We start from the raw sequence: 71937 nt of genomic DNA on the forward strand, positions 1-71937 counted from the left end.
GTTATTTTAAATGAACTGGCCAAACAGGTTAAGTTAATGTTCAGGAATTTTAAATTTCTTTGTTTTATTTTTTAAACTTTCTATTGTAGTAGCATATATACAATACGCAAGTTTCCATTTTAACCACTTTCAAGGTGACTTGAATTACATTCACAATATTTTACTGCCATCTCAGATGTCTAAGACCAATATTTTTCATCACTTCACACAGAAATTAATCTATTAAACGATAAAATTCTTTCACCTTAACCTTCTGGCCCCTGGTAACCTGTGATCTACTATGTGTCTGTGTGAATTGCTGATATTAAGTATTTAATGTAAGTTAGGTCATATAATGTGTCTTTTTGCACCTGGTTTATTTCACTCAAAAATGTTGGCTTCATGTTATTGAAAATATCAAGACTTCATTTCTTTTATGTGTGAATAATATTTCTTTGTGTGTATAGCACATTTTTAAAATCCATTCTTCTGATGATGGATACTTGCTTTGCTTCCATCTTTTGACAATTTTAATCGTGTCATTATGAACGTTGGTGTACAGATATCCATTTGAGCCCTGCTTTTAATTATTTGTGGCATATAATAAGAAATGATGCTCCATAACAAAAATCCTAGCAGCCTTTTTTTTACAGAAATGGAAAAGATGAACATCAAATTCATGCCTAATTCCAAGGGATCCCAAATAACAAAATCAATTTTGCCAAAGAAGAAAAGTATGGAGGTCTCATACTTATTACAAGGCTGTAATAATGAAAATGGTGTTACAAGCATAAAGATAGCCAGAGAGAATGATGGAATAGAATTGAGTTCAGAAAAAATTCCTACATCTATGGCCAATTGATTTTTGCAGGGTGCCATGGACATTAATAAGACAAAGAATTATATATTGACCTATTAAACTCCAGCACCAACAAATGGTGATGTAAAAACTGGATATTCACATGTAAAGAATGAACTTAGACCCTCAAATTCACATCATATTAAAGAAATAACTAATTTTATAAAGGATCTAAACATAAATACTATAATTATAAAAATATTACAAGAAAACGTAAGGGAAACTTTCATAACCGTGGAATTGATAGAGATACCTTAGATATTACAACAAAAGCATGAACCAGTCTTCAAAGTAGGTTGTTGGAATTTTGATTGGTACTGCATTGCATCTCTAGATCAATTTGGGTAGAATTGACATCTTAACTACATTTAACCTTTTTATCTATGAGAATGGAATGTCTTTCCATCCATTTAGATCTTGATTTCTTTTAGCAATGTTATATAGCTCTCTGTATACAAGTCATTTACATTGCTAGTTAGGTTCATTCCTAGATACTTGATTTTTTAGTTGCTATTTTGAAAGGAATTTTTCCTAATTGACTCCTCAGTTAGGTCATTGCTGGTGTATAGAAACATTACTGATTTTTGCACATTAATCTTATAACTTGCCACTTTGAATAATCCTCTCCAAGTGAGCAAAGCTTCAAGTAAAATCTCCAATAGACTCTGTTGCATCCTGCACATTATAACAAATATATTATCCTGATATATATGACCAGCAACTTGAGCAATAAAAATGGCATAAAAAGCACATATGTTTGGTACTGTTCCTTTAATCTTGATGAAGAAATCACTCGTGCTCAATGCGATATTGCTATGCTTCAACAAAGTTTCATGATTGGAAACAATGGATACCATTGGGGCCCATAGTATCATGGTTTTCAAATGGTACAGGTACCAGCAACAAGTGTATCTCTAGTGGAAAAATATCTCCTTCAGATCTTATCCTGTGACCAGAGCTACTCAACTAAACTTTGTGTTTTTGAGAACATTTTTTTCTTTTTCACATACCTTCTTACATTATTTACATTTAGTTTTCCCTTTTTCATAAGTCCAGTTGATAGCTGGCAAAACTTATTCCTTAATCAATGCATGTTTCCCAACCATCAGTCCCTTTGCTTTCTTGAATTGTGCGGCCTGTACATCCAGGCTTTGCTCTGAGAGCCCTGGAAGAAATGAAAGCCTCTCTCATTTTATCAGAAAAATCTGAATTTGAATTTTTTACCTGGTTCAGTAATTGATGCACTTATTTCTCATAGAATCTTGAGCATGTTTATGAACCAGTCTCATGGTATAAAGTTTTTAATAAGAGAGAAATTCTTTTCCAGTAATAAATAGTAAAAACCATAACCAAAGCAAATAAAATCTAATGTATTTATTACACAAGTACTTATATAATTACATTTCATTTATGGTTGTTGTGGTGAAATTCTGAATTCAATCTATGCTAAGATTATTTCTGAAATACTGCCAACAACTGATAATGTCTTTGTGTAATTTTTAATTTGACATATTAGTAATTTTATGACCTAACTGAGATTGGCATTGCAAATACAGTTCCATAAAAAAGGTAATAGCATGTGAAATGGTCCTTGGGGTAGTTGGAAGCTATACAATCCTCACAAAAACATGTTCTTTAATTTAATCTATTCCTGTGGGTCTGGACACACTGTAAGTAGGAACTATCTGTATACTACTTCGGTTAAGGTTTGACCCACCTCAATTAAAATGAGTCTTAATCCTCTTATTGTATTCCTTCAGGGGAAAAAAAACACAAAGCAAGAAGCTGAAATCAATGAAACTCAGAAGAGAAAGGAGAGTCCAACAGATGCCACTATGTGCCTTGGCATGTGGCATAGAAACCAAGGATTTCTCAAAGTAGGGCGCTAGGAAAAAATCATCTCCTTGATGATGCTTTCTGATCATGAACAAATTTCCATTGCTTAAACCAACCCATTTCATGGTATTTGTTGTAAACAGCCTAAGAAACTAAAAAAGTCCAACAATAAATTGATTTTGGGGGAATTGACCTTTTATAGTTATCCAATTGTCCTAGTGTGAACCTGGAGGAAAATTAGGATTTAGTTATTGCAGGCATTGGAGGGAAATTTGTAAATATTGTGCTTTACATTGTAAGGTAATTTATTGTCACATTAAGTAGTCTAATGCTTCTGGAGTAAGATTAACATATTAAAATACATTCTCTGAAACATTGGAATAATAACAGTAGGATAAAAGAGAATATAAGTGAATAAGTCAGCTCATATATAAGATGATTGCAGATGGGGAATGACCTTAAATAGATATTTTGTATCTAGGTTAAAATTGAATGGATTTTTAGGGCCTTTAAAAAGTAGATTGTTCTGTGCTAGGTCTTGATGACAATTGCCTATGTGGCCAAGAAACAGATCTTAGGAAGTAATCCTGAATTTCCAATCCGAGGAGGAAATGTTATGGAAGAGCTTTCAATCAAGCTTTGAGCAATAGAGGAATAGAAATTTTACAGTGTAAAACATGAATCTATTTTGTTTAATGATAAGCGTTACTACTTTTGAAATCTCCAAGGGAACCAAAGGGACACATTTGAACGATAAAAAAAGAGTTATTAACTCAAACATAGGAAATAATTTAATAAAAATCTCTGTAAGTAAACTGTATATAATTCCAATATTTTTAAAATTTGGAATAATTTTATTTTTGAAAAATAGCCAAAATAATACAAGGGTTCCTGTTTTTAACCAGTTTCCGTAAATGTTCACATATGGTATGATGGTTAGTCATTTGTGTCAATTTAGCTAGTCTATTATGATGTCTAATGATTTAATCGAAGACTAATCTAAATGTTTTTTGAAATTATTATGCAGTTTTGTTTAGTATCTACAGTCAGTTGCATTTGAAAAAAGTACAATATTCTCCATAATGTAAGAACACCTCATCCAATCAGCTGAAGATTTTAAAAGTGAAAGCAGGTTTTTCCTGGAAGAAAAAATTCTGCCACAAGAGAGCAACATCAACTCGTGCCTGAGTCTCCAGCCTGCCAGACTGCCTTACTGATTGAGATTTGTTAACCCCACAGTCATGGGAGCCAGTTTCGTAAATTTTTCTCATTCTCCTCTTTCTTTTCCTGTTGATTTGGTTGTGTGTGTCTGTGTATCCTATCTGGTAAAATTGTCAAAACTAAGAAACTAGCATTGTTATATTACTAAAAACTAAACCTCAGACTATTCACATTTCACCAATTTTAACAATAATATATTTTTTATCTTACAGCGTCCAACCCAAGTTACCGCAATGTATTTATGCATTATGTCTGCCCAGTCTCCTCTAGTCTGACATTTTATTGTCTTGTAAGTTTTCCATAACTTTGATACATTTGAAGAGCACTGTTGTCAGGTATATATGAGAATAACTTTCAATTTAGCTTGGTCTCATATTGTTCTCAAAGTTAGACTGATTTGTATAGGTTTTCAGAAGAGTATCACATACCATCTTTTCATATCATCACAGGGAATCCATGGAATTTAAATGAATTATCACTTGTGTTTCCCCACTATAAAGTTATTACATTTCCATTTCCATAGTCAGTTGTTATTTTATCAGAAATGTGTATAACTGATACAATTGATTACTTTTTTGTTTTTCCCAAGAATTTCAAGAAAAATAGCTCATATGTATATAAATTTAACATTATGCATTATTTTTTGCAAATTTATATATTTAGTCACATGTAAATATGTTTTCAGGTTTGTTCCGTTCCTCTCCTTTTCTCTAAAATAATTTTAGAAAACTTCCCTTAATGAAACATATACCTCTATTTCATTCAGTGTTAACATTGGTTATTACTTTATTTGTGTAGATGCACTGAACTTTTCCTTATTAATCCCTGCTCATCTTGATCTGTGTCTATTGTATTTCCAGTACTTTCCTTCCACTGTTGATGGTGCAATGAATATACTTGGGCAAACTCCTTTAGGTTTGAGCAGAAAATGAGGAATCATGTTGCTGAGAATATATTTTCATGGATCTTCAAGTTCAGTCCATGTGGCCATATTGTCTTCTGAAGTGCTTTAACCACTTATACCTGCAGTAACTCTGGAGGAGAGTCTCCAATTCTCCACACCATCAGCATGCTTAATAGTGTCTGGATTTTTATTACTTACATGTGAAATAAGGTTATATGTTTTAAAATTTATTTTGTTAAAAATAAAATCATATGTTATGTAATATATTACTTGCCACTAGAGGTTAGTAATTTAAGAATTGCCTGTCCACTTTTCATTTTCTGTTTTCTGTGGATTTTCTTCCTTTCATTTTGGGATGAATAGAAATAAAATTTTATCTGTTCTGGAAATGATGTTTTTCTGGGTGATATGCACTGCAAATATAGTCTTCCATTTGTAGCTGTTCTTAAATTTCATTTTTGGACAGCATTAATTTTATCAGAGCTTTGATCTTTTTTAATAGTTTATATTTTATATTTTCTTAAAATAATAGCTTGTATGCTTCTGCCCTAAAATTTTCAATGGATGTTTTTATGATTTGGCATTTATAGTTGGTCTTTGATTAATGCAAAATTTATTGATGACAATCGTGTAAGTTTGAGATAGAATGCTTTATTTGACCCATGATTATTGAGTAATTGATTATTTCCTAAATGCAAATATATCTCTGATATTTCCATAGGTGGTATTTATGTATTTTTGTCTAACAACTTTATCTTCTCTTTCATTGGCCTTTGTTTGTTATTATGTCATTACCACTGTTTCATCTTTACTATTTTATTACAGTAGACTGATTATTTGTTAGGTGATTTCCCTTACACTGTTGTATATCTTCAAATTTGCCCTCACTATTTTTACCTTGTGATCATATTTGTGAATTTTCCAGTTGCCTTGTTATGTTATCAGTAAAATCTGTTCATGGGAGTTGATTGATGCATATATTCAATTGGGGAGAATTAATGTTTTCATTATTATTTCCAAATATAGATAGGTATCACCATCTAATTATTTAAATTTTCTAACATTTGCAGCAGGTTTTTAATAAATATGTATCTTTATAAGGATTTGCTTAGCTTTTTATAGAGTTGGTGTGTGGTACCCTTTCATTAAGTTGCTGTAGTTAATAACTTTACTATAAATTATATTTTAATTGACAAGAAATATATGTATATGTTATTGATTATGATATATTGCTCTTTGACCTACTGTGCTTAAATCTGCTCTTAATTGTAATAACTTTTGTATCATTTTTGCTATGTAGAAAATCATATCATCTACCAAAAATGAAGACATTTGTATTTGTTTCCAATATTACATGCGCCTCTATTTTTTTTCTTTTTCAGAACACTAGGCAGATCTTCCAGTACGATGCTAATGAGAAAAAAATATTATGAATGGTAGATTTTCTTATCTATTCACCAGTTTTAAAGGCAAATATATTATGCCATAAAACATTATATTTGCTATTAAATTATATCACAATGCGTCTTTAGCTTTCCACTAGTTTGTATTTCTATTTTTTTAAAAGAATTATTGTCATTCAACGTAATTTTAATTTACGATCCTAGATATTATGTCTGTGGGTTTATATATTATAATTACACTGTGTTAGTGTAATCAGGAATATCTATCCTTTTGCGCCTGATGTTTCACTTAAGACAATGTCCTCAAGTTTCATCTATGCTTTCATGTGTTGCAGGAATCCATTTATTCTTACTTGTTCCATCACATGTCTATACCACATTTTGTTTATCCATTCTTCATTTGGTGGACATTGGGGTTGTTTTCACCTTTTGGCAACTGTGAGTAATGTGGTGATGAACATCATTGTACAAACATCATTTTCTGTCCCTGTTTTTATATCTTCTGAGTATGTACTGAGTAGCTGAATTGTCATGTCATAAGGCAATTCTATACTTCAGTTTCTTCAAAACTACTAAACTGTCCTCCATAGAGGCTGTACCATTTTACATTCCCAGCAACAAAGTACAAGGGTTCCTATATTTTCACATCTTCTCCAACACTTGTAGTACCCTGTTTGTTTCAGAGTGGCCATTCTAGGTGGGAAATGACATCTCACTGTGGTTTTGACTTATTTTTCTGTAACACTGAAGCTGGGCATCTTTTCATGTGCTGTTTAGTCATTTGTATTTCTTCTTTGGAAAAATGTCTCTTCATGTCTTTTCCCATTTTCTGATTGGGTTGTTTGTCTTTATATTTTTGGGTTGTATGATTTTTTTTTTTATATATTCTGGACATGGAGTGCTCTTCAGATTGTGTTAACCATGTAAATTCTCATTTTTTTCAGGTGCCATTTCACCCTCTTGACAATGTCTTCTGAAACACAGAAGTATTCAGTCTTGAGGAGGTCCCACATATCTTATTTTCCTTCATTATTGTGCTTTGGATATAAAGTAGAAGAAACTACTTCTTATCACGACAGCTTTAAGGTTTCCCTGTTTTCTTCTAGAAGTTTTCTGGTACTTGTTCATATACTTTGTTGATCCATTTAAGTTCATTTTTGTCTAGGGTTTGGGATAGTAATTTCATTCATTCTTTTGGATATGGATATTCAGTCCTCCAAAAACCGTTAAGTGAAAAGACTGTTCTGTCCCAGTTGAATGGATTAGAGAACCTTGTCAAAAATCAGTTGAGCATAGATTTGAGGGTCTGTTTCTGAATTCTCATTTTAATTTCATTGATTGATTTATCTATCTGTCTGTTGTTTTGATCACTATGTCTTTTTAATATGCTTTTAATTCAGGAAGCATGCAGCCTCACTCTTGATCCTTCTTCGGGATGTTTTTGGCTAGTCAAGACCTCTTAAAAGTGAAATAAATTTGATAATTACTAGTTTTTCATTTCTGCAAAGAAGGCTGTTGCAATTTGATTGGTATTGCCTTGAGTCTGTTCATCAATTTTGGTAGAATTGACATCTGAAGGTCAGTTAACTCTCTGATCCATGAAGACTCAGAATGTCTTCCCATTTATTAGATTTTCTTGGATTTTTTTTAGCAATGTTTTGCAGTTTTCTAAGGTTAAGTTTATTTCTAGATATTTGATTCTTTTACTTAGTATTGTAAATGGAATTTTTTCTTGATTGCCTCCTTGGGTAGGTCATTACTTGTGTATAGAGACCCCACTGGTTTTTGTGTGTTTCTCTTGTATCCTGCCACTTTGCAGAACTTGTTTATTAGTTAACGTAGCTTTGTCGTTACTTTTGCGGGGGTGGGTGGATATTGACTAAATATAGGATCTGGTAGTCTGCATAGTGAGACATTTAGTTCTTCCTTTCCTGTTTGGATGCCTTTTATTACTTTTTCTTGCCTAATCGTTCTAGTTAGAATTTTCAGCACAGTTGTTGCGTAATTGTGATGACTGTGGGCGTGCTTGGCTTGTTAGTGATCTGAGGGCCACAGCTTTCAATCTGTCATCATTGAGTGTGATGTTAGCAGTGTGCTTTTATGTATGTACTTTATGATGTGGAAGAAGTTTCCGTTGACTCCTGCCATTCAGAACATTTTCATGAACAGAGGATGCTGAATTTTGTGAAAGCGTTTCCTGCATCACATGAGATGACCATATGGTTTTTCCTTTTGATTTGTTAATATGGTGTGCCAGTTTGAAAATATTATGTAGTAAAGAAAAGCCATGCTTTAATCTGGATCCAGTCATGTTGCGATTTCTGTTTCTTTTCATCCTCATTCAATAATGTAGGCTGCAGATTTTTTTTTTCTGCATTGACAGAAAAAAAGCCTCAGGCTTATGAAATACAGTTCAAGATTTGACTGTTATTTTCATTTTAAGCTGTTGTCGTAATCACATATTTTGACAACTTGTTCACTTCTCAGCAGCTTGACTAACTCATCACTGCAAAGACATTAGGGACCTTGCCTTGGGCTTATGGGCCAAAACGAAGATGTTAGCAGTGGATTGGGAGTGAATAGAGCAGAATCCCAGCTGCCAGAGGATCAGGTCAGAGGTTGGTAAAACACGGCTGTCAATTGTACCCAGGTAGGTCAATGTTTTCTGCTCTCTGAAGCTTTCGTCTTTTGGGAAATACCACTTTAATGAATATAATATGAGATAATTCCTAAAATTCCTCCTGCACTTTGCCTTCCAGTGGCGCCCCTGCATCTAAACTTCATGTCATTTCTTTCTCAGTTGTCTCCCTTCCCTCTTTGTGGTTTAACATCATCACACAACCTCTAAGTCCTGATGCAGAACATGTTTGCGGATGCTCAGCACCCATCAGGAGTGCTCTTCCCACCATGTACATACATAACAATTCCCAGTGACTCCTTTCTATCATCACCTCCAGGAAGCCTGCTTGGATTTTTGCACTCTCTGGAGTGGAGATCTTTCTACATCCTCAGAAGAGCTCTTCATCATCTCTAAGTCAGTATTTTTCATGTGGACATGCCACCTCTATACCCTCCCAGGAGTAAGTTTCAAGAAGTCATGGACGATGCCCCAGGCCTCTCCATTTTCTGGACACAGAGATATGTTCTTAGGATTTTAGTTGAATGAGTGCGTGAATGTGAGTCAGGTGAAAGAAAGAGTGTTAGTTATTTCCAACTCACCTCTGAGATTTTGGACATTGAGCCATTCACTCCACCTATCTTAACTCAGTGGTAAGGATTAAGTGACATTAAATTTGTGAGGCATATATCAGGTACGACATTTTCCAAAGAACCTCTTTGACAGTCAACTCTGTGCTTTTGAGCCAGCATTCTCACACATTAAGAAGGTGGATGGCCACCAATACACCTGCAATGTGCAAATGGAGATGTTTCGGCAAACCTAACATGGGTTTCACACCTTTCCATGGGTGAAGCTCAAGGCTTTGGTGGGGTGGGCATGTATCCACTAGGCTTCCTCCTACTCTGGGTTGCTGAAACTATGATGAGGCAGCCTTGCCTGTGTCCCAGTGATCACCCTTTTCACTCCCAGTGTGCCTAGTGCTGAATCAGCTGCAGCATATTCTTTTGTGTTCTTATCATAAGTCACTCCCCTGAATGCTCCTTCAACCCTGTGGTAGGTGCTCCTTACACTCTGGGTACAAGGCAAACCTTTATCTATGTACAAGCCACTCCATCCATGGCTGTCCTTTCTATTCCCTTAGCCCACCAATCCCTATTGACTTGTGTTTGAGACTGTGCCCGTAGAACACCCTCTTGGAGACTTTTGCAAATTTCATGTTGGGTTCAGCTTGACCTAGACTATCCACAGAATTGGCCTATTTGAGCCACTTGGATGTGATTCTATTAAGAATGGGAAGCCATTGGAAGATTTCATGCCAGACAGTAATCATATGTGAAGTACATTTAAGTGTAAACTCATCATGTTGTCCATCCAGAGATGAGGCCAGGGATGAATCTGACTTTTCCAGGATCCCACAGGCAGCACTCAGCATTCTTTTGAGTGGTATTCCATGTGATGGAGTACCACTTCTTACAATGCTTTCATCTCTGTTAGTGTGTTTGCTACCCTGCAGTCAGCCAGGGCTTGTGTACTTGCTATCTCACAACGGCTTGAAGTCCCAGGAAGGAGATGGAGGAATTAGCCCATTGTGGAGTTGTGGAGAATTGGGAGACACCATGATTAGAGTAACAGTACACACATCATGGTGACAAAATTCATAAGAGGAATTAGCTGTGGGTGAACTGAGTTCTCTTTGCTCATGCCTGGGGCCCTCTCTGTACCTGGCCTTCCCAAGAAGCAGTGGGGAGGGATGTGTTATGGGAATTGGGACCAGTTAATGGGATGAATTGGTTGAGGAGGATGAGATGTCAGGAGTCTGGAGGGGCCTTCATGGAGGTCCTATCAGTTAAGAAATTTCAGTTAAGATGACCCAAGGAAGTGACCTCACTTCCTTGGAGATACAGCCCAAAGAACTTGGAACCCTGGTAACCAGGCACCTAGATTCCAAAGCAGCCTCCTACCTGGCTCACTTTGCCAGAGACGCTAGAAGGTTGAGTATGTTCTCAAGGTGTCTTCATTGATTTCAAGTATCTGGCCCTAGGCAAGTGGGGAAGGAGACATTTTCATTTAGATGTAGACATTGGCTGAACCCGGCCACATGACGTAGCTCAGCCAGGGGGTTCCCAAAGGTAAGTCAAGGTAGCCCAAGTTCAGACACGTCAGGCTGCTTTGTCACCCAGCCTGTGCAGTCCTATATCCCTCCTCATTTCAGTGTGCAGGAGGCATAAGGAATTTGTTAATTGTGGCAGGGTTCGGAGACCTGATGGGCCCTTTGTGTTGTTACATGAAATCAGGGTGCCTGGTGGGAAACCAGGTGGTGATGGTGAGGAGCCACCATTCACTATATTAATCCTGGTCACGAAAGTTGTCATCTTTTTGGAAGTGGAATGGGGTTGTGTGCAGAATCCCCCTTTTGTGCCTCATCAGGGTTGCATAAATAGCATAGGGTTTCCCCGAGACCATGTTCAGGCAGGCTCTAGACCTGGGCCAGACTTATGTGCAGGTAAGAGCAGGCAGAGTGGTTTCTCCAACCCAGTGCCCTGAGCTGTTGGGGTAGGCCAGATGCTGCAGATCCTACAAAGGTAACTTCTCCCAGTGCCCACCCCACAACTTTGCCCTCTGTTTTGCCAAAATTGCCAGTGGCAACTTGAACCTTTATCCACACTATCAATCTGTGCAGAGTTGTTCTCGGCCATGTAGAAAGTCATTATTTACACTTGTAGCATCTGAGAAGGGATGACGATATTGTTTTCACTTCAGGTCAAGCCATGAGCTCCTGTGCATTTTGCTGCACTTTTTATTTTTACTTCCTGAGCACTGCTGTTCCCTGGAGTAGTTGGCTGGATTGTCCTTCCATCCTTTCTCCAGGGTTATAGATATTCACACTCATGAAGGTGGTTTTAGCTCTAGAGAAAAGAGGCTCACTCTATGCTCTCAGTTCTGGTGCAAAATGTCCACATCACAGAATGCCAGGAACTGTGGCCTAAGTCACGTGTATCATATTGAGAAGGGAGGCTGCATAGAGCAGTGGTTCAGCCTTTCCGTTCTCTCCGGTCTTAAAGGGATTCCTTTCTGGTCTATTTCAGCAGTGCTGTAAGGCACATCTTCTCTGTGTTCTGATGGACTGGACTCTGTTCCTGACTCCCAGGAGAGAATCCCCAAATGGGACAGCTGGGTCACAGGCATACTGAAGGAATATAATCCCTGGAACTACTGAAATTCCAAAAGGTATAGTGGTTCTGTAGCCAACGGTCCCTGAGCTTGGTTACTTCCCTGCCCTGCCCAGGTGTACTGTGAACATTCTCTTACATTTTAGCCAGTCACTTGGTGATTTCATTTGCAGCACTCTCATGAGAGCTGGGTCCCCATCTTGTCCTTGAAGGTCGATTTGGGGTTGCTCTTTTCTGAGACTTCTTTCAGGCCCTCAGAATGCGGATGTCTTTCCCCATGCTGTATACACCCAGCATTTGTCCATTTGCTGGAGCAGAATCAGCATGGCTGCAGGTTCTCAGAACTCCCCTAAATGTAAAAGGCAGACAAATGAAGGTGTTGGTATGAACTCAAAGTGTTTGCATGCTCTCATGTTCTCTAGAAACTGCCTTGTAAGTGAGGAAGGAAATAGAGGAGCAACCCTCTCCCTCCATGCCTTGAGCAGACCCTGCTTCCCACCCTATGGAAGCAGGATCTCAAAGCCTGTGCATCAGTGGTTCTGGCTTCTGACCTCCAGAACCCTGAATCGACCTTTATGGTTCCCTCATCTCATGATTGGGAGTAGCTTGTGAGTTGTCATGGGAATAATGTACTTCCCAGGCAATAATACAGGGGAGTTCAACTGTTACTCAGCTCTCAGACTGATGGCAAGTGTCTCAGCACTTCATTATTTCCTCACCTCAGTTCTAATTTGGAATCTGAGACCTCTTTCTGTAGATGCACTCTTGTCCCACTTCTTGGCTGATGTCATGGAAGGTCTGGGAAAGGCAGGTCTGTATTCCCTGCTTTGCTCCTGGGTTCCCACTGCTGAGGTTAACCTCCTACTCCTGCTTTGTCCCATCGTAGCATGGAAAAGCATCAGCTTTGAAGGGGACCCGAAATGACCCGAAGGGCATCAATGATTGGTAAGCTTGGGAGCAGCTCTTCAAACACCTGGAGCAGGCTGTCCAGGAGGGTGACGAAGTGTACACACACATCCTCCTGTGTATTTACCGGGACTTGCATTCCATCAGAGAAGTCCTGGCCCAGGTGTTCCAAAGGTGAGTGCCTGTCCCTCCTCCTTCCCATGGTGGTTCTGCCAACTCCGAGCTCTATGTCTGGGGAAGGCCATTGCAGCCTTGAGCCTGTTTCCTGCTCTTGCAAGTAGGGTAGGAACAGAATCAACTTCCTGAGGTCAGTCAGCACTGAGTGAGCAGAACAGGGAGAGTGCTTCCCTTTTCCAGGCTCCATAAAAGAGGGGTCAGTGGGGAGGGTTGTCAGCATTTAGAAATTGCCTCTCTACCTGAAGAGACACTGCTTTGACGTGACCTCTGGAAACCTGTATACTCATTCAAAGGAGGCTTGAGTTTCCATTTATGTGGACGCTGGTCTTGGTGTGGATTGAGCTGAGTAAGCTGGGAACTGATAGAGGAGCCCCAGGCCCTACCCCTTATCTGGGAAAGTTCAGCTCAGCGATTATTCATTCATCAGACAAATATGAAGAGCCAAACATGTGCAGGCACTTTTTTAATGCACTTAGCCTACATCGTTGAAGAAAGCTGCGAAAGTCCCTGTGCTCCTGGGCTTCCCTGCTCATAGGGGTCAGATAGAAGCATGAGACATTATTCCTTGGAGGTGCACCCAGGAAGTTATACATGACATTCTCATGTCCCTTCTAGTTATGGAGATATCTGCAGTTTTGGTGACGGGGATGGAGAAGGCCAGGAACGCTTCAAAAAGTGAGTGAGCTCTGGTTGAGGAGAGAGGGACACTTCCTCAAAGTTCAGAATTGGGAGTGGGGGCTGGTGGCAGGAGAAGCTACTCAGGGCCCTGAATCCCTCTCATGCTTGCCACTGGACAACAGAGGCTAGGGCTGCCCCACCTGAAGGAGGACAGGGGTGACAGCGAGCTGAGGAAGGCAATCCTCAGGGCCTGACCTCCAGATAATGGCCTGAAGGAACAGGGCAGGTTGAGGCTGGAGGACAGACTCTGTTACCTCACTACACAGAGGGTTATAAGCTCCTACTGTGTGACAGTTCTGTGGCAATGTTTGAGCCAGCACAAACCCTCCATATTTTCCTGAAGAGTCTGTCCCACTGGGAGGGGTCAAGGAGAGACAGATGGAAGGGTCTGTCTGGCTTGTTTGACCCAGGAGCCCTGTCCCTGGGTGGGTGGCCATCAAAGGACAGTGTGGAAGGAATGGCCATTCCTCTTACTCTGCTGCCCACCTGTCCATCCAGCACCATCTCCTGCCTCCTGCTCACCTGGCTGGTTGACTACCCAGATGATTTTTTATCAGCTTCCGGACTTCCCTTGCCTCAGGCAGCTGGTGGACCTTGCGCAGGTTGCCCTGCCTGGGTCTCTCCTGGAGAGACAAGCTCATGACCTCTTCTCTGAGTTGCAGCCCTCAGAATCCTCTGAGACCAAGACAGAGGGTGAGGAGCATGAGGGACAGTGTGCCCCTGGGTGCGTGGGAAGAGGAGGAGGCCAGGCCTCACAAGGAGGAAACTCCTGAGTGTGCCTGTGGGCCAGAAGTCAAGAGGGGGATTGCAGTCTGGGAAGATTTTCTGTGGTTTGCCTGCTTGAGGGAGCTGCACATACTGGCAGTGTTGTCATTTCTGCATCTGGAAAGGAGTATAGAAAGCCAGCCCTGTTGTGTTGTCCTCATTTTCCAGCCCTCATGTCAGAGCCAGAGTTTTAAACCACTGAAGTGCCCCTCCAGAGCCAGTTACATCACTGGCTCCAGACATTGTGTCAGCTCTAAATCCGGAGGCACCTTGAGCACCACTTCCAGTGCCATGAGCAGAGATGGAGCCATTGTGGTTTCCAGAGTTCCAGCCACTTACTCCTACATCTTTTACTCCAGTTCCAGAGCTGAAGGCAATTCTGATGCAAGCTCCAGAGGTTGCATCATGACTCCTTAGAACTGGAGCTGGATAACTCACTTGCTATAGCATCAGTTACAGTTGGTGGTGGCTCCAATACTGCCTGTACTGCCACCTCCAAAGGTTCAGTCATTTACTGCTTCTGATCTGGAGCCATCCACTTCACCATTTGAAGCACTATTTCCAGAGCTGGCAGCAGCTAGGTTGCCACATCCAGAGGTGGTGTCCTTGCCAACTTTGGAGCTGGAGGCAGTTATTTCAGTTGCACTAGCATCAGTTCCACAGTAGGAGGTGGCTCACTTGTCACTGCTACTGTCGCTTTCAGAGCCAGCAACAGTGCCATCTCTGGATCGAGTGTGTACTATGTCACCAGCTGTACTACCAGCTGTGGAGCAGAAGGCTGTACTGGTGCCACCTCTGGTGATACTTGTGGAGGTGCAATCAGCATCACCTCTCATGCCATCACAAGAGCCTTCCTTCTCAACTGAAAGTCCAGAATATGGGCTAAGGGAGGTGAAGTCTCCATTCCTGGCATTCCGTCCCAGGCAGATGGCAGAGCAGCTAACAGGAATGGAAGTGGTGAGCTGGGCTCGGTAGGGTGGAATTGAGGGGAACTTTTCTGGCATGTGCTGCTTGTGACTTGCCATTCCCTCACCTGGGGTCCAAGCATCTTGGTCCAAACCCCAACTCTACCATTTTCTAGCCTGGGGGCCTAGGTAGTTTTTCAATTCCTAATGTCTCACTTTCCCAGCTGGAGGGGAGGTCATAGGGCACTGACCACACATGCCATACCAAGGGACTGCAGAGTTTAAATGTGTTAGAACCAATGAGATCTTTCAGGGCCTGGCCAATTGAAGGGCCAAGATGATCACACACATCTTGTGAGGAGCCTGTTCCAGGGCTCACCCCACTTCTCTCCAGGAGGCCTCCACAGCTTCTACCTGGATGAGACACCAATGTATCCAGAATGTAGCACTGACAGGAAACGTGTATCTGCACAACATTAGAGGGAGTCGAATAGCTGTGGGGAAGTAAAGAAGCTGCTCCTTGGCACGGGGTGCAGGAGATGCTATCCTGTGATTGTTGCTGCTGAGGAAAGACTTAAGGAAAATGCAAGTTTCTTCTCCCTGGCAACATTGGGTACTGGGTCTTGCAAATGCTGGGCAACCTCAGGGGGCAGAGAACCCAAACCAGAGACCCCCTCAAGGCTGAAGCCACACCCTCCATTTGCAAAGCTGCAGCTTGGAACACTGGACCTTGGCCTGGGGATGATGGACTCAGTGTCGAGGTGGGCAATGGCCTGGTGATACTCCCAACCTCCCGAGGAGTTGTTCAGGAAAGTCCAGACTTTCCACTGTCTGCATGCCATCCGGTCACAGCAGGCAAAGATGGGCGGAGAGCGTCTGGCATCCACCATTCAGGCCACCATCAGCCAATTTCAGGGTACACCGTGGGCGAGCTGCATCCTCTGTCCTCTTGGGTCCTGGATTTTACTCTTCACTTTGGTCACCTTCCAGGTTTGGAGTGCAGTGTCTAGGTCCCTCCACAGGCCCTTGACCCTCAGTGTTTGGTACCTCTGCACTTAACTTGCCTGTTCCAGGAGCAGAGCACTCACTTCTTACCTGGTCTCCTTCCTTACTCGGACTAAAGCCCTCCTCCCTGAATAGTTTCACAGTCTGGGTGCAAGTTCACACTCAGGATCTCTGTGGGTGTGTGCCTCATCTAGAAGGAGAGATGCCAGCTTAGCTGTCCCTTCTTGGCTCATTTCTTTTTCCTTCTGCAGGAATGCCAAGACCTGAAGAATTTTTCTTCCCTGCATGCAATCCTCTGTGCCCTGCGGAGCAACTCCATTGAACGCATGAAGCAAACATGGGAGGAAGTCTCCAGGTGGGTCTACCTAGCTCCAGAGACGCTCCAGGGGGAACCAGGGACATCAACAAGGGCTGGATATTGTCCCCTCAGTGACTGACCCTGCTGAAAGGCAGTGTATCCTGTTGCCAAGAGTGGTGTGAGTGGGGATCCCTGAGGCAACTGTTCTCGTGAGGACCTGTCAGGTGCAGAGCTGAGCCAGAGGGAAGACTTCCAAGGATTCTGGCAAAGCAGCACAGCTCTCTGTCCAATTGAAATCAACTAGGAAGAACAAGTGGCACAGTTGATGTGACGTGGGGATCACAACTGGCCGTGGAAAGTTTTATAGTCACTTTCAAAACCATTCATGCAGTCCTTTGGTTCTCCTTGAGTGTAAAATCCTATGGATTTGCATTCACACCATTACCCCAATTTTCTGTTCTTTCTCCTGCCTAAAGGGAGAGCTCTTGTCAGTTGCAAGATATGAGGCAAACTTCCTTGAATTGGGACTTTCCCAATCCAGGTAAATTTGAGGCAGGTGGTGCCGCCAAGGTGGGCTATGGTTCTCTTAGACTGAAGACAATTTTCAAACTTTCTATGAAAAATTCCACTATGGTCTTTGTGTGGTTAAGAGGAAGAAGCATTTAGGTGGCTGAGCACAGCCTGGGAGCAGTTGGAGGCAGGAAGCCCTGGTCATCAGGTGTGGTGAGGCAGTAGTTTCAGGAGCAGATGCTGAATGGGAAGGTTTAGCAGGTCTCCTTCCCTGTGGTAGGATTCTCCTCCTGGGGATGTGTCGGCAGTGACATATGTCCCAGGTGATTTGGAGTACTATTTTGAGGGCTTGTGAAACTGGCGCCATTCATTCTAGACCATAGTTAGAAAGCACATAAAGGAGAAAGGAACATATCAACACCCAGTTCTTGTGGAGGTTCATTCTACCTGCCCAACCTGAGCCTACCCCTCAAGAGTCTCCTTCCTGGGTGGCTACAGAAAGAGTTCTTGGCAGAGGGAACTTCCCAAGGGGCTTCTTGGGGAGGGGTCCATTGGCATGAACTTGGATAGAGATCTGGGGACCGGGTGTCCCATGCGCTGGGACAGCAGAAGCTGCTAAACCAGGCTTGCAGGGTCCCCCATTTCCTTCCCTCATGATTTGTCCAGCTGTGGTAATAACCACACAGCAGGAGGGCAGGATAACCCTGGGCTGCTGTGCAGCAGGGTGAGGTGCTCCCATCTCAGGCCGAACTTGGCAGAGCCTGTGACTCGTCCAAACATCCAGCGGGGCCAGGGTTATGTTGCTGCCCTCTGCGGTCCCTGTTTCCTCTTCTGGTAATAGAATGAGGACACACTGTGGGGTCTTCCTCATGACACAGTAGGAGAGTCAAGGGAAGACAGGGCTATGGGCAAGCTTTCCTGTGGCTCCAAGGTGGAGAAGGTGCTGGAGAGAGGACCTTATAGAGAGAATAACATTGAGTCCTCTGGGGCATAGTGGTTGATCTACACTTTGGAGATGAATTAAGAGGCTCAGGTAGATCGGGCCACTTGCTTAAGGTCCCACCCTGGGTGTGTTGCAGCTGTGATTCCTATCCCACATCTCTGCTCCCATCTGATAGCAGCAGCATTTCTGCCAGCTGATGCGGGCAGGCTGTCCAAGGCTCTAGCCGTGAGAAGGGATGATGCGGTGATGGGGTATGGCCTGAGTGACTTCATTCTCCACCCTGGCAGGAGGGACCTCCATGGATTTCACTGGGGAGATGAAGCCAAAGAGACAGCAGGAGAGTCCACTCTGTGAGTCAGTGAGTGTGCCTGAGGCCAGGGAGAGGCAGGGAAGCACTTGCATCTAGAACTACATAGGGGTGCCTCCTCCTTGTATGACTGCCTCCTGGTGCTGCTGTGCCTGCAAAGCCTCTATGAGCTGTGACCTCTTCTGGAACTTGAGGGCTATGATTTGATCAGCTCATACATAGGAGGCCCTGTTTTAGCCAGTCGAAGGTTTTGGAAGGCCCCAGTTCAACATGGATTTGGGGATCAGAGGGTCCAGTGAGCAAGAAGATTTGTGATTAGCCAAAGCTATCCTTTGGAGGTGACTAGCAGGACTATTGTGGCTCATGGGGCTGAGAGGGGTGTTCAGTGGGAAGTGGCTAAGTTTCCTTGATGTTCAACACTGGGAGGTACTGGTGGGGTGGAGTCTGAGACAGACACTCAGTGCAGGGGTTTGGGTGGGCCCAAGAGACCCTGGGATCCTCACTGTACATCTGATGCCGCTGTTTCTTATCCAGGCCTCCATTCCCCACCTGTGGATGCTCCTGTCAGAGAGAATCTGCCAGAATACAGCGGACCCAGACACTTAGGAAGTGAGTGCTACTGGGGAACAAGAAAGGGGGATGTGGGGACCCTGAGGCTTGGGTGAGAGATTCTGTCCCTGAGCCCCAAGCTGCGACCCCTGAGACCAGCTCTTCCATATGAGCATCACACACACCTGGGAACTGGGGTCATTTTCACATCCAGATGAGGAAGCAGAGGATAGTTGAAAGCCATATCCCATGTGTCCTTTGTGCATCCTTTCATGACCTCACAGCTACATAAGGGGGTGGCTGAGCTGGACATGGCACCCTCTCCAGCATGGCCATGGGGGTAGAAGGAAGTCAGCCCCTCTGTGGTGGGACACCATGTGAGAGGGTGATGCATTTCTTCCTGCCTAACCCCGCAGTCTCTCCTTGGGTCATCAAAGATGGTCGGGCTGGATGTTCTGGACACCTCTGCCCCAGTTCCCCTATTTGGGGCAAGGTCCCTGAGTATGTCTGAGTGCTCTGAGTGATGACCTGCCACTGGTGGACCCTCCTGATAGTGCAGGGGGAGTGGGCTGAGGGTGTCTGGTCATGGCCTGGGGAGCTCATCTGATGGACATGGGCTGTCTGTCTTGCAGGGGAGATTGATCAATTATCAGACAGCATTGAAGGTGAGGAGCTCAGGGCTTCACTGCCAGGGTGGGTGCCGGTGTGAGGGGGGTCCCATCCACTTTCATTTTTTTATGGGAAGAGTTTCATTCCAAGAGGTGAGGCTGACCTGCCCCATGGGGGTGGGGAGGAGGAGGCATCAAAGACAATTTCCTGGAGAAGGGGCTGTGAGCATCCTCTGCTGAGGACAGGGATGACTTGAATGAGAGGGGCAGGGAGGAAGAAAACCCCAGAGAGTACAGACCCGAACCCAACAGCAGCCCCTTTCCCATCCAGCAAGCCCAGCTGGGCCCCCTCAATCCTCTCCTTCTCTGTGCACCAGGATTACCAGCTCATTCTGAGGATCCAGCTCTTCCAGTTGGGATGGACCTCTATCCACTTTAGGCCCCTGGAGCAATTCGGGGCCTGGTTTGGTGCTGTAGAGCAGCTCACAAAGTTAGAGCGGTAAGACCATGACAGAAAGTGGAAAGCAGCAGGGGGCCTCCTCCCTACAGGCCAGGCCCTGAGAGCCTGTGGCCATGGCTCTGGGTCTCCCTCACACCTGAGGCCTGACTACTGGGTTCCCAGCTGCTTTCTTTTTAATAGACTCTCTGAGGAAGCCCTGAGCTGTGGTTCAGGGAGCTTCACTGCAGCCCTCTGCCCTGTAGCTACCACCTGTCCTGTGAGCAGGAGCACCCACCCCTGTCGGCAGACAACACACTCCAGGCCCCAAGACTCCCAGATGTTCTCCAACCTCAGAGCACCAAGTAAGTTCCCGATTCAGGACAGGGCAGTGTGGCAGTCTCAGGGCTCATTGTCTCTAGGTTATGCCTGGGCTCTGTGTGTCTACAATTTAGTGCCGGGGTCCCTCCCCCACACTTCTGACCAGTTCTGTGACAGTGTTGATTGTCCATTTGTTCTGGACCTGGTGATTCTCAATGGAAATAGGAGATGCTCAGTGACCTCTTTGGTGCTTGGAATCCAGAGGGCAGGGGGCATATGAGGGTATGGACTGTGCCCTTGGCACTGGCCCCAGGTGAGTTCCCCCTTCCATCCAGTCACCAGGAAACCATTATCGAGCCCAGCAGCAGTGGCACTTCCCCACCCAGTGACCAGCTCTTGAGTGGCCACAACTTCAGCATTGGGGATGCAGCTGCCTCTCTCCCAGGACACGTGTTCTGTACCTCCAATCCTGATCTGGAAATCAGCATGGGCCCTGTCACCAAATTTCCTGGCAGACAGGAGAAGCAAGAGCCTGCCCACCCTTGCTCCCTGAAGGTCTGTCTCCTGCCCCCATTCACATGCCCATGTTCCCCTCTCCACACCCACAAAAGGGGTTGAAGGTCCTGACTCGTAAACAGCTTCTCAAACTGCCTGAATTTCCTCTGGTTGGCTGGAGGTGTCCCGCAGGCTCCAGGTTTGAACCTGATCTCACTCTCCCCACCCAGTATGCAGAATCGATCTTGTCATTGTGCCTGGAGTTGTCCGGTTTCACTGCAGCCTCCTGCAATTCCACTTCCTCCGTGGCCTACCCATCACACGTGGCCCCCGTGAGTCCCCAAAGAGCCTCAGACCCACAGCTGTTCTACATCAAGAAGAAGGTGGGTGACCACTGCATCATCCACGTCAGCCTGGATGGAGACAGCAGCACCGTGTATAAGAGCGTCCTGGTGAGCCAGGTGGGTGGCCATTCCCGGGGCCCTCAGAGGTCAGACAGCGAATGTCAATGATTGACATGTTCCCTCCCTGCCTCCTGGAGACCACAGGCTGGTGGTGGGGAAAGACAGACACTCAAGCACACCGGGGAGGAGCACAGGCTGGTGTGTGACAGCAGTCATGGGTTAGGACTGTGGACATAGATTAGAGGCTTCCCCCTTGAGTTTGGACAGCCTAGAATGATCTTCCTCAGCCCCTGGGAGAAGGGAGGGAGGGGACAACTTGGAAAGCCCCAAGCTTGAGGTGTGCCTGGCCCCACCTGAGGAGCATTCAGGAGGACAGCAGTGAAGGGGCAAGGGGCATGACTGAGGTGAGAGAGTGCCTCAGGGACTGGGTCACATCTCATCCTGGCTAAGGTAGACCCAGGGCAGCCAGTTAGAGTCCGATGCTGCCACTCAGGGAAGTGGCCGTGAAGTGACCAGATCCTGGATAGATCAGCCAGTGGAGGCACATCTGCCCCCACCTGCACCCTGGCTGCCTGAGGTGCCATGTTACCCCCCTGCCCTCTTCTGGACTTGACTTAATGCCAAGAGTTGTGTGGTTGAACCTAAGCTGTCACTTGGATCACCTTTCTGTGAGCTTTGCCCAAGTCCAGGCGTTCAGGGTGATACAGCTGGGGTGTTACCAATGACTTAGCACAGGCCTGGCATGTAGTAAACCAGGGGTGTCTGGCTCCTTCCCCTCACTGACATCCAGGCTTGGACTCCTTGGAGATCTTCATATTGTTCACCTGAGGAGAATGTTCAGGAGGCCAGATATCCTGGGGGTCACAGGGATGCCTGAGGTGCGGTGGGAAGTGCTGGCAGAGACTGGACACATCCATTTCCAGTCCCCACCTGCATGGAGACTTCTTTCCCAGGGACTGTAGTAGCTCATAGGTGCAAAGCAGGCTGAGGAGGTAGAAGGTAGGGGCCCTGTCCTAGGGTAGTGAGCAGTAAGAGAGATTCATAGGTCTTGTTGGAAATGGGGAAGGAATGACCTCATTCCTTGATGGTCTCCTAGGGGAGCACAAAATGACCACAGCGCCCCTGTAGAAGACGGCCAAACTAGAATGTGAGAGCTCTGTGCACCCAACTGAGACAAGTCCTGAAGGGCCCCAGCCACTACCCTGTTGGGAGCCAGCTGCAGGACCCATGCCCTGATGACCTGTCTCCCAACATGTCCAGGTAACCTGTGATGACAGGGCTCCAGCCGTGATCTGCAAAGCCCTGACCAAGTACCACCTGGAGGAGGAAGCACCACAGGACTACGAGCTCATACAAATAATTTGTAAACATCAAAGTAAGTAAGGGGCTCATCAAAGAGGCCTCTGTGAGGGGCAATCTCAGCAGCATGCTCCTAGTCTCCAGGACTGAGGCTGTGTGCCACAGAAACATCCAGAAATCATGGAGATCAGCATCTCATTGCCCTCTGTGCCCACTGGAAATGTTCCCTGCCATGACCATCTCCTGGTCATATGTCTTCCTTGGGTGTCGCCTAGGCAGTGGGGACATAGTACACAGCTGACATGATTGAAATTCTAGACAAAGGTCTCTTTCTCTGGCCCAATGGGCATGAATGCTAGCTGATGATCCTCAGTAACAGGCCATCCCTAGCTAGGATGGGATGAGCTGAGCATGCTAAATAATCATGAGGTTCGGGGCACCCATAAAAATCTTAAAATCCATGTTCTGTGGTGCAGAAACGAAACAATTTCTTGCTGATCCCCTTGGGAACGTCCAGGGAGGCAAGTCCATAGAAAGCACTATCTTAGAGTCAGGCAGCCTAGTGGCTGGGTCCACGCAGCAGTTACTCAAGCCCTCTATGCTCATTTCTCATCCCCAGAGGTAGAGGAAACCACCTCATGTGAAAGCACACACCATGACCGTGCACCATATGTGGCAACTTTTTTTTTTGTTTTTGGTAAGCTGATCTCATCTTCTCAACACTTATAGTCCAGGGAAACAGTTCTGGGTCCACGGAGGTTTTTGTCTAAATCCTCTCTTATTTTCCAGCACCACTAGGTGAGAGGGGCATGTTAGGGGTGAGCCCGTCTTTCAGAGAAGGGCTTGTGAGACTGAGACCTTGTGAGAATGAGGATCTAGAAACAGAGCCACACAATTGAGGAAGAAGCAAGAAATGTGGTCCAGTATTGCATAACAGCAAGCTCTAGGCCAGGACAGTCAGGTGGAAAGTAGGATGAGAGAGGAAGTCAGTGCCAGTTTGAGTGACCCCAGAGTGGAGAGACCTCCCTGGGCCCTGTTAGGAGGCCTGGGCTTTGCCTGCCTTTCCTTGATTGTCAGAGGCCTTGTCCTGAGCAGTGCTTGATTCATATGAGATGTCTGCATTGTAGAAAGCTTCTTGACCCCTGAGATCTCCATCGGTGAAGGCATCTGGGACTGGGAAGCAGGATGTGCAGATGGGAGGACACTCTGATAGCTCTAAGATGGGGTTGCCAGGGATGGATTCAGGGCCACTCCTAATAAGATTTGTTGGGTTCAGAGCTTTTTGAGTTTTGCCTTTGGGCAGGTGTCATTCCAAGAGGTCTTTGCTGGTCCCGGGCATGGATTGGGAGACTCACGTCTCTGGCACAGGCTGTGGAGCAGTTTGGGGCCCCCATGAGCACAGCTGACCGCCCCTTTGTCCCTCTCCACCAGGTCTGAACATTCCACTCAACACTAACATATTCTATGGGATGGACCCTTTTGGAAATTATAACTTCATCCTGAGCAAGCAGACCTTCCCACTGGGGATGAAGAATAAGAAGAGAGGCTGCTCAACCCTCCTTCACAGGAAGAGAAAGGGGCTCAAGGTGATAAAGGATGACTTTTAAGTGGCCCTGATGCCTGCCCGCCTCAGGGTCTCCTCCCTGGATCTAGCTGGTTGGGAAGCTTAGCTTTCTTGAAGGCTCCCTACCCTACCTCTAACTTCAGCCCTGAACCTCTCCTCCTACATGGAACCTAGGAGCTCTGAGCACAGAGTGGTCCAGAGGTCACTGCATCCTGGGTCCACATCTCTTGGAAGTCATGGTGGATAGTTGTTAAGACACATCATTGTACTAGTTAGCCTAGCTCCAAATCCCAGCGTGCCTCTTTATTGGGCAAATCACCTAGGTGTCCTCTTCCTCTGTGGCCTCCTCTGTAATAAAGGAAGCTAATACACATGCCAACCTCCTAGAGTTATTGATATGTACAGAGTATTAACTTAGTGGCACTGGCATTTGTTCTGTTGTCCAGATGGGTGAATGGAGGCTCTTATGCAAAACTGCACAGCAAGTCAGTAGCTGACCCAAAATCAGGGCTCAGATTCCATGAATAAATTGACTAGACTCTGTTGCTTCTCACATCATCCCCCTGAACCTGAATTTCCCTGCTATAAAAGAAGTGTATTTACCCCCGACCCCCCACATACACACACCAGAATCTGAGAGACAGAGTATATGAAACAATAGTTTCACACACTGAACAACAGAATGCGTAAGGCAGGGATCCATGAGGATGGACAGACATGAGTCATTGCCCCGGCTGGTGGCCTGGAGGCCATTTGCAGGTTTGGTGCACCAGGTAGGCGTGGAAGTGTTCACAGGTTAGGAGATGGGCTGGGTTCTGTGGAGAAGAAGTATCTCTATGTGCAAGTGGATATGCAATAGAATGTTGCATGGAACAGAAAGAACTGGGGGAGGGGAGAGAGGGAGAGCTAAAGAGAGGAACAGACTGAGAGAACTTTGGGGCTTGGCAGAGGGCTCCCTTCAGGTCTTCTGCTGAATAAAACCCAGGGTGACAATGGATCACTCAAAGGCCTCAGAAGAGAGCAATGGGCAGAGCCACCTGGGAACAGGATGATGTCATGTCTCCACCCAGCAGATTGGAAGAAGCTCACAATTCGGGCGTCCTTGGGGTAGAGTCTCTGTGGTGGGAGGTTGGGGGGAGAGCCCAGAACACTGGACAAACATGAATAGAAACACTGAGCAGGATCAAAGTGCTCCCCAGAAGAAATCTCACAAATCTTGAAAGGAAAACATAAAGGGAAGATCGTGAGTTACACTTCCGGGGAAGAGGCTCAGTGTCATAGGAACTGGGAGGATTTCTGTATTTATGCTCAGTAAGAAATCAGGAAAGTGGTCAACACCCTTGTACTTGGCCATTCTAGCTCTAGCATCTCCTCTCAAAATCGGCTTACACTGCCAGCCAAGACATCTCTTTGTGGATAGTCACAATGCTATTCATTGTCACATCAAAAGACTACAGACTTGCCATATGGGTGATAGAGATTAAATGAATGATGTCATGTCCATTCAAGGAAACACTCTTCAGCAGTGGGAGGGAGGAAAGGTTACCTGTGTATGCTCACAAGGACCATCCTGAGTTTCAAATGAAGTGCCAGGTGGCAAAAGGAAGGTGCCCATTGGACAGAAGACATGCCCTGTTGGATATAGTGACGGCCAGCCACGTGTCTCAATTTAGAGTTGTAGTAAGTGCCATAAGCAGATTGCAAAGACTTGGTATAAAATAAACACGGTAAAATATCTCAGTATTTGTTGATATTTACAATATGTTTTAAATATATTTTCAAATATATTGAAATATATATATCATGGTGAAATTTTGCTATTTTTGAATAATTTTTTTACTAGTCTTAGAAAATATAAAATATATATGTGGCTGTCTTCGTATATCTCTGGAAGCCCTGGTGTAGACTGTGCTACCACGAACACACACACACACGCTTATTTGCACTATGCATAGAAAATTTCTGGAAGGATTCACAAAAACGTAATGAACACTAACTCTGAGATGACAAACAAGGGATCTGAGTGGGACATATTTCTTCGCAGCTTTTAAAAATATTTCCATGTAATATTTTAAAAAATGCAAAATATTTTACAACTATGATTAATTCTTTGATAAAAAGATTGGCACTGTGTGATGCTTTAAGAATTTGTAAAGCCCATTCTCATCTAATATTCCCTTTGCCTCCATAATGCTATAGAAGATTCAGGGCAGAAGTCATCACTTCAGTGTGACAGGTGTGGAAACCAAGGGGTAGAAGAGGAAGTGTCCTGATGTGGTCACAGAGCAGGGCATGCAAGCATGACTGGACATGCAGGGCTCCTCAGCACACATTCTTTTCTTCCCTGAGTCCCAAGCCTACTCTTTACCCACATCCACTATGCCCACTCTGCACCTTGCTTGCCTGTGGGTGTCATCAAATTTCAGAAGCGAAGTGGGGAGCAGCCGCGTCCACACCATACCAGGGAACAGAAATAAGAGAGAAGAGTAAGGCAGGACCAGCATTAGTATTGGGGTCCCTTCCTGCCAAGAGAGTCGTTTCATGGATGTCATCTGACAGAGACCAATGCTGGGCAGGCAGTTGAGAAGGATGTAAGTAAGTGAGAGAGAGAGAGACACAGACACACTGCACACACACAGACATATGTGCACCTGCAGAGACAGAGACAGAGAGGTAAAAAGAAAAATGCATTAGATCTCCAAAGTTGTTGGATTCATAAGATGTCGACAACTACAGCACTTAGGCCCAATATGCTCTACTTCTTGTTTCTTTAAATATTGTTTATTTTGCAACAACTGCACTCATTTGTTTTCTTATGGACTGTGGTTGGTCATCGCTTTTAGTAGCAGGGTCTAATAAGTTGGACAGAGGGTACGTGGCCCACAGTGTCTAAACCATTTGTATCTTGGTTATTTCAGAAAAGTTGGTGATCCCTGGTATACAGTATGTACTGATGTGCAGCGATTCCTAAGTGGATACAAAAGACCTGGAAACACACAGAAACCTATGATGTCATGCTATTTAATAGAGAGAGACCATCACATAGCATTTGCGTTTAGCCACATGAGTAAAAATGGTCCCTAAATACTGATATAACTGTTCTAATGAGCATGAGGGAAAGATAACCCAATCTAATCCGGTCAGACCTAGGGCTGCGATTACACAAAGGGACCCAAAGGTTATACTCACTTTCGTTGATGGAAACACTTTCACCCATGGGTGTCTAAATGTTTCATCTCAAAAGACAAACCTTACAAAGGAGTATTGTCCTGCCATTCACTGATAGAATGGTGGCTGTTTTGGGGGTTGTGATTGCGACTGTGGTTTGTCTAGCTGTACTGCTAGACCTAAATGGGATCAAGCCTTCCATTCTCATGATTCAACCCTATTCACTGGGGGATGAAGTAGGTGTTCTCACGATCAAATTAAAACTATAGGTTCTTTGATTCATATGTGAAAATGAATTTATTATTTCTAGGATTATTCTTGTAAGTTCTACTATTTTTTAAAACAGCTTATAGAAATTTAATTGACATACTTTCAGGCCACACACTTTTGTCTTTTTATTTATTTTTCTGGATTCATGAAAATGCCCTAAAAATGGTCATGATGATGAAAGTACAACTATGTGATGATATTTGAGACATTGAATACTCTGGATGTACTATACGGTGCTTGAAGATATCTGAAAAACAATTTTTTAAAATTAAAAGATGAGCGTCCCTAGTGACCTTCTGGTTTGAAGTGTCTGTGTCTCTGAGCTTTGTCCCTCATCTCTGTAAACAAACAAACCCATAAATAAGTTGCCTACTGAGGCTGGTTGCAGGAGGGCGAGGGGTAAAGCGCTCTCTGTGTGGCTCTGCAGCAGTGAGTCCAGGGGGGTCACCATCCATCTCCCCAGCCCTGCACCTAGTGGCTTGCGGGGCCTCCAGGAGTGCTCAGGCCCGGCCATCTCCGGGCCCGCCCGGCATCTTGTCCCCTTTGGGCCCGCCGGGTTCCGAGCTTGCTTAGACCCGGCAGCCGGGCCTCCTGCGGGTGGAGGCGGCGAGGTCGGGACCCCACAGCTGGGCAGTGCGGCCGGAGGGGCGCCGAGGAGACGCAGGCGGTGGAGTCGGGGTGGGGCCTGGCCCTGGAGGGCCGCAGGGGCGGGAGAGGGGCGCGGGGCCCCAGCGGAAGCGGGTGTGGCGTTGCCGACTCAGGAGCGACGGGCTCAGGTGAGGCCTGTGGCGGCTGCTCCTGCCGTCGGTGCCGACGCGGGGACCACCCTGGCCAGGCCCGAGACCCGAGTGCCCGCGGTGCTGAGGGAGCCCATCCAGGCGGCGGGGAGCAGAAACCGGGGACAAGCCGGGGGAAGCCACCGCCACTGCCGCCACCGCGACCTCGCAGCCGACCGCGAGACAGATCTGTGGTCAAGGGGCGGCAGAGGCAGCAGCGAAGAGGCTCAGGGAACGTGGAGGCCCCTTGCTTCGCACAACACGGGGGGCGACGCGGCTTCAGTACATTTTGTATCTTTAAGGGTGAGGTGGGCGATGCTGCAAGTTTCTGGAGGGTCAGGCCTTGGCTGGAGGGAACCGAAATACCGTCTGCTCGTGGTAGCCAACTTCAGCCAACCTGTCAGCATCTCCCGACAAACACAAAAGTGAACACGGCAGCAGGGAACTGAGCCGGCCTTAGACCATCTGCCTTTAGTTTTCTCCAGCACACACGAGTCTCACCGAGTGTGGACCTGATCAGTGGCACTGAAGGTTGAGGTGAGAGGAGGCTGAAAGTTAGACCTCCAGTGGGCCAGGTTGTGCATAACTGAGAGTGTAGGCTTCTGAAATAGCGGCCCTCAAACAGGCCAGAAATGATTTGGCTCTTCTTTTGTTTGTTCTTTTTGCTTCTCCCATCCTTTCCCAGAGGCAACCAGTAGATAAATGTCCAGGGCTACTTGCAGGCCTGGCAGCTGGGTATGATTTAGGACGAAGTCATCCCTTCAGGATAGTCAGGGCAATGAATTGAAGGGTGTTTGTCAAAGTGCTCCTAGTGGAAGCCCTGTGGTTGCAGCTGTGCTCCTTGAAGCTTGAGAGATGCCACTTGCGTAGGTGCAGACTGTTTTACTCTCTCTGCTGCTCCAGAGTTGAGCTCCGGGCCTTGGGTAAGATGCACAGGGGAGGAGCTGACGCAGTCCCACATCCATTTCCTCAACGTCAGTGAAGCACACCAGAAGCAGCGGAAGAAGTAGGACTGCTTTGATTGCATGTGCAAGCACTGCCAGACAGGCGAAGGGTGACCTGGGATGACCTGAAGGGACACGCAGATCTGACAACTTATGGGGCTTTTGTGGCTGTTTCTGGAGGAGCAAGTCAAGGGGGATTTCCCAGAGAATCAGTTGAACCCTGTCCACGAGTTTCCCAGATGACAGTCCCGCGCCCCCTGGGAGGTCATATGGTAAGTCGCCCCATTTCTATTCTGTGAAATAGGAATTTTAGCGCCCCCAGCAGAGTGTAGTTACATGGGATGGGGGGTGGGGGGTTTGATGAGGTGATCTGTGTCAAATGACTGGTTTGTGGAGGAAACACTTAGTGGATTTTAGTTCCTTCCCTGCCCCTTTGTAGGTTAAGTAATGCGGAGAATTTCAGACAACAGTTGTGGCTGTTACCTGGTGATGAAAACTTTATTCCTGACCACCAAAGATGGGTGAAGTGGCGCTCTTTCCATGTTCACTTGGTTGTTTTGATGGTTCTGTAGGTGACCTGTGGCCATTAGTTCCTGACCCTTCACTTGAAGTATGCTGTTCCCACCTGGTGACAACATGCCCATGTCTTCCAGCCCAAGGTACAGAGTAGGCTCATCTCCTGATGTGAAAGACTGTGATCTCTGGTGGCACCTGCCTGGATCCAAAGAAATACATTTGTGTTCTTTTAACCTCTAATTGGGTTTCTCTATTAAAGTCACTCAAATAACTATCCTAACAAAAACAATAACAACAAAACTCAATCTAAGCAACTGACTATAACTTTTTAAAAGCAGGCACATCCGAAAATATAAAACAGGCTGTTAGAATGTGATAGATTGAAAATGGAAAAGAATTAGGATGCCCTTGTTCTAATTTTGTTGATGACTTGAAGCATCTGTGTTTTCAAGTCTCTTCCTGTTAGGTCTCGGTTTCCTTATTTGTGAAAGAGGGAGTCAGAGTAACGTGTAAATCGTTCTTCTAAGGTGGACTGCCTATGGTGTCATCACAGTTGCTCTCCTTTCTTTTCCTGATAATGCTTTATCCCTGTCTGAGTGTCCCTTAGTGTGGCATCCTTTGTCATTCAATGCCAAGCCTTTGACTGGCATCAAAATCTTTCCTGATTCCTTGATATATGTAAATATAAATGTGATGAAAAGGAGAAAAATATTTTAAATATGAAAAATAACGCAAAAAATATGAAACATTCCTCTTAATTGTAGCTTTGGAGTCTCATTGTTTTGGCTGGTTAGGTTTTTCCTTTTCTCTCTCCCCAACATTTATGTATGGTTCTCACACTAGAAATGTGCCAATGTATCAAGGTTAGGCACCAACAGCCTCTTCTTCTCCCTCCCTCCTCAGCTTGCCCCTCTTCTCCCCTTGTACCTCATTCTTCCCTTCCTCCCTGGCCTTCTTCTCTGACTCCTTTACAGGCTTTTCCTTGGTCTTTTTCTTGTATTTATTCTGGGGCTCCTGGAGAAGGGAAACCTCCCGCCTAGGGATTCCTGAAATCCTCTCTGTGGTTCCAAATATTTTCCTGTATTTTCTCTGAAAATTGGAGCCAAGTGGAACAGCCCATTTTGTCACAGAAGTGGCCTGTTTACCTTCATCTACATGTTGTATGGGTTAATTACAACCTTCAGCCAGGTTGTATTGGGAATCTTCACTTTTGCCTTTCTTTAAAAATTGTGTTCAGTTTTTCAGGTGAAAAGGACATTCTTCTCTACAACATCAAGTTGAGCCAGATTTTTGTGAGCACCTAAGCACCTAGCATTCTCTGAATCTACCAGGCATGCTACTGATTACTCCTGAAAATGAGTAAGCATTTTGAGTTTGAATGTTAAGAGACTTAGGGTAGATGAGAGATTAGTCATCATAAACTAGCTGTGATTTTATGAGCCACTGCTTGGGCGAGAAGCTTTGGAAGCAGGCTGCAATGTAGGATGAATGGATTGGTGGTGCACCTGTGGACCACCAAAGACAGAACACTGCCCAACACGGCATGACATGGACCTTCTATCTAATGCGTTGATTCAAATGGGCTTAGGAAAGCAGACATTTGCTGAAATCACTTTTCTGATACAGTGAAAGCATGTGAGCTGACAGGAAGCTAAATAACACTCCAGGGCTAGAAGGCATTGCTCCAGGCCAGGCAGAGACAGCCAGCAGACAGACCACACACCTCAAGGGTCAGCAAAGGTTAAGTCAGGAACAAGGAGAGCAGGAGTCAGGGCTCCGATGGGTACATCACTTATTAGGGTGAGTCCACTGGACAAGTGTGTGTGGATATAGAAAGGAAATCCAGGGAGACCCAGTTAGAGAAGAATATGGAAACCAGCATGGCCAAAATTCTGGGTATCTGAAGAATGGGTAGAAGCTAAAGTGGATGACGGGGGTCAGGAGAACAAATACAAAGTCATTCTAAGGCCCTCCTGCCCCCAAAGCAAGCAGTCCTACCCAGGGACCTCCAGGTATACAGGATGGGCACCCACTGCAGAGCTGACCAAGGGAGGTCTAGGGGGATCATCAATCTCCATCTTTTAAGGTGGATGTATTTTTATAGGGCAGCCTCACAAAACAATGTGTGCAGCAAACGTAAAGGGAACTGTTGAGACTAATTCCTTGCTGTGAAATAATTGGGCAGCCAGATATCTCTATCTATATATCTATCCCTCTTTCATTTTATATTAGTATATAATTTATTCTACCTTCATACAGTGGAAAAGTAGTTATTTATTAATAGCAGTGATATTGATGCTTTCATGTTGATATGGGGAAATGTCCAAAATATACTGAGTGAAAAAACCAGCGGTTGAGATAAAGATATCATTCCAGTTAGAAACCATATTTGAACCTATTGGCGTATAGAAACATGCCATGTGCACCATACAGGCCAGACATTCAGATTGTACCCACTGGGGGCAGGTTGGGGCTGATGGTCTGGAACAAGGCTCTGGGGTTTGGTTGATAGGAAACACATCACGAGTAGATGGGTGATGAGGGAGCTGGAAAAGCCACGGGAACTTTTTGCCACAATTGCAGATATGAGGCGTCCACCTTGAGGAAGGTGTTCATCTGGCCCCACACTGAAATTCAAAGATGGCAGCTCTTCAGAGTTGAAGTAGGCTGCCTCGTGAGAGGTCCTCAGCTCACTGTCCCTCCCTCTTCTCCACCTTCTCAGGAAGTTGTGAATGAGCTGATACAGTTCTCCAAGGCTCCCCTGGAAAAGGTTGAGAAGGCTCACTCAGAGGATCTGTAACATGAGGTAAGAATTCACTTTTTTAAGGCCATAGATTTGCAGAGGAGGGTGGAAAGGTCTCCAGCAAGGAAGGGGGCTGAGGGTGATGATAAGAAGCAGGTCAGCAGACCTTTATCTGGAAGATGGCAACACTCAAAAGTCAGAGATCCTGACTTTTCTTGCCTTTAACCTTTAGCACCACTTGATGGTGTATTCTTGTGACTGTTCAAGCCCCCAGATCTGGGTCAGAGGAAAGCAGAGGCAAAGAGACACATGGCTCTGGGGGATCTTGCCATCAGAGACTGTGCAAATGGAGATGGCAATGACATAGGCTGGGAGTGGATTTCTTGTTTCCTACCATTGAATGCATGTTTTGATACGGGTTCCAGGCCCTATCAATTGAGCGTGCAACCCTGATGCTCTTGAAGCACCACAGATTGTCAATCCTGGCTGTAACTTCAAATCTGTTGGAAACCTTTGATGCCCAGGCCACAATCCAGGACATCTCCACCAGAATCCCTGTGGTGAAGGGGACCCAGGCATCAGTATTTTTAAAGGTCTCATGTGATTTCAGTGTGTACCAAAGTTGCCAGCCCTGCAGATCAGTTGCATCAGATCACTGAGCAGCTGGACAACCAGAGTTCTGTGTCTCACCCCCCTGAGATTATATTCATCCAATAACAGAACACAGACATCATGGATCAGTACAGATAAAATTAAGCATCTCTGTAAGCAGGTCTTGAGAGCAGCTGTGTTTGTATGATGCTGTGGCATGGCAATGGGAGATACTTTGCATTCGTTTCCATCTGTTTTCCCTGCTCTTGTTACTCCTCCTTTACTCACTTACTCATTGCCCATTTTGAGCACGTACTGGGGTGACTAACATGAGACATACCCCTTGCATCGCAGGAACTGCATCCAGTGGGAGAAGCAGTCCCAGGATTAGAGTGTTATTGGATAATATGGAAAGTTGAGGTCAGAAGCACAAATTAGGATCGGTAGGAAGTGGGAGGGCTCCACTGGCTCCACATGCTACATTTTCTCTTGTCTTCATTTCTTCCTTGTTTCCATTCAAACCAACCTGGTCAGGGGGTGTGTAGGGCCAGACTCCCTGGCATGGATTTTGTCAAGTGCCTCGGGAAAAGTCTCAGAGCACAACTAGTTTTGAGTTCTGTGAATTGGAAGTAATTGTGTGGCATGTAGGTCATTAGAGTGGCTGGGAAAGAAGAGGAAAATCTCGAGACTGTTTTGTAGGTTGTTACTTAGCCTGTGAATCAGAAGAAAGCCTTACTCTGAGCTGGTTGGGTCAGGCCCATCTTGTATCTCAGCAGGGCCAGTGCCTCCTGGGAGCCTCCCTCTCTGCTAGTGTGTTTTCTACACTTCCAGCAGGACATGACTGTGACACTTCACTATGCATACGGGGCACCCAGGACTTGCACAAACTACAGGGTCCAGGGTCCCTCACCCAGTATTTGTTTTCCGTTGGTCTGGGGTAGGGCCCAAGCATCAGTGTTTTTTAAAAAGCTCCCCAGAAGATTCCAGAGAGCAGCCAGGGTAGTGAATCGCTCATGTGATGGTTAAGAACACAGACAGTGGAGCCTGGCTATTGGGTTTTGATCCTCGTCCCATTGCTCGCTATGTGTGTTTTAATTTTCTCATCTGGTAAAATGGAGACATTGGTAGTGTCCACCTCATTGCCCTGTGGTGAGAATAAGAGTCTAAACCACCTGTTCTTCTCCTTTGCAGTAGTTATGTTTTACAGAGTTTCTGCTAACACTGAATTAGTAAATCCCAAGTCATAGTCCCTACAGGGCATGGTTCCTACAAACCTTTTGTCCCAGGGTTTTGTCCACTGATCAATGCCTAATCTGATTTTGCATGTTTTTTTTTTTTTAAAGACACCTTATTTAGTACATACTGTTGATTATTCACATTGAAGGCATGGCCAAGAGTGCTGAAACTGACACCTAAAGGAACCTTCTCTAACACAGGTATTTTCTCTGAAAGCAGATTGCCACCTCTTGTGCTTGGGAACACTAGACAGCACTTGAGCACTATGCTGAGGGCCATTTTGAAGAGTGAATTCACCAACAAAAGATGTGGTATGAAAACACTGCAGAAAGGATACTTGTTTACCATATGAGATCTGAAACAAGGAGGCAGAGCATTGCCACATTTGATTTTGGCTGAGATGAGCCCATTGGGCAAGTCAAATTTATTGCTTCTCTGTTTATATTCATGAATGCTTGAAAATGACCACGAAGGCACTGGGAGTATTGTTTTTTGCAGTTACAGTTAAGTTATAGGATGCAGGAAAATTTCCAGATATGGAACATGCCAATAATCATGACTGATTGTATATGATTTTCTTAGCTCTCTGCTATCTCATCACTCTGCCACACCCGCCATGTTTTCCCCACTTTTGCCCCTCACATCCCTATATCTTAGGGTCATTCTGTTATTCTGATCCCATCTTGGGTGTTCTCAACTCTGCCAGCAATTTCTGCAGTCATAAAGGAATGGGTGTTTGATAGCCTCATGATCCAATTGAGCATGTTCTCAAAGGGCAACACTCATTGTGAACTCTGTGTCTCTCTCCAGATTGTGAATTTATGCAGGGAATCCCTACCAATGAGGAGCCAGTGCTTGCTGACCACAATGCCTACCTGCTGCGGATGTTAAGCATTGTTTCAGAGGTCCTCTCTTACCTGCAGATCTTTGGGGATGCCGGGGACTATACCAGGAACTTGGTGGATGGCTACATTTAGGTGACAATCCTGGGCTCCACCAACTCAGGCAAGTTTATCTGTTCCTGAAAGACACACATTATTGCCAGCTCTACCTCCTACACCCCCAGCAGGCCTCAGTATCAATCATATTTCTCTTTATGACTGAACAGTGATGACCAAATGATCGGAGTTGCTACTCCAGGTGAAAACTATTTGTCATCTGTGGTGTGTCCCAAATCTTCCAGCCCATTGATCACTTGGGCAGAAAGTTCTGCTTTTGATTTCCTTAAGGCAGAGTCCAGCTTGATTTTTTTTTTTTTACCATCTCAGTCTTTATTGTCTATCTTTTCTTCTGATTTTGTTTGTGCCCCCAGGCCTCCTCCCTCTATCATTCTCACATTCAGCTTCATTTAGTGTTCTAACATTATTGTATTACAGTTAGGTAGTATCGTGCTATCCATTTCTGAATGTTTACAGTCAGTCCTGTTGCACAATCTGTATCCCTTCAGCTCCAATTACCCAATATCTGCCCTATTTCTATCTCCTGATGGTCTCTGTTACCAATGGAAATTCTCCAAGTTCATTCGCTAATGTCAGTTCATGTCAGTGAGACCATTCAGTATTTGTCCTTTTGTTTCTGGCTAATCTCACTCAGGATAATGTCCTTAAGGTCCATTCATGTTGTTACATGCTTCATGACTTTATTCTGTCTCACAGCTGCATAATATTCCATCGTATGTATATATCAGAACTTGCTTAGCCACTCTTCTGTTGCTGGACATTTTGGCTGTTACCATCTCTTGGCAATTGTAAATAATGCTGCTATAAACATTGGTGTGCAAATGTCCATTTGTATTCTTGCCCTCATGTCCTCTGAGTAGATACCTAGCAATGGTATTGATGGATCATATGGCAATTCTATACTTAGCTTCCTGAGAAATTGCCACACTGTCTTCCATAGCGGTTGTACCATTTGACATTCCCACCAACAGTGGATAAGTGTGCTTCTTTCTCCACATCTTCTCCAGCACTTGTCATTTTCTTTTTTAGTGGTCATGGCCATTCTGGTGTGTGTGAGATGCTATCTCATTGTGGTTTTGATTAACATTTCCCTAATAGCCAGGGAAGTTGAGCATGTTTTCATGTGCCTTTTGGCTATTTGTAGTTCCTCTTCTGAGAAGGGTCTATTCATGTCTTTTGCCCATTTTTTAATTAATTGAGTTGTCTGTCTTTTTGTTGTTGTGTCAAACAATCTCTTTGTACATTCTGGATACTAGACCGTTATCTGATGTATCATTTCTAAATATTGTCTCCCATGGTGTAGGTTGTCTTTTTACTTTCTTGATGAAGATCTTTGATGCACAGAAGTGTTTAATTTTGAGGGGTTCCCATTTATTTATTTATTTCTTCAATGCTCATGCTTTGGGTGTTAAGCCTAGGAAACCACCTCCTATTATGAAATTGATAAGATGTTTCCCTGCATTTTCTTCTAAAAGTTTTATGGTCCTAGATCTAATGTTTAGGTCTTTGATCTATTTTGAGTCAGTTTTTGTGTAGGGTGTGAGATATGGATCGTCTTTCATTCTTTAGCATGTGGATATCCAGTTCTGTAGGCACCATTTATTGAAGAGACTGCTCTGTCCCGGGTGAGTTGGCTTGACTCTCTTATCAAAGATCAATTGTCCATAGATGAGAGGGTCCATATCTGAACACTCTATTTGATTCCATTGTTCAGTATATCTATCTTTATGCCAATACCATGATGTTTTGACCACTGTAGCTTCATAATATGCCTTAAGATATTTTTAGCTATTCAGGGCACCCTGTCCCTCCAGATAAATTTGGATATTGGTTTTCTATTTCTGAGAAGTAAGTTTTTGGGATTTTAATTGGTATTGCATTGAATCTGTAAATCAGTTTAGGTAGAATTGTCATCTTAATTATATTTAGTCTTCCAATCCATGAGCCCGGCATGCTCTTCCATTTATTTAGGGCTTCTGTGATTTCTTTTGACAATTTCTTGTTGTTTTCTTTGTATAGGTCTTTTGTATTTTTACTTAAGTTTATTCCTAAGTATTTTATTCTTTTGGTTACAATTGTAAATGGAACTTTTTTCTTGATTTCCCCTTCAGATTTTTCATTACTAGTGTATAGAAACACTACAGATTTCTGAGTGATGGTCTTCTAACCTGCCACTTTGCTGTACTCATTCATTAGCTCTAGTAGTTTTGCTGTGGATTTTTCAGGGTTTTTGACATATAGTATCATATTTGCAAACAGTGAGAGTTTTATTTCTTCCTTTCCAATTTTGATGCCTCGTATTTCCTTTTCTTGTCTAAGTGCTCTGGCTAGGACTTCCAACACAATGTTGAATAACAGTGGTGATAGTGGACATCCTTGTCTTGTTCCTGATCTTAGGTGGAAAGTTTTCAATTTTTCCCCATTGAAGATAATGTGAGCTGTGGGTTTTTCAAATATTTGCTTTATTATGTTGAGGAAGCTCCCTTCTATTCCTATTCTTTGAAGTGTTTTCAACAAGAAAGGATGTTGAATTTTGTCAGATGCCTTTCTGCATCAATTGAGATGATCATGTGGTTTTTCTGCTTTGATTTGTTGATATGGTGTATTACACGAATTGATTTTCTTATGTTGAACCATCCTTGCATACCTGGGATGAATCCTACTTGGTCATGTTGTGTAATTTTTTAATGTGTGGCTGGATTCGATTTGCAAGAGTTTTGTTGAGGATTTTTGCATCTCTATTCATTAGAGAGATTGGTCTGTAGTTTTCTTTTCTTGTAATATCTTTGGCTTTGGTATGAGGGTGATGTTGGCTTCATAGAATGAGTTAGGTAGCTTTCCCTCCTCTCCAATTTTTTGAAGAGTTTGAGCAGGATTGGTACTAATTCTTGCTTGAATGTTTGGTAGAATTCACATGTGAAGCCATCTAGTCCTGGGCTTTTTTTGGGGGGGAGCTTCTGAATGACTGATTCAATTTCTTTCCTTGTGATTGGTTTGTTGGGGTTGTCTATTTCTTCTTGAGTCAATATTGGTTGTTCATGCCTTTCTAGGAAGTTGTCTGTTTCATCTACATTGTCTAGTTTATTAGCGTAAAGTTGTTCATAGTATCCTCTCATGACTTCCTTTATTTCTGTGGGGTCAGTGGTTATGTCTTCTCTTCCATTTCTAATTTTATTTATTTGCATCCTCTCTCTTCTTCTTTTTGTCAACCTTGCTAAGGGTCCATCAATCTCACTGATTTTCTCATAGAGCCAACCTCTGGTTTTGTTGATTTTCTCTATTGCTTTCATGTTCTCAATTTTATTTATTTGTGCTCTAATAATTATTTCTTTCCTTTTGGCTTGCTTTGGCATTAATTTGCTGTTCTTTGTCTAGTTCTTCCAAATGGACAGTTAATTCCTCGATCTTTGCTCTTTCTTCTTTCTTGATATAGGCATTTAGGGCAATAAATTTCCCTCTTAGCACTGCCTTTGCTGCATCCCATAAATTTTGATATGTTGTGTTTTCATTTTCATTTTCCTCGAGATATTTACTGATTTCTCTTGTAATTTCTTCCTTGAACCACTGGGTTGTTTAAGAGTGTGTTGTTGAGCCACCATATTTTTATGAATTTTCTGGCACTCTGCCTATTACTGATTTTCAGCTTCATTCCTTTATGATCTGAGAAGGTGTTTTGTATGATTTCAGTCTTTTTAAATTTATTGAGACTTGCTTTGTGACTCAGCACATGGTCTACCCTTGAGAATGATCCATGAGCACTTGGGAAAAAGGTATATCCTGCTGTTGTGGGGTGTAATGTTCTATATATGTCTTTTAAATCTAGTTCATTTATTGTAGTATTCAAATTCTCTGTTTCTTTGTTCATCCTCTGTCTAGATGTTCTGTCCATTGATGAGAGTGGGGAATTGAAGTCTCCAACCACTATGATAGATGTGTCTATTTCTCTCTTCAGTGTTTGCCTCATGTATTTTAGAGCATTCTGGCTCAGTGCATAAATATCTATGATTGTTGTATCCTCTTGTTGAATTGTTCCTTTTATTAACACACCATGTCCTTCTTTGTCTCTTTTAACTGTTTTACATTTGAAATCTAATTTGTTGGATATTAATATAGCTACTCCTGCTCTTTTCTGATTGCTGTTTGCATTGCATAGCTTTTCCCAACCTTTCACTTCCAACCTATGTTTATCCTTGTGTCTAAGATGCGTTTCCTGTAGACAGCATATAGATGGGCCCTGTTTTTTAATCCATTCTGCCAGTCTGTGTCTTTTGATTGTGTTATTACTGTACAGGCAGTAATTTCTTCTCCCATTTTGCCTTTTGGATTTTATGTGTCATATCTAATTTTTCTTCTTTTTACCTTTACTGATAGTCTTCATTTCTAATTTCTTCTCCACACCTCTCTCTCCTGTCTTTTCTTATCTGTCTCTAGAGCTCCCTTGGGTATTTCTTGCAGAGCTGGTCTTTTGGTCACAGATTCTCTCAGTGAATTTTTGTCTGCAAATGTTTTAATTTCCTCCTCATTTTTGAAGGACAATTTTGCTGGATATAGAATTCTTGGTTGGCAGTTTTTCTTTTTTATTATCTTAAATATATCATCCCACTGTCTTCTCGCCCCTATAGTTTCTGCTGAGAAATCTAAACATAGTCTTCTTGGACTTCCCTTGTATATGATGGATTGTTTTTCTCTTGCTGCTTTCAGAATTCTCTCTTTCTCTTTAACATCTGACATTTTGATTAGTAGTTGTCTTGGAGTGCATCTATTTGGATCTATTCTCTTTGGGGTATGTTGCACTTCTTGGATCTATAATTTTAAGTCTTTCATTAGGGGTGGGAAATTTTCAGTGATAATTTCCTCCATTACCTTTTCTCCTCCTTTTCCCTTCTCTTCTCCTTCTGGGACACCCATAACACATATATTCATGCACTTCATGTTGTCATCCAATTCCCTGAGTCCCTGCTCCTATTTTTCCATTCTTTTCCCTATATTTTCTTTTTCTTGTCAGATTTCAGATGTCCCGTCCTCTAGTTCACTAATCCTATCTTCTGCCTCTTGAAATCTGGCATTGTAGGTTTTATTGTATTTTTCATCTCTTCTACTATGCCTTTCATTCCCAGAAGTTCTGTGATTTGTTTTTTCAGACTTTGAATTTCTTCTTTTTGTTCATTCCTTGCCTTCTTTATATCCTCCCTCAATTCACTGATTTGATTTTTGATGAGGTTTTCCATGTCTGCTCAAACATTCTGAATTAATTGTTTCAACTCCTGTATCTCACTTGAATTGTTGCTTTCTTCCTTTGACTGGGCCATTTCTTCAATTTTCTTAGTATGATTTGTTATTTTTTGCTGCCATCTAGGTATTTAATTACCTTGAGTAGTTTATTCTGGAGATTGTTTTTACTTCTTTTTTTCCCTAGGATTTTCTTGCTAGATGACTTTGTTGTCTTTGACATTCAGTTCAGCTTATTGTAGTCCTCTAGCTTAGGTTTTGTTTAATAGACCAGAATTTTCAAGTTGTTGCTTTTTTGTTTCTTGCCCTGCCTGTATGGTCCCTTTCCCCTACTCCTTAGTAGGGTCTACTTAGGTATTATAGACCCCAGTCAGTTTTTCCCATACCAAACTGGTCTCCTCTTAGGATGAAAGAGTCAACTGTGTCAGTTTTCCCTGAGGGTGAATCCCAGCAGATTAAAAGGCTTTCCTATGAAGCCTCTGGACTCTGCGTTTTTCCTATCCTGCCCAGTATGTGACACTTTTCTGGCTGTGGGTCCCACCAGCATAAGCTGATGTGGTACCTTTAGCTTCAGCAGACTCTCCCTGCTTTGGGCGTGGTGGAGACAGAGGAGAGGTTGTAGGCTGGCTTTAATTGCTTCCCTTTTCCAGACCCTGGGGTCTGAATTCCTTGAGGGAGGGATTCCACCTGAGCTGGGCCCCACCCTTCTCCTGGAGAATGCACAGGCTCAGACAAACTCTCCAACACCCTGTTTCTGCCTATGCCTGAGGCAGTGGAGCCCAAGAAGCCTTGCAGCTGTATGCAAAGAGTAATTAAGCGATAGGAACACAGCCACAAAAGAGAAAAAGAAAAATCCTTTTCAGAGCAGAACCCCATTCCTCGGGTCTGCCAATCAAGAGCTTAAGTTGGTACATTGTTCTGTGTATCTCTAGGTTCTGTGTGCCCCCTCCTTTCCTGCAAGGCCCAGACCTTTTCAGATGCATAAACACCTGTTTGTTTTTTCTTTTTTCTTTTTCTGTCAGCCCTGCACTCTGTGTGCCAGGGCAAAAACCAGCGACCTCTGCTTTTACTGGAGGTTCAGCCGAGCTGGGGGTCTATTTTTAGTAGTCAGATTTGTTAATTAATTCCACAATTGGCGTTTGGTAGTGCTCAACCCCTGCTGCTAGTAAAATCTCTTTCCTTTCTCTCTGGGAAGCAGCCTGTGGGGGAGGGGTGCTGGCGGCCGTTGCTTGGGGAACACACGGTTCTAGGTGGGCTCTCAACTGGTGCACCTGGTCCAGAGTAGAAATTCTAGCTCTTCCCTGAAAGGACTTTCAAGGTAGTTCCCTATTGCACTTTGGCTTCCCATGCTCAAGTTCAGCACGCAGTTTCCCCAAGAGGACTCGGCCCTCACTGCCTTGCTGTGTGGAGTGATTGGCAACTCTCCCCACATATGTGTGTCCATCTGTAGGGCTGGTGGGAGGGGCTGATGGACTAATCCATGGGGGTGCTTTATAGACTGTCAAACACTGACCAGCTCTAAAGGCAGTAGGTTTTGCTGTGATGATTTTTTTGCTGTGCTCCTACAGGAAGCTCCACCACCCCAACAATGCCCAACTGGACATGGCTGAGATGAGAACAGGGTGGATCAGCTGGCATGCTGGATACATTGAGGTGAGGCATGGGATGATCTGCCTTCCCCGTTCTCCTGGTGACACATGGATGCTCCCACCTGATCACCAAGGACCTGATGGCAAGTAGCATCTCAAGCCTTTGCTGTCCTACCTGGTCTGAGCTCTCTGAAGTTTAGGTGGACTCTGCTTTAGGAAGGTGCATAGATGACCAGCCAGATCTGAAGAGACTTAGAAATGTTTTAGCCCACTCCCCTTGTCTTCCATTTGAAGAAACTGAAGCCCAGCGAAGTGGAGTAATTTGTGCATAGTCCCAGAAGGGGTTGACAGTAAGACTGAGACATGCACACTGAGTGTGTTGTACCAGGAAATCCCAAGCCTGAGTGAAGAAATCCTAAGCAGTAGTGTGTGTATGCTTGTATGTGTGGTCCCCCTTGTATTACAAAGTATTCTGTGCCATGTAGAGTAGAGTTTGGAAGTAGATGCCCCTGAACCAGTGGGATTGATTACCACTTCATCCCTTTTGAACTGTGGGACTTTCTGAACTTTGAATTTTATGGGCCCTGGTCTCCTTCTCTATAAATTGAGGGGAAATGATAGCTATCAGTCCACCAATAAATTAATTTTGCAAAGTACTTGTTAGACTGCTCAGTAAATGGTACATTTTCAATACCTGCAAGTTTCTTTTGTGCTTCCAAGGGATGGTTTAGTTGAGAGAGACAGGGTTGTTCTCATTCTGAGCACTGTCAGCAAAGAGGACAGACTTTAGTGTCAGCAAATATGCCATAGAATCATGGCTTCACCAACTTGAGTTAGTTTGACCTCTGATATGTCCTTTTACTGCTCTTGTCCACAGGTTCCCCATTTATAAACTGGAAATAATGTAGTAGCACCTCCAAACTGAGGACCGAGTAAGGGGAAGGAAATGGAGAAGCCTGACTTGATGCTTAGGGTATTAAGCTTGTCAAAGGTGGACTTTTCATTGCTATATCCCCAACACCCATCCCTGGGGCTGCTCATCTTCCCTCTACCCTCCACTACCTTCCATCTGTCTCACCTGACTGGAATATTCAGGATTTGGTTAACTAGAATGGGTGATGTGGTAGTTAGGTTCAGGTGTCAGCTTGGCCATGTGAAGGTGCCTGGTTCTATTGCTGTGGGCATGAGCCAATGGCATGTGAAGCTCATGTGTTGTTGATTACATCTGCAGTCAGCTAGGAGGCATGCCTGCTTTAATGAATGATGTTTGATTTAATTGGCCGAATGGTTAAATGAAAGAGCTCAATGTAGCACAGCCCAAGCAGCTCAGCATACCTCATCTCAACCCTTGTAGCTCAGGCCAGACCTTTGAGATGCAGAAAGGAATCACCCGGGGAAAGTTGTTGGAACACTGAGGCCTGGAGAGAAAGCCAACAGAGACCTTCTGCGCCTTCACATGTAAGAAAGAACATCAGTTGAAAGTTAGCTGCCTTTCCTTTGAAGAACTATATGTGTTTAACTAAATAAATCCATTTTTATTAAAAGCCACTCCATCTCTGGTGTGTTGCATTCTGGCAGCTCTGGCAGAGTAGAACAGGTGATATCCAGTTTCCTCAGGTTAATGTGCAGTTATGAAGAAGGGAACTTGTCAGAGAACTTGTTCAGAGTGTTGAATTACCTTAAATAGTGGGGGTTTTGTCCAAACACCAGGGGCCCCAATTTAAAGTCTGAGGTCCAAGGGAATTACTAGCAGTATTCCTAGAACAAGATAGACAGTATTTCTCACCTTCACCCTCACTGCCAAGCCCTGTGGTTCACTATGATGTGGGGGCTACTAGGACAAGAGTTGAGGTTTTTCAGGCCATAGGCCTCATTGAATGAAGATGTCTTTGCAGGGCGAACCTGAGAGAGAAACTTGGAAATACCCATTTGGGATGATCACAGGTCCTGTAGGACTGGACTTTGGAAGTTTTATCTACTCACATGTAACTAGGTGGACTTTACCAGCCTAGATTTTATCACTGGCCTCCAAAGAAACCATAAACTGAGCACTGAATAATTGCTTGATTTCTTTCTCTTTTTTTCCCCTGGTGGTGTCTGCTGTTCTCACCAGAAGGGACCCTCTGATTGGAATCCTGTGTGTACCTTGGTTAGGTTCTCTTCAGAGGTGTGCCCCATGTATCCCTAACTCCTGTGCTATTGCTGCGGTTTCTACCCAAGTAATGTGGGTCTTGGGAAACAACCAATCCAGTTGTGGTGTTATCATCTTATCTTCTGTGACCTCAGACTTCTCACTAATGTGTTGGGGGGTTACTGGAACAAAGCCATCCATTTGGGGGTACCACAGAGACTTCTGTGTCACCTGGGGCCACCCTTGGTTCCAGAGCTCTATACGAAACCATGAAGGCAGGTGATTCCACCAGGCCCCATATTTGCCATTTCTGCCTAAAATGTTAGGTTCTCCATCCCGCAGTTTCATTTCCAGAATCACCCACTGCCTCCCGCAGAAACCTGTTCAGTCGCTGCAAACTCTACAAATGTGCCACTTCTTTGCAGACATCTTCTTTGAGGACATACCCTTTCCTTGAAAGGTTCCCGGAAGACTTACAGTTCTTCTATGTCTGGATGGCCCAGTGATAGCACTGACATTTTTCTTGGGACCTGACTGACACTTGCAAATTGTATATGTTATCCTCTTCACTTCTTGGTCACAGTTGTCTGCCAACCATGTGGTTATTCCTTGTATTAATGGTCTGTTTTTCCCTAACTTTGTTGACTTCAATGTTCATCTTCCGAATCACTGATTCTTGACTTCCTCAATTCCAGGTGTCTTTCCCTTTGCTCCTTATCCATAACACCCTCTCCTGGCCACACTCTGGCCATAGTCATCACCATAATTTCTGCCTTTGTGACATCTTCAATGTATGCTACTCTGTGGTCATTGCCTCCTACCTTTTTACCTGCCCCCCTCTCAGTTCTTCACCAAAATTCCTCTATGTCCTCAATGCACCTCTGGTGTCTTCAGTTCCTTCCAGAGAAGCCACATCTTCCCTTTAACTCCTCTTTTATGCTGAAACCTCTCCTACATCCCCATTGTCCCTTTCTACTTGGTAGAGTCCAAATCCTGAATTTATTCAAGTGGCTGATTTTTCCTACCTGCACCTCGAGGTGAGCACAGTCAAGGAAGACAGCACCTCTGAGCACAGTTGCCTCTACAAACTCCTCCAGTTTTAGCTGGGCCATTGGTAGAGCCCAGAAAACTTCTGTGTGCCCCTGGGTGACTCCTTTATCCCTATTATATTTCCTAATATCTATCAGTCCTCTGCTTCTGCTTTTGACTCGTCTGTTTTCATTGGAACCTCATCTGCAACTTCATGGATAAGATGGAGTCCAGAGGATGGGATTCCGTCAGTTTCCTCTTCCTACATTTACACACATCTATCTGCATCTCTGTTCATCCTTCCTCCCTTCCATCCAGGACCAGTAGAATCAGAGCTCATTGTCTGTCTTTTCCTTGCTCCACCAAGAAGATGGTTTTGGTGGATATTGACCACAGCCTGCTTCAACTGACAGCCTCAGACATTGTCTTGAGACACTACAGCCTTGTGGTAATCTCCTGTTGTGGTCACGCAGTCTCCTAGACTTGGTTATGTCCTCAAGTGCGCTCTCATCTCATGCCACAGGCACTTCCTGAGTGACCATGACCAGGCCCTTTGTTTAATGATCACCTTCATGCCTGTGATTCTCAAATGCATATTCTCTGAACTTCCTCTTCATCTCACTCCCAAAATTCACTCCCAGACTTTCTGCATACACATCAAACTCAGGGTGTCCAAAACGGAGCTGTCTCTTACCTTTCTCCCCTCTGCCCATGTCTATTCCTCCTTCATACACCACCCCAAACACCATGATTGAGACCTGACATCCCCGCTCTAGTCAATTCCTAGTCGCCTACTGCATCCTTGACTTCAGATCAACCCTGGGTCCCTGAATGAGCCACAATTCCCAGCACCTCTCTTTGAATTTTCAAATGTTCCATCTAAAGTATTTGAAAACTGGATGACTCCCATTCTTCTTTCAATACCCAATTTGAGAATCACCACGTCTGTGAAAACTTCCCTGAATATCCTGGGCTCAGTGGCTGCACTGCCTGAGCCTCTCAGGTCACTTTCCTTCCCCCATCAGAAAATGTTTTCCATAGCATTGTAATTGCCTTTGTACTGGTCTGCTTCCTCCACCAAACTTTGGGGTCCTCTAAAGCAGTAACTGTCAGTCCTTTTACCTATCTTTATATTCCCAGAACCTGGCACCTGTCTTGGCACATAGTAGGCATGCGGTAACTGTATGTTGAGTAAATGAATGGATAAATAACAGAAAAAAGGCTGAGACAATTTGTATTTGTAGGTTGTCTGTTACAGAAGTCAGCAGAGCCCATTACACACTCTGTTTCCAAGCATATAGTCTTTGCTTCTTTCTGAGAACTTTTGAGAGCAGTGCTATTCAATACAGCCATCTGCAGTCGAGGAAAAATGCTTCTTATCCATGTTGTCCACTAGCAACACGTGACTATTCATCCATTGAAATTTAGATACTGTGACTAAGAATAAGAATTTTTAATTTAACTTCAATTAATTTAAATTTAAAGTGGCACGTTCGCCTACTGCTTTGAATTGTGCAGATTTAGAGAAAAACTTTAGAGTGTTCTTGAAGAGTGTGGGCACTGAACTAAAGGGTTATCACTTCTACTCTAGCTCTCCTAATATTCCTGTGTAGCCTTGGACTTGTTATTTTACCCATGCCTCATTCTCCTCCTACCATGTACATTCTCCCTATCATGTAAGTTGCTGAAAGTATTAAATTCCTTAAATGGAAAGCCCTTAGAACAGTGAGTGATCCATTGTAAGGACTCTTTGAGCGCTAGGTTTATTTATTTTTCAGCATTCCAATAATACTTTTGTTGGAATATCCCTTCTCTCAACTAGAAGGTGAAGTGAAAAGTAGAGGTAAGCAATGATGGGCTGGAGCCAGCTCCTGTCAGCTTGCTAGATGCAGAACTTTCCAACTCTTTGTTTGTTAGCATGGGGCTGATAGCTTAAATTCGGTCATGGTGGCAATATTGTCGACACAGACACTGGCTCCATTTAATTTGCACTGGTTGTCAACCTATACCAGTGGAGGTTTGTGACATAAGAAGAGTGCAAAGGATAGCTAGATAGGCCACTCAAACCATCTTCACCCAAACTGGGGTGAAATCTGCACCCTTTATCCTCTATCATGAAATATCATGCGAGTCTAACGTTTCTCATTACCACCCTTTAGACTAAGCAAGCTGCCCTGGTTCACCATGTTGCCAAATACACATATTAAAAGCCAGACATAGGTACTGCCTGGTTGAACCACTCAGAGCTGATTTTCCCAGAAGGGAATGAATGTGGTTGGGGCATATATGGGAATGAGCGGCAGCACTTTGTGAACTGGTCAGACAGGTGCTTTTTGGACCAGAGGTGCGTAGTTGCAGATGACCCCACCCTTTGCGTGAGGGTAGTGGCTTCCTTCTAGGTCAGTCCTCCTGTCCTCTCCTGGCTGAGCGTTACATGCATGGGCTGGAACCATCCAGCTCTTTGTCCAAGCTCACCTGGTCTCTGAAGTTGACTGACTATAGGCCCCTGTGTTCCAGTTTGAAACTATTATCTACGCACCAAAAGCCATGTTCTTTAATTCTCATTCAGTGTTGCTTGGTGGGATCTTTTTGGTTGTTCCCATGGAGATACAACCCATCGAATTGTGGGTGGTAACATTTGTCTAGTTCGTTTCCATGTACATGTGTCTCACCCATTCAAGGTGGGGTTGCTTACTGGAGCTGTTTAAGAAGGCACTATTTTGGAAAAAGTTTTATAGCCATGAAAGATACAAGAACTAACAAAGCAACCAGAATCAACCGAGTCCACGTAGACAGAGACCTCTGGAAAGGAAGGAAAATGCCCCGGAAGAGCTTCAAGAAATAAACCAGGAGAGAAAGCTAGTAAATAAACTATTTATGTAGTAATTTATTTATAGTTTTCCCCTTAAATAGATAAGATTGATAATTGTGTTAATATATATTCCAAAATGGAATGATAATGAATAATTATAATCTATGACTCTTTCTTAGATCCAGTTCAAGAAAACATTAAAATTTTTGTCATATGAGAGAATGTGAATATGAATTTGTTTATTGAGTACAAAAATAAATTTTAATAATTTAGTATTACAATTCTCTCTGTGTTTTATTGTTTGTTAAATCATTAAGTAATTTAAGAGAGATGAATGTTACGACATACAAATGATTCATGAGATATGAATTATTATTGAGAAAACTCTGGCACAATTGTAGGATTTGCTTTAATTTTTTCCAGTTCTATGCCCCCACATACCTGAAAGAGAACTTTGAAATGATTTATAAAAGACATGTAAAATATTGACACATTTTGAAGCTTTCTTAAAGGACCAAATATTTTTATTCTAATTTTTGAAACTTATAGAATCCAAATTAAAAGATGTAAAAGAAAGAAATGTACCTTCATGGAAAACTTTGGATACAATAATTTATTTCTAATTCATTTTTGGTTTCAGTTTGACTAATAGTTTTGATATTTGTCATGTATACTCATAGGAAATGTTGGCATGTATATTTTACTGCAGTGAAATACTGTTATTCCACATGCAGTGAGGAGTTTCTTTTTCTCTTGCCAAGAGTAGAGCATTGGAGTAGAATATACCTCTCGATTAGTGGTTCTGATGTATATTTATTTATTAAAGGCTAATTTCTGTGCAACTCATATAATATACAATTATCTGAGAAGTGTATTATAAAATATATTTTTAAAGTATTTCACTGACATGGAGGAAGTGATTCTGAATTAGCCTCTGTAATCCTTGAACCATATCCTCCCTTCAATAATCATTTTATTATGTTGGAGAAAGCAGAAATTTGAGCAGTGCCTTAAATCTTAATGGATAAGAATTGTACTAGTTGTGATAGGAAGGCAAAACCTGATTCTTATCCCTCTGTCTCTATTCAGCTTTTTTACACCATGACATCACCAAGTATAAGCCTCACCTTGTCTGTGTCTAGTTCCTCATTATCACTACAACCAGAAATATTTCCTGTCTTAACCCAGCTAAGGAACTGATGAGTAGCAGGAAAGAAAATGCTTTTTTGGTAAAAAGGAATCAACCAGACTCTTGTATCTGAGAGGCTTGTGAAAGGCAGCTAAATCAGGTCAGTTTGCATTCTGACTCTGACCTATAAAAGAGAGGGCCATTAAATTAAATTTGAAGTTGGAAAAGAATAGAAGACCTAGGTCCCCATTGTCATCCTGTAGAACCCTGCATTCACCTGTCCCCCCTTCCAACACAACTCCTTTAAATAAAAGGGCTCAGATATAACAGAGAGAGAAACATTTGAAGGAAAGAAAAGACATTCCCTTACTAGTCAAGTGACAGCTACATTCAAAAGCAATGTAATCATTTGAGCTATTGTATGGAGGTGAGAGGAACGATGGAGATTCGGTTAAAGATTCTTCAATTTCAGTTGTGATATATTAATTTTTTTCATGGGCAGGCACCAGGAAATGAACGTGGGTCTCCAGAACCCTGCCTGATAAGCCACCATGGCCCACCCTGAGTTGTGATTTATTTTTATGGTAGGGATGGTAAAAAGCTTTTAGCTGTCAAAGGGCTTCAAGGCATATGGGCAAGGGACCTGTGAAAACATATTTCTATTGTTCATCCTGAATATTGGCAATGGAAGCTTGAGAAAAAGACTCACAAATATGGGTCAGGGATAGACTATGGGGATTTGTGGGCCTAGGAGGAAGTAAATCACCTAAACTACCTCCTTTTTCCAACATTTTTTTCCCCAACAGAGTCTAAATCAGATGAGAAAAATAATTCCAAAGAAACAAAGCTCACAGCTAGAAACAAATCTAGATAAGGTAAAATGTACTCTTGTTCAGTGTGGCAGGACAAATGATGGGATAACTGTCTTCTCTGGGTTGCAAGCTTTCTGGAAGACAAGAACTTGCAGACCATGGGCCTTAGAGAGAAGTTGGGAACCATTAATTGGGTACAGTCTTGGCTGTTTGTGTTTACTGCTTGACCCGCGGCAGACAGCAACCCTCCGTGGGGGATTATATTAGCTAGGGTTCTCTAGAGAAATAGAATCAACAGGAGATATGTTGTCATGGTTAGGGACAGGTGTCAACTTGGCCATGTTATGGTACCTGTTCATCTGATTGGGCAAGCGCTGGCCTGTCTGTTGCAATGAGGACATTTCATAGGATTAGGTCATGATCACGTCAGCTACATCCACAGCTGATTCCATTTGTAATCAGCCAAAGGGGAGTGTCTTCTGCAATTAGTGATGCTAAATGCAATCATGGGAAGCCTTTTAAGGAGGACTCAGAGGAGACAGGTTCCATTCCTGCTTTGGCTGGTGAGCCTCTCCTGTGGAGTTCATCCAGGCCATCCATTGGAGTCATTGGCTTCGCAGCCTGCCCTGTGGATTTTGGACTCTGCGTTTCTATGGTCATGTGAGACACTTTCATAAATTTTATATTTGCAAGTGTTCCCTGTTGATTCTGTTTCTCTAGAGAACCCTAACTAATACATATGTGTAATAATAAAATTTATGAAAGGGTCTCATGCAACTGTGGGGATGTAAGCGTCGAAGATCTGGAGGGTCGGCCACAATCTGGCAGCTCCAATGAAGGTCCTCAATGAGGACCAATCAGTAAACTGAGGTCAATCAGTAAACACAAACAGCCAAGACTTAAATAACCCTGAACAGTACTCTATAAACCTGTCCAAATCATGAAAAGCCATGAGAGAATAAGAACTCCCATATATCATAGGATATTGGGAGACATGATGACCAAATGGAGTAAAGACATTAATATCAAAACCTGAAAAATCTCTGGAGTTTAGTTAATAGTAGTGTACAAATGTTGTTTTCTTATTTTGACAAATGTACCTTAATAAGGTAAATTGTAAACATCAGGAAAAACTGGGTGAGGAGTGTATGTGAACTCTGTATTATCTTGGCAATTTCCCTGCAAATCTAAGATTATTACAAAATAAAATACTTACCTTAAAATTGCATCTGTTTTACATTTAAATAAAGAGAGTTATTTACAACTTTTTCTGAGTTTGAAGTAATATTCAATATATTTTTTTCTTTTGAGGGTATACATTTTGTTCCCTTGGTGATTTTGAATGTAATAAAATTATTAGTTATCAAAATACAGTCATGTCTTCTGATACTACTCTACTGGTCCATGCCTAATAAAAAACTCCTTAATACATTTGTTTCCTCAAATTGATGGTGTAGCAGGCCACCTTGAAACCTCTGCCTTGCCACCACAGTGACCTGCGAGCAAAGCTTATTTCAAAACAACTTACCATCCAAAGAGCTCTATAAACCATTCATTTTTTCTAAGAACAGCAACTCTGCATTTAATTGTTACCTCTTACCTAGAGTCTTTTTAAAAAGTTTACTGAGGCTTCTTCTTATGCTTTTATTACCTGTGGTTCAGTTTTCCAAGATCTACTTCAAAATATTTAAATATGCTAATATCTCTGCATAAGCATCATATGAATTTCCATAACAAATTACCATAATCTGCTTGGTTTAAAAAAGAGGTATTTATCCTCTAATGGCTGTAGAGGATAGAAGTCTAAAATCCAGATGTAAGCATAGTGTGCTTCTTGGAAGGTTCAAAGGAAGAATACTTCCTTGTCTCTTCATGCCTTCTGGTAGTTGTCAGCAATCATTGGTCTTCCTTGGTTTGTTTATGCATCACTCCAATGCCTTTCTTCTTCTTTTTACACAGGAAATACTCCTTGTCTCTGTACGCAAACTTCTAATGAAGACACCCATTGTTAGATTACTGCCCACCCTAATCCAGCATGATTTCTGTTTCAATTGATTACATCTGCAAAGAACATATTTTTCAATAAGACTACATTCACAGGTTCTGAGTGGACATGAATTTTGGGGTACACAACTCAACACTGTGTAAGTATTAATCACATTTCAAATGGACACCGTTTTTCTTAGGAGATGAGAAACAAAATACAATACCTGGAATGCACTTTCTTCATTAAAATAAGCCTAATATTTCTTCCAGTTTTATACCTGGTGATGTACATTTCTATATAAGGTCATGCCCAGTTTTCCTCCAGTTTCTGAAAGGACCATCCCAGATAATATCGTTATTTTATGAAACTGTCCTTAAAATTCCATGCTCAATTAAACTTTTACTGAATTTAATATATATGCATAAAAGTTACACAGTCATAGACAATCCAAAGTTTCCACATTATTTCAGAAATACCTATTTTATTTTTGCATGAATGCTGAACATGTCCACTGCAACCAATAATTAAATACAACTACAAAATAATCACATCAGACTTATATTATTTCTACTATTTATCACCTACCATTGTAGCAAAATTTCAGTGTGTCATTTGCACATTTCACCCTGCAATGAGACTTGTTTAAGAGTCTTAAACTTAAGAGTCTTGTTTTAAATGGTGAGTTCATCAGTGATTGAGTATGGTGTAAAATGGACAATTCACATTTTTTAGATTAGATTATGGAAATCTGTATTCCTTCTATAGCAAGCACAGCAGAATATGAATACCGTGGAGTCAAGTATAATCAGAATAAAAGGGCTGACTGTTGAAAAACATGCAGCAATTAGAGCCAAGAAGTTCACCAGCCATTGATTGTGGTTTTTAAATAGAGCCAAATAAACATAATTGATGTAGGAAAGGGTGTAAAAAGATGCAAGGGAGGTCACCAGAAATGGATGCTTTATGTGGCTTTGGACTCAGGAAAGCATCTGTGGGAGAGATCATTCCTATGAATGTGTTGAATATGTTGTTTGTGCCTGTACGAGAGGGAAACCATGAAACCACTGGCCAAGGTCATAATTCCCAAACATGCAACATTGTGGAAGGGTAGCAATGCTACATAGAGTGATTCTGAAACTATGTCTTGATGTGGAACAGAACAATATCTCCAATTACTTTTCTCTGTGTTATTTTTATTAGTCCATTTGACAGTTAAGTAAATAGGAAAAATGATATTGATAAATATGTGCACTATCCAGCAGAGTATGTTGGGGCAACCCATGTGCTTCAGGAATTTTAATTTAAGGTGCTTCAACCTACAGTTTATGAGGCTGATGGTGATAGCCTGAAAGATACTCAAAAGGCAGGTGGTGCCAATGGACACACCCCTGGATACTCTGAACATAGAAAAAAAGCTTGCATCTAAAATCAATGTGGGATTGCTTCAGCCCAAAACTGCCACTGTCCGTAGAATTCCTCTAGAGAGAATGACTAAGGAATTGGTTATAGTCAGATGCTTGATAAACAAGTCTGTGGACCTTGACCTAAATCCGCTGAAGCAAATGTAGATAAAATGATATGAGTGAGACTTCCAGGAATATGGTTGAGTAGAGTAGCTCGAGATTAGCCTTGCTCCATGGAAAAGTTAGAGAAGGGATAGGAGGGCAATTTTGGGAGTTTGGCTGACCTGGGAGAACCTTCTGCTCTAGTTGCAGAGGTCCTAGTTGCAGAGGCCCAGGAACTGAAAGATAGAAAGCTGGAGCTTGGCATGGAGACATGGAGCCTGAAGGAGCTGGAGCTTGGCATGGAGACATGGAGCCTGCAGGACTACGGACAGGAGCCGGGGACTAGGAAGTAAGCCAGGCTGCATTCCTTGGGCGTGTTACTCTCACCAGTGCAGCCCTGTGACTGGCAACTCATCCCACACTCCATGCACCTGAACTCCAATACCTGCTCCCATTTCCTGTGCTCTAGGTGCTCCCATCCCACCAGCCCGCAGTGCACATACACTCCTACTCCCACTCCAAGTGCAGCCCAACCCACCCCTCTTGCTCTGCCCCTGAGCACTCCTCCACTCTCTGTTTCCTGTAGGCTGTTGCCAGTGCACAAAGGCTGTGGGCACAAACCTCCATACCCAGGTGACCCCCACCCCCTGCCAATAGTGTCACACTGCCTCACCCCTCCCCCCAAGTTCTGCTCATCAGTTTATGGCACTCCTAGTCCCATGCATATGCACAAGCTCCCAACCACATCATTCAGCTCTGGGAACCTCAGTTTACAGCAGTCCTAGAACTGCACACGTGCACAGCCTTTAACCACACTTCCCAGCTCTGAGAAAATGCTGACCTGTGCAACCAGGTCACATATGTCCCCAATCCAGGAAGGCATAAGATTGACTTGCTGCCACAGCTCTATGCATGCACATAAAGGGCCCCATACCATAGACTAGCACACACCAGGGTTATGCCCCCCAGACCAGTGCACCCACACAACTACATTCTCTGTCGCTGCTGGGCACCCACATCCACATTCACTAGTACCAGCCTAAAATCCCCAACATAATCACCTATACTTGCCCTGAAACAAATCACTACACTGAGTGCCTCACCCCATACCTTGCTCCCTGCTGCAAACACAAGACCTTAGGCTACTGAAAAAAATCAACTCCCAAAGTAAATCAATCAAGATTTACATGCCACAAAGACAGCAGAAGATCACTGAGCATATCACAATGCAGGCAGATATAGCTCTGCCTAATAACTAAAATAAAACAACAGAGGAGGCACAGACATTGGAACAACTTATCAAAGATATTCACACAACTCTACTTAATAAAATAAGTTGGATAGCAAATGACATAAAGGAGATCAAGAAGACAGTAGAAGAGCATAAAGAGGAATTTGACAGAATAAATAGAAAAATAGTGGCTATCACAGATTAAAGACTCTGTTGACCAAATAAAAACATATTAGAGGCATAGAACACCAGATTTGAAGAGACGGAAGAAATAATAATTGATTTAGAAGGCAGGAAAAATGACTTCAAAGACTCAAAACAGCAAATGGCAAAAAAGATGGAAAAAACTGAACTGAATCTCAGGGAAATGATAGGCAAAACAAAGTATGCAAAGGTAAGAATCATTGGTGTCCCAGAAGGAGAGAGGGATAAAGGGCTAGAAGAGTAGTTGAGGATATGATGGGGAAAAACTTCCCAACTCTTATAAGGAACATAAATATGCAAGTCAAAGAATCCAACAAACTCCAAACAGAATAAATCCAAATAGGCCTTCCACAAGACACATACTAATCAATCTGTCAAATGTTGAACAGAACCAGGAAATTCTGAAAGTGGCAAGAGAAAAACAATCAACTATTGATTGGGAGAATAAACATTTATGATTGTTATATCTTCTTTGTGAATTGACTCTTTAATTAGTATATAGTGTCTTTCTTTGTCTCTTAGGATATCTTTACATTTAAAATCTACTTTGTCTGACATTATATAGCTACTCCTGCTTGCTTTTGGTTACAACTTATGTGGAAAATCTTTTTCCATCCTTTCACTTTCAATCTATTTGCATCCTTGTGTGTAAGATGAGCCTCTTGTAAGCAACATATAGCTGGATTCCATTTCTTAATCCATTATGTCAATCTGTATCTTTCAATTGGTAAATATAGTCCATTAACATTCAGAGTTATTACTGAAAAGACATTTATTGAATCCACCATCTTATCTTTTTTTATTTTATTTACAAAATAAATATTTTATTTTTTATACAAAGGAAACCACTTGAGACTGAGTTTGGACTATTCAACTAGTGCACTGGAGGTGAGAAGGCAATGGTATGATATATTGAAGATACTGAAGGAGAAAGAATTCCAGTCAAGAATTCTGTACCCAGCCAAATTGTGCTTCAAAACTGAGGGAGAGATTAAAGTTTTCACAGAAAAAGAAGTCCTGGAAGAACTTGTCAACAAGAGACCAGCCCTACAAGAAATACTAAAAGGAGTTCTGCAGGCTGAAAAAGAAAAAAAAAAGACAGGAGAGGGAGGTCTGGAGGAGGGCACAGAATTGAAGAGTACTAGTAAGAGTAATTTAAAGGATGAAAAGAGAAAGGAGGAAAATAATATACAGAGCTGACAAATAAAATAAAAAAGATAAGATGGTGGATTCAATAAATGTCTTTTCAGTAATAACTCTGAATGTTAATGGACTAAATTTACCAATTAAAAGATACAGGTTGACAGAATGGATTAAGAAATGGAATCCAGCTATATGTTGTTTACAAGAGACTCATCTTACATACAAGGATGTAAATAGATTGAAAGTGAAAGGATGGAAAAAGATTTTCCACACAAGTTGTAACCAAAAGCAAGCAGGAGTAGCTATATAATGTCAGACAAAGTAGATTTTAAATGTAAAGATATCCTAAGAGACAAAGAAAGACACTGTATACTAATTAAAGAGTCAATTCACAAGATATAACAATCATAAATGTTTATTCTCCTTGTTTATTCAATCAAGGATCTCCAAAGAACATTAGACAGACAATGACAAAACTGAAGGGAGCAATAGATGTTTCAACAATAATAGTAGGAAACTTCAATGCACCAATCTCCTCTATAGATAGAACAACCAGACCGAAGATCAACAAGGAAAGAGAAAAATTAAATAACTTGATAAATGAATTAGACCTAACAGACATATATAGGTAATTGCACCCCAAAACTCAAAGATATACATTCTTTCTTAGTGCTCATGGGACATTGTCCAGGATAGGTCATATGCTGGGGCACAAAACAGATCTTTATAAATTTAAAGACATTGAAATTATTCAAAGTATTTTCTCTGATCACATGGGATGAAGCTGGATCTCAATAACCATCAAAGAATGAAAACATTAAAAAATATATGGAGATTAAATAACACACACTTAAACAACCAGTGGGTCAAAGAAGAAATTGCTAGAGAAATCAGTAGCTATCTGGAGATGAATGAAAATGAGAATACAACTTATCAGAACTTATGGGATGTAGCAAAGGCTGTGCTGAGGGGGAAATTTATTGCTTCAAAAGCCTATATTAAAAAACAAGAAAGAGCAAAAATCAAGGAGTTAACAGCACACCTGGGGGAATTTGAGAAAGAACAGCAAACTAACCCCAAAGGAAATAGAAGAAGAGAAATGACAAAGATTAAAGCAGAGATAAATGAATGGGAGAATAAAAGAATAAAATATTAGCAAATCGAATCCAACAACACATTAAAAGAACTATACACCATGACCAAATGGAGTTATGCCAGGAATGCAAGGATGTTTCAACACAAGAAATAGCAAGAATCAATAAAACCAACAGTTGGTTCTTTGAGAAAATCAATAAAATTGATGGGCCACTAGAAAGACTGACAAAAAAAAAAGAGAGGGGATACAAATAAACAAAATCAGAAATGAGAAGGGGAGCATAACCACAGACACTGAAGAAATATAAGATATCACAAGAGGGTACTATGAACAACTATACACCAACAAACTACACAACTTAGATTAAATGGACAAATTCTTGGAAACACACAAAAAGCTACACTGACTCAGGAAGAAATAGAAGATCTCAACTAACCAATCACAAGTAAAGAGATTCAATCATTCATCAAAAATCTTCCTACAAAGAAAAGCCCAAGGCCAGATGGCTTCACAGGGGAATTTTATCAAGCTTTCTAAAAAAAATTAACACACATCCTGCTCAAACTTTTCAAAAAAATTGAGGAAGAAGGAACTCTACCTGGCTCATTTTATGAAGCTAATATCATTTTAATACCAAAAACTGGGCAAAGATGCTAAAAGAAAAGAAAACTATAGGTCAGTCTCCCTAATGAGCATAGATGTAAAATTTCTCCACAAAATATTTGCAAATCAAATCCAACAACACATTAAAAGAATTATACACCATGACCAAGTAGGGTTTATACCAGGAATGCAAGGATGTTTCAACACAAGAAAATCAACTAATGTGATGTAGCACATTAACAAATCAAACGGGAAAAATTATATGATTGATGCTGAAAAAGCATTCAACAAAATTCAACATATTTTTCTGATAAAAACACTCCAAAAGGTAGGGATCAAAGGTAACTACTTCAGTATGAAAAAGGAAATATATGAAAAACCAATAGCCAGCATTGTACTCAATGGAGAGAGACTGAAAACTTTCCCTCTAAGATCAGGAACAAGACAAGGATGTCCACTGTAGTCACTAGTATTCAACATGGTGCTGGAAGTTCTGGCTAGAGCAATCAGGCAGGACAAAGAAATAAAAGGCATCCAAATTGGAAAGCAATAAGTAAAACTCTCATTATTTGCAGAAGACATGATACTATATCTGAAAGATCCTGAGAAATCTACTTCAAAATTACTTGAGCTAATAAGCAAATTCAGCGAGGTGGTGGAATATGAAATTAATATGCAAAAATCAGTAGCATTTCTATACACAAGCAATGACTTAGCTAAGGACTCAGTTAAGGAATAAATTCCATTCAAAATAGCAACTGAAATAATCAAGTACTTAGGAGTGAATTTAACTAGGGACATAAAGGACTTGCACACAGAAAACTACATAGCATTGCTAAAAGAAATCAAAGGAGATCTAAGTAGGTGGAAAGACAAGCCCTGCTCATGGATAGGAAGGCTAAAGATGTTAAATTAAGATGTCAGTTCTACATAAATTGATCTACAGATTCAACACAGTAACAATCAAAATTCCAGCAACCAGGGTAGGCCATGGTGACTCAGTGGCAGAGTTCTTGCCTGCCATGCTGGAGACCCGGGTTTGATTCCCAGTGCCTGCCCATGCAAAAGAAAAAAAAAATTCCAGCAACCTACTTTGAAGACTTGGAAGAGCTAAGTACCAAGTTCAACTGAAAGGGAAAGAGAGCCTATATAGCTAAAAGCATCCCGAGAAGCAACAATGAAGTGGAAGGATTGACAGTCCCTGAATTAAGAACCTATTATAAAGCCACGGTGGTCAAAATAGCGTGGTACTGACATAAAGATAAGAAACATTGACCAATGGAATCAAATAGAGAGTGCAGAAATACACCACCAAAGCTATGGTTAACTGATTTTTAACAAGGCCTCCAAATCCTCTGAACTGGGCCAAAATAGTCTTTTCAAGACCCTTATCTTATATCTTACACAAAAATTAACTCAAAGTGGATCAAACACCTAACCATAAGAACTAACACTATAAAGCTTCTAGAAGAAAATGTAGGGAAACATCTTCAAGACCTAGTAATAGGATATATCTTGCTAAATTTTACACCTAAAGCACAAGCAACAAAAGAAAAAAATAGATAAATGGGAAATCCTCAAAATCACATGCTTCTATGCCTCAAAAAACTTTGTTAAAAAGGTGAAGAGGCAGCCAACTTAGTGGGAGAAAATATTTGGAAATCACATATTGGACAAAGGTTTGATACCCTGTATATACTAAGAAATCATACTACTTAACAATGAAAGAACAAACAACTCAATTATAAAATGAGTTAAAGATATGAATAGGCATTTTTCTGAAGAGCAAATACAGATGTTCTAAAGCACATGAAGAGATACACATTTTCATTGGCTGTAAGAGAAATTCAGATCAAGACTACAATGAGATACCACCTCACACCTATAAGAATTGCTGCTATTAAACAATCAGGAAACTAAATGTTGGAGAGGACATAGAGAAACTGGGACACTTATGCACTGCTGGTGAGAATGTATAATGGTGTAGCCACTATGGAAGACTGTTTGGTGGCTCCTTAAGAACTAAATATAGAGTTGCCCTATGACCCAGCAATAGCACTACTTGATATATATCCAAAAAAGCTGAAAGCAATGACACAAACAGATATTTGCACACTGATGTTCATAGAAGCATTATTCACAATCACGAAAAGATGGAAACAAACCAAGTATCCATCAACAGATGAATGGATCAAAAAAATGTGGTATATACATACGATGGAATATTATGCATCAGTAAGATGAATTGATGTCCTGGAGCACATGACAAGGTGGATGAAGCCTTGAGGACATAATGCTGAGTGATGTTAGTCAGACACAAAAGGATAGATACTGTATGATTCCACTTTTATAACCAGCATAAAAGTATAATCAGAGGCTTATAACACAGAATATAGGGAACTTAGTGATATATAGAAGATAGAGACGGGTGAACGGTTAGCTAATGAGGTTGAACTCCACTGTAAGGGAAGAGATAGAAGTGAAGAGGGTTCTCTGGTGGGTCTAAAGTAATAATATCATATTGAAGATGAAGAAGATTGAAAGGGGTTGTATATACTTATGTGTCCCACTGATTAGCACTAGAAATATGAATTAGTTCTTGCAAGAATTACTTCAAAGATATGATTCTTGTACAAGGAGTGTTTAAGTTTAGGGTATGGAGGAAAACTGCTATTGCATGCTATGGGCTATTTTCAAAAGGAAAACATCAGCACTAACATAGCAACAGCAGAGGTAAATAATGGGGAGAGGGACAAGAGTTAAGAGGAGGTTTAGGTTTCCTATTTGGTAATGGTGTGTTTATTGTTTTCTTTCTCTTGGGAATAAGGAAATTAACTAAAAATGAGGATATTAATGGACTGTGGACTTTGGGCACTATACATGATGCCTGATTAAAGTAGGTGGCTGAGGATGCAGTGACTGAGAAGTAGATTGGTCAGTGATGGTGTATACTTGTGAACGAAGGTTGTGCTGCTACAAAAAGGACCAAAGTTGAGAGGCATGCAACGGTGTGAAGGAACATGTAGAATATTTGGTGAGGCAAAATAAGTTTACTTTTGTGAAGCTTATGTAGGTAGTGGAGAAGCTTAGACTACCTATAGGCATGCCTAAGAGTTATTTCTGGAGGACCTCTTTTGTTGCTCACATGTGGCCTCATTCTCTCTTAGCCCAGCTCTGCAAGTGAAATCAATGCCCTACCCTCTACATGGGATATGACATCCAGGGGTGAAAGTCTCCCAGGCAATGTGGGAGATGACTCACTAGGATGAATTTGGCTCTGGCACCATGGGATCAACAATTCTATCCTGACCAAAAGGGGGAAAAGAAATGTAATTAATAAAGTATTCATGGCAGAAGGAATGCAAATAGAGTTGAGAGGCTACTCTATAGGTTGCTCTCATGCAAGCTTCAGTTAGACCTTGCTACCTATCATTTCCCACCAAACCACAACCAGGGCCATTCCAGCCAATCCTAAAGAACACCTGGGAGGTGATGGTGGAGTTATACAATGAAGATAGGATTTAACAAATGAATATGAATGCTGAATCATCAAATCGATATCTGTTTTAGTCTCCAGTATCTTAGACCATTAGAAGTAAAACCTAAAATTGTGGATTTGTAACCCTTGTCAAACTCTGAAATATGTTCTGCAGCCAACTGTGGTGCTGTGATTTGAATTTTATTGCTTTTTGTATATATGTTATTTTTCACCAAAAAAAAGAAAAAAAAAGAATGAAAAAAGTCGATTGTGATGATAAAATTTTTTAAAGCCTTCTGGAGTAGCTAGAAGGAAAAAATCCGAGTTCATACTATAGCCCATGACAAACTCTAGGATCTGTCTGTAGCTTATTTGTTGAAGAGTGATTTGAAAACTATTGTTTTTATTTCTTTGTTTTGTATATATGCTATACTATACAGTAAAAAAGTTTTAAAAAGGTAAGTCTGTTACCTTTCTTCGGGATATGGAGGCCGCTTATTCAACTCCTAGTCCTTATTCTGGCCAGACTAATATATCAGCCATTTAGGTCATGGGGTAGAAGGAACCCCCTTCACAACTAGGGCATTAGAAAGAAACCACACCTGGAATTTCTTTAATGCCGAAAAAAATTGTGAAAGGGCTGCAAAAACCTGTTTTTCAATTATCCTGGTCATAGCTTTTGGGAAAATAGATCTAATAATCGAATGTAGTTAAAGAAGGGCATAGAAACTCTCAAAATTCCAAGCAATTACTGTAAAATTTCTCAACAGACCAATTTAAGACAGGGCCTCAAATCCTATACAGTATGGCACCAAAAATAAGATGGTGTAGCAGTTAGAGCAAAGGGCATTGTTTTAGAAGCATGACCCTAACTTAAGTCAAGGGTACTCAAACCACCTATTTACACCCTGATCCACTTTTATCCTTATGACCCACTCACCCAATCAGATATCTGGACATGGAACTGGAAATAGTTTCTCTCTTTGAAGATTTTCATGCCACCAAAAGCCTCTCAAGTACCAGCAGAAGAGATAAACCCCAGTTGTCAAGATTCTACACTAAATTCAATCAGGTAGCCACAGAAGGCTTGGTTACCTGGCTTACCTGCTCAGCTGGGGCTTCTGAGATTCAGGCATTCATCCCTGAGGGTTGTCAAATTGTTACTGGACAAAGGCTGTGGATTATTTTGTCTGATGTGCTCAATAACCAATTCTTGAAGCACTAGAGTCCAAAGAAAGGAAGAGTTTATTAATAGCTCATAATAAGAGAGCAGATGGCTTAATGGCCCAAAATCTGTCTCCCTGAGTTTAGGGGGTTCAAGGTTTATAAAGATTTTGGCAAAGAGAGATAAGGTCATTTTGAAAAGTTCAAAGCAGAAAAGGAGACAGTGTTATCATTATCATTTTGAGGTAGTTTACAAGTTTAACCTCAGTATTATTGTATAACTATGAATTCATGTGTATCACCTCAGTATTATTGCTGTATAACATTATGAATATATACCACTTTATGCATTTATGCATATTACTCTGTGCAATGGTGCATTCCTCTATAAATTTGTGCACTTATAAATGTATGTAAATGCAAGCTATCTTGAAGGAAAAAACATTATGTTTGCTGTGCTGCTAATCACATCCAGGCTTACTCAGGCATGTCTGAAGGGACTACTCTTCATCACATCCAGGGCTACCCAAATCTTGGACAAAAGAATTCAGCTAAGGGCCAGGTAGTAACTCTTGCCCTGCAAGTTCTGAACTTTTCCAGTGTTTACTGCCTATTCCCATGGTAACTCCCACTTTGCTTGTGGGCCTATATAATCTGGAAACAAAGAATATTCAGGTCTAAGATTTTGGACAGGAGTCCTCTGAGACTGCCATGGTAATAAAAGTTTTGTCCACTTCTCAGAGGCTCTGGTGCTTTCTTGGGTGTTGTTCAGAGTTTTCCCTACTTCATTTCTGGTGCATTGGCTGGGAAGCTCTGCACCCCAAGGAAGGGACACCCTTGTGTCCCCTCCTTGTCTCCACAGAGGCCCAAGCCATGGACTGATCTTGATCATCCTCGGGTGCAACTGGAACTTTTTCTTCCAGTTTTTGGTCATTGAACTGGAATGGGGTGCTGGCTTCCCTGGACTCAAGAGAGACCTCAGCAACCCTGAGAACTGAACTGGAGCTCTGCCTGTCAGACTGGTAAGAACAGTCGTTCATCAGTTGCTCGCTGAACAGGTATAGGGATTAACAGGCCCTGCCTTTCAGGCAGAAGAGAGTGCTGATCAACTCTTGAGCCAGGCTGAGTAGCCTTTGGAGAAGCTGAAGGAGAAATCCTTGGTAGTTAGATACACTCTGGTTTTGGAAGGGAGTCATGCATAACTTGTCATGTTGTTGAGTGCTTGGTGTGTGAAAGTGCATGAATGAGTTGTGGCTCTGTCCAAAGGCCTTGGCACTGTGTCACCTATGCAGCGAAGTGTGTGTTCTGATCTGCAGCTCTGTGGGATCTCATTAAGGCTTTCATGGCTGTACTCTCGATCAAATGAAAGAGTTTGTGAGTGTACAGATTGGGGATTTATACTAACCCACCTTATGCCAAGAGAACCCTAAATTCTCCATCATAGGAAGCAGTCAGAGACGGACAAAGCAATTGTCATCTTGTTTGTTTGTTTAATTGTTGTTTGGTGCCCCGGGAGGATCACCATGGGTGGTACTGAAAGCAAAACTGCCTTAGCTTACCTCATTAGGAATTTTAGGAAAGGGTTTACTGGAGACTATGGAGTGAAGCTCAAGCCCCAGGAGCTGCACAAATTTTGCCAATTGGATTGACACACTTTTGGAGTTGGATGGCCATCCAAGGTGTCGTTTGGCCCCCAACTGATCCAAGACATCTGGCAAGTTGTCACAGGACAGACTGGACACCCTGGTCAGTTTCTGTAAATTGACTCCTGGCTCCAAATTGTCCAAAATTCACCACCATGGCTAAAAGCTTGCATTGAAAGCCATGTGAAAATCCTGATTGCCCGCCTCAACCTGGGCATTCTGTTCCCTAGAGCCGTTGCCACAAAGAAATTAGCCTGAGCCACCGCTATACTTCCAACCCCAGAAGGCTCTCTGCTGCTGATGAAAAAACCCTTGCCACCTAGATTAAGGAACAGAGAAGCCATCCCTGCTGCCTCCACTCCTGGCTCTGGCTCCCCTTGACTGTGCACATCACGGCATGGTTGCCCAAATCTTGGCACGCTCCCCACTGCTGACAGAGACTCTTTACTCCTGCCTTCCTAAGTCTTCAACCCCAGAAAAACCTCCAGTCTTCCCAGCTGCAGAAGAAGATCCACTGCCTCTGCCTTAATCACCTCCAGCCCCCGACCTCAGTCTTGAGCACCAGCTTTGGTTCCGGGGGCACCGTCAGCTGCCCCAATGCTCTCTACTGAGAACTCCATCTCATCAGGGACTCCAGCTAGCTCTCTACAGCCACTTCTCATCTCACTTGGTCCCAGTCTGCCCAAACTCACTCCAGAGGTCCCACAAACCTGGAATCTTTGCTCCCAAGCTGGGAAAACCTGTGGTGCCCTAGGAGCTCTACAACTGTCCTTGTGAGAAACTCAAGCACCATTTTACTATGATCCAGAAGGCCAGTTGCAAGGAAGCCAACCAATGTTCATCTGCCAACTTTTTCAACCTCTGACCTCATAAACTGGAAAAGCCACACTCCCTCCTACACTGAGAAGCCCTAGGCTATGATCGATGTACTGCAGTCGATTGCACACACCCATCCATTGATTTGGCAAGATTGCCATCAGCTCTGCATCATGCTTTTCAACACAGAAGAGTGTAGCTGAATTTCACAAGCTGCTCTGCAGTGGCTAGAAGAAAATACCTCTTCTAACCACTTGTGTGGTTAGAACCCATGATGCTCAAAACTGCTTCCCAGATGCTGACCCTTGATGGGACTCAAACACCGGAGCTGGTAGAAAGAGTTTAAATTTCTACCAAAATGAGCTCATTCAAAGCATGAAAAAGGGGCCAGAAAAACAACAAATACATCTAAAACCACTGAAGTCCTGCAAAAAACAGATGAAGCTCATAGCCAGTTCCATGAGCATCTCTGTGAAACCTTTAGATAGTACACTCCTTTTGACCCTGAGGTGCCAGAAAAACAGAACTTGTTAACTCTGCATTTGTCAGGCAAGCCCAACCTGACTTCTGGAGAAAGCTGTAGAAATTAGAGAGTTTTCTGGAATGAATATATCCCAGCTCCTTGGGGTAGCTACAAAAGTCTGCATGAACTGAGACCAAGAGGCATAGAGAGAAACAGATCACCGACTAAAGAAAAAAGCAGACCTGATTGCTGTGGCACTTACCCAGGGCACCAAGAAACCCCCATTCTCAAAACCCAGAACCTTTAAGTGTCCAGGGCCAGAAAATAAAACACCCACTTTTTGGGGGGCACCTGGAGAATGTAGGAAAGCAGTTCCACTGGGAAGAAACCTGTGTGCTTACTGTAAAGAAGAGGGACACTGGAAAGAAGAATGCCCCAATAAAAAATGGGAAAGAGGAAACAAACTCCTTGCTAACTATGAATAATCCATAACTACTGATTTTGTAGGCCTTGAAGATCTTGAAGACAAGTCAGACTGAGACAGACCCGGCCCCTTCACACTCGGCTCCAGGGAGTCCATGGTCACAATGACAGTAGGGGGCCAAAGGATGGGTGCAGAACATTCTGTTGTCATGCAGCAAACTGGGCCTAAACCTAAAAGGCAAACCACAACCATTGGAGCCACTGATATCTCAGTTCAACATCCTTTCTTAACAGTCCACAAGTGTCTGCTGGGATCCTGAGAAGTTTCTCATCAATTTCTTTACCTTCCTGACTGCCCAGTACTTCTACTTGGCTGAAACCTCCTGACAACGCTCCAAGCCCAAACAAGTTTCAATGCAGAAGGGGAACATCTCCTGACTTTAAAAATCCAGAGAGAAAAATCATGATGACACTGACAGCCCCTCAAATAGAAGAGTAGTCCCTTTTTCTTGCCAAAGAAAGCTGAAACCAGCCCAACCACCCGCAGGTGCCAGGAGTTGATCTTTCTGTTTGGGCAGAAAACAACCCACCAGGGCTAGCAATGAATGCTGCTGCAGTCCTTGTGGAACTCCATCTGGGAGTTCCTCCAGTGCATCTTAAACAATATCCAGTCCCCCAAGAAGCCCAGGTGGGAATTCATGCACACATCAATTGTCTACTTGTTCATGGTATACTACGGAAATGCCAGCCCCCATGGAATACTCCTCTTCTACCAGTATGAAAACCTGGCACCAGTGATTATTGTCCAGTTCAAGACTAATGGGCCATCAACAAAGTGACTGTTATCTTACATCCCATAGTGCCAAACCCATATACCCTCTTGAGTTTAATTCCTGCAACAGCATCATTCTTCTCCTGCCTTGACCTGAAGGATGCTCTTTTGCATTTGCATGGCTCTGGAAGCCAACCCATTTTCTGCCTTTGAGTGGGAACCTCTACACACTGGAAGGAAACAACAATTCACCTAGACACACCTGCCTCAAGAGTTCAAAAATTCTCCCACTATATTTAGCCAAACCCTAGGGAAGGACTTGCAAGAACTCCATGAGACAAAGTATAATAGTGTTTTGTTCCAATATATGGATGATCTGCTCTTAGCCAGATCACCTCACAAGACTGTCTAGAAGGTACAAAGGCACTCCTGACCCACCTAAATCAAAGAGGCTACAAGGTCTCTAGGAAAAAGCCCAAATTTGCAAAAAGCAAGTGAAATTCCTCAGATTTCATATTGCCCAATGCACCCAGCACCTGGGGGTGAAAGGAAGCAAGCCCTTTGTCAAATTCCTACACCCACATCTCAGTGACAAGTCTGTGAGTTCCTAGGGGCTTCAGCATTTTGCCGTATTTGGATCCCTAACTTTGTTGCAGTTGCTAAGCTCCTGTATGAGGCTATAGGAGGAGCTGAAAATTCACCTCTGCCCTGGGGAGCTGAACAACAAAGAGCCTTTGAGATTCTAAAAATGGAACTTACCCAAGTCCCAGCCTTAGGTATCCTAGACGTTGACAAACCTTTCACCCTGTAGGTCCATGAATGGCAGGGAACAGCCACAGGGGTTCTGGTTCAAAAGCTAGGTTCTTGGGATCACCCAGTAGCTTACTTGTCAGAGCAGTTAGACTCAGTAGCCAAAGGATGGTCTTCCTGTCTGCAGGCCATAGCTGCCACTGTCATTCTAACCCATGATGCTGAAAAGTTAACCTTTGGTCAGCAATTAACCTTTTGCATTGCACACCAGATCAAGGCAGTTCTCCAGCAAAAGGGACATAATTGGCTTTCCACTTCCTGGCTGGTAAAATATTGGACCCTCTTATGTGGCAATCCAAATATTCAAGTGGCGGCCACACACAGCCTAAACCCAGCTACTCTTCTGAGGAGGCCTGCCTGAGCCTGAATGTATAGAAACCTTAGAAAAAGTGTTCTCCAGCAGACCAGATTTGAAAGACCAGGCTTTCTCCCACCCTGATGCAGAATACTACGTGGATAACAGCAGTTTTGTCAACAAAGGAATGTGGAAAGCAGGGTATGTGGTGGTAACCCTGGATTCAATTGTGGAATCTGGGTCCCTCCCAATAGGCACCTTGGCTCAAAAAACCGAACTCATAGCAGTCATCAGAACCCTGCTGTTTGTCTCAAATTCCATTGTCAACATCTACACTGACTCAAGGTATGCCTTCAGCACCATTCAGGTGCATGGGCCCTATACAAAGTGAGAGGACTGATCAATGCCAGAGAAAAGGAAATAAAGCATGGCCCAGAAATCCTGGCCCTCTTGGAAGCAGTAAGGGCCCCCACAAAGGTTGCCATCATCCACTGCCCTGGGCATCACTCAGGAAACACAACAGTAGCTCAAAGGAACTGTCTGACTGATAAAGAAGCCAAGGCAGTAGCCTTAAGGGAAGCCTACTCCTTAACAGCAGGACTTCTACTGTAATCTATAAGTGACATACAGCCAAAATATTCTGAGACTGAACATACCTGGCTGATCCAAGAAGGTGGTGCCTTCTTACTGAATGGATGGTGGAAATTCAAGGATGGTCAATCAGCAATCCCAGAAACACTTGGCCCAATGGTGGCTTTGCACATCTATGGAAATAGTCACTATGGAAAAACAGCCCTGGAGCAGTTTCTTCAGTAGTACTTTTACATTCCTTGATTGCACCAGCTTGCTTGAGTAGTCTGTGCTAAATGTGTAACTTGTGCTCAAAACAGCCCCTGACAAATGCTGAAACCTCACCTCCCCATGGGAATTCAAGTCTTGGGACATGCCATTCGGTAATATCCAAGTAGAATTCACAGAACTTCCCCGGGCAAGGAGATAACCAATGCTTGCTAGTAGGACTCTGTACTTTCTTGAATGGATGGAAGCCATCCCAGTTCACTCAGAAAAAGCCCAGGAAGTAGTTTGGTTCTTGTGCAAAGAAATCATTCCATGGTATGGCCTGACAAGCTCCCTGGGCTCTGACAATGGATCGGCATTTGTGGCCCAAATCATACAAAATCTCAACAAAATGCTCTGCAAAAAGTGGAATCTCCACACAGCATATAGGCTGCAAAATTTTGGAAAAGTAGAGCAAATGAACCACACCCTGAAATCACATCTGAAGAAGCTCTGTAAGGAGAACAACCTAAAATGGACTGATATTTTTCCTATAGCTTTGTTAAGAGTAAAGTGCAGTACCACAAGACAAACTAGATTTTCCCTTTTTGATGTTTTGTCAAGATGGCCTCCACCAATGATAAAAAAACTTCAAAGAAATATTACACAGTTCAGAAAATTAACTTTAAGAAGCAGCGCCAGGGCCTAAGCACCACTCTATCTCAGTTGCACAGCTGGGTAAATGAAAGATTCCCACTACAATTAACACCTGCCGTGCACTCCTTTACTCCAGGATCATTAGTCTGGGTAAAAGATTGGAAAAATATTAACACCCACTTGGCTAGGACCCTATACAGTCCTCCTTTCTACCCCAACAGCTGTCAAGGCTGCTGAAATAGCCCCCTCAATCCACCACTCCTGGCTAAAACCTGGAAACGGCTCAAGCCCATCTTGGAAATGCCAGACTAATCCAGAGAACCTGCTGTGTCTGATTGCATAAAAGACCTACCTGCCCTGCTCCAGCCACTCTGGCCATCTATGCATGGCCAAAGCCTGAGGAAATCTCTGATTCTGCTTCAGTCACCCTGGAAGCTGTCTGATCTAGGCACAACCAAAGAGTGAGGAATCACCACATGGATATCCCGGCCTGCCGGGTCTGTGGACTAATTTCCTTTATCTTACTTTTTGTGTTTGATTGCCACTTAGCTGTATCAGCCCTCCTGGAAGTAGGTCACCTGCAATTCTTCCCAAGAACTAATTTTACTTTAATTTGGTGGGATCCTCTATATCCAAGTAACTTCTTCTTTCCTATACAAGTTGCAGAATGTTATTTTTATACTTAATCTTACTTGTACTTTGGGATTGCTGCCCCAGATTCCTGCTGTGAATCTGCACTACCCATATCAGAGACACACTCACTTCCACCCCAGTATTCCACACCCATTACACTTGCCAAGGTATCCCCAAGGGCTTCTCTACTTACAATCAGACCACATACTCGATCTGTGACCCTGGGGAGGATACCTGGGGAGTGATGACTACATCTGCCATGACCCTAATAAGCCCGAGCCTGAAACTATGGTGGAATTAAAATTCCAAGAAGCCAGAGAAGAAATAGTAGTAACCAGCACCACTGCTCCAAAAAGGCAACAAGCATTGTCCTTACACTTTAATACTTCTCATGTGTGCCCTACTGTAAGCTCAGTTGGAATTTAGGTGTTACACAGAATAGGAACCCCCTGAGGTTCCTTCCTACAAGAAAAGACAAGTACTCGCAGTTGCAGGACTGGGCACTGCAATCTTGCCAATTTTACCTTTTAAATATTCACAATACCCGGTGGGACAAAGAAGTCCAGGTGCTCTACAGAGAAAAAGTTCCCATATCAGTGTCCTTCATGGCCACCTCTTTTATACAAAAAGAACCATGAACTCTTATAATTGAAAATAATTCCAGGTATTTCATTCCTTCTGTAAGGAAATACAAGAACAACCCCCAGCCATTTCTGTAAGCACTCAAAATCTGTTCTTTCAACTAGCAGAATAGGTGGCCTCCTCCCTAAATGTTTCCTCCTGTTATGTCTGTGGAGGAGCAAATATGGGGGACCAATGACCATGGGAAGCAAGAGAAAGAATGCCAACAGAAAAAGTAAATGTAACTGCCTCCCAGCCCAGACCAGCAGGTGGGACCTGACAACTTCCATAATTGGAAAAAACCATATAGCTAGATGGGGAGACATCTTCCCGGTTCCAGTCAGGGACCTTGTCTGTTCGGGCCAACGGTATTATAATCAAGTAAAAGTGCCACCTTATGGTGGGGATCAGATAAAAATCACACAGCTCCTGATCTTTCACCATCAGAATCTTTCCCCATCCTAAAAGGTTTTCAGAGTGATATTTCAGCTCCAGGGGTTTGGAAAACCCCCAAAGGGTTGTATTGGATCTGTGGCAGAACAGCCTATTCTGAATTGCCTGCAGGGTGGTCAGGAGCCTGTGTATTAGGAACCATTCTCCCTTCTTTCTTTCTAGTCCCCCTAAAGCAAGGGGAACTACTAGGGTACCCAGTGTATGAATCAGAAAATAACTGGGTCCAAAAGAGAGGAATATAGATAGGAAACTGGAAAGACAACGAGTGGCCTTCTGAGTGCATCATCCAGTATCATGGTCTGGCAACATGGACAGAAGATGGGTCATGGGGATATAGGACCCCAATTTACATGCTGAACTTCATCATTCGGCTCCAGGCAGTAGTAGAACTAATCACAAATGAAACTGCCCATGCCTTAAATCTATTGGCATAGCAACAAACCAAATTCAGAACAGCCATCTATTAGAACCGATTGGCTCTTGATTACCTGTTAGCAAAAGAAGGTGGAGTATGTGGAAAATTCAACCTTTCTAACTGTTGTTTGCAGTTATATGACCAAGGAAAAGTAATAGAAGAAATCGCCAATGAAAACCCTAGCCCATGTCCCAGTTCAGACCTGGAATGACTGGGACCCCAAAAACCTGCTCAGAGGGTGACTGTCAACTTTTGAAGGGGTCAAACTCTGATCGGATGTGTTTTGGTGTTGTTAGATATAAGTCTTATCCTCCCCTGCCTTCTCCCTTGCTTACTAAAAAGTGTAAGTCAAACTATAGAAGCCTTAGTAGACAGAAAAACTGCCTCCCAGTTACTTCATCTCAGATGCCTGCATGCCTTGAACTGTCACAATTATGAATTAGTCCCCACAAGCAAAAATGGTGCTACACCTATAGAATAAAATGTGATGAATAATATCATTAAAAGGGGAGAATGAGGTAGTTCATAAGTTTAACCTCATTATTATTGTTGTATAACTTTATGTATCACTTTATATATTTGTGTGTATCACTCTATGAATTTGTGCACTCATAAATGTATGTAAATGCAAGCTTTCTCTCAGGAAGTAAAA

The 71937-nt window shown here is 42.8% G+C and overlaps 2 protein-coding genes and 1 long non-coding RNA gene across 3 annotated transcripts; all 3 read left to right on the plus strand.

The window, feature by feature from the left end:
- The first annotated feature begins 10809 nt into the window (after nucleotides 1-10809).
- Nucleotides 10810-14526, plus strand: LOC143683141 (uncharacterized). The gene is made up of 5 exons (XM_077159379.1): nucleotides 10810-10951; nucleotides 12879-12937; nucleotides 13046-13072; nucleotides 13691-13750; nucleotides 14252-14526. Exons 2-5 carry the CDS (start codon nucleotides 12913-12915, stop codon nucleotides 14524-14526), a joined length of 387 nt encoding a protein of 128 aa, XP_077015494.1. The 5' UTR covers nucleotides 10810-10951; nucleotides 12879-12912.
- Nucleotides 14527-18477: 3951 nt separating this feature from the next.
- LOC143683142 (ral guanine nucleotide dissociation stimulator-like) lies at nucleotides 18478-24531 on the plus strand. The gene is made up of 7 exons (XM_077159380.1): nucleotides 18478-18537; nucleotides 20021-20142; nucleotides 20284-20444; nucleotides 20714-20955; nucleotides 21126-21356; nucleotides 22560-22674; nucleotides 24030-24531. Exons 1-7 carry the CDS (start codon nucleotides 18478-18480, stop codon nucleotides 24203-24205), a joined length of 1107 nt encoding a protein of 368 aa, XP_077015495.1. The 3' UTR covers nucleotides 24206-24531.
- Nucleotides 24532-28672: 4141 nt separating this feature from the next.
- Nucleotides 28673-43971, plus strand: LOC143682552 (uncharacterized). Its single transcript, XR_013175185.1, has 5 exons — nucleotides 28673-29592; nucleotides 31074-31195; nucleotides 32559-32642; nucleotides 42163-42247; nucleotides 43538-43971. It is a non-coding gene; the product is annotated as an uncharacterized LOC143682552 (long non-coding RNA).
- Nucleotides 43972-71937: the final 27966 nt, after the last annotated feature.

This window comes from Tamandua tetradactyla, chromosome 5 (assembly GCF_023851605.1).
Source record: "Tamandua tetradactyla isolate mTamTet1 chromosome 5, mTamTet1.pri, whole genome shotgun sequence".
Lineage (NCBI taxonomy): Eukaryota > Metazoa > Chordata > Mammalia > Pilosa > Myrmecophagidae > Tamandua > Tamandua tetradactyla.

Coding starts and splice junctions, on each gene's coding strand:
- LOC143683141 (XM_077159379.1), top strand. CDS start 12,913: ATGACCCGAAGGGCATCAATGATTG. Junction 12,938..13,045: donor CCGAAGGGCATCAATGATTG/GTAAGCTTGGGA, acceptor GCATTCCATCAG/AGAAGTCCTGGCCCAGGTGT. Junction 13,073..13,690: donor CTGGCCCAGGTGTTCCAAAG/GTGAGTGCCTGT, acceptor TGTCCCTTCTAG/TTATGGAGATATCTGCAGTT.
- LOC143683142 (XM_077159380.1), top strand. CDS start 18,478: ATGGATTTCACTGGGGAGATGAAGCCAAAGAGACAGCAGGAGAGTCCA. Junction 20,143..20,283: donor CAGCTCACAAAGTTAGAGCG/GTAAGACCATGA, acceptor TCTTTTTAATAG/ACTCTCTGAGGAAGCCCTGA. Junction 20,956..21,125: donor CCCACCCTTGCTCCCTGAAG/GTCTGTCTCCTG, acceptor CTCCCCACCCAG/TATGCAGAATCGATCTTGTC.